The sequence below is a fragment of the Polyodon spathula genome, chromosome 26, assembly GCF_017654505.1.
Source record: "Polyodon spathula isolate WHYD16114869_AA chromosome 26, ASM1765450v1, whole genome shotgun sequence".
NCBI lineage: Eukaryota > Metazoa > Chordata > Actinopteri > Acipenseriformes > Polyodontidae > Polyodon > Polyodon spathula.
Genome location: NC_054559.1, coordinates 4,581,891 through 4,653,421, shown reverse-complemented (window position 1 = coordinate 4,653,421; position 71,531 = coordinate 4,581,891). Strand labels below are relative to the sequence as shown.

General features: G+C 38.8%; 2 protein-coding genes across 3 annotated transcripts; one reads left to right on the top strand and one right to left on the bottom strand.

Moving 5' to 3' along the window:
- The first annotated feature begins 14,258 nt into the window (after positions 1-14,258).
- On the top strand, positions 14,259-23,206 carry LOC121300819 (transmembrane protein 11, mitochondrial-like). Its single transcript, XM_041229708.1, has 2 exons — positions 14,259-14,358; positions 22,280-23,206. Exons 1-2 carry the CDS (start codon positions 14,312-14,314, stop codon positions 22,791-22,793), a joined length of 561 nt encoding a protein of 186 aa, XP_041085642.1. The 5' UTR covers positions 14,259-14,311; the 3' UTR covers positions 22,794-23,206.
- Positions 23,207-25,991: 2,785 nt separating this feature from the next.
- Positions 25,992-61,634, bottom strand: dhrs7b (dehydrogenase/reductase (SDR family) member 7B). 2 transcript variants are annotated; one of them, XM_041229706.1, is made up of 7 exons: positions 61,561-61,634; positions 58,287-58,462; positions 57,375-57,490; positions 31,456-31,666; positions 28,752-28,844; positions 28,378-28,530; positions 25,992-26,473 (listed from the first exon to the last, which is right to left on the bottom strand). In XM_041229706.1, exons 1-7 carry the CDS (start codon positions 61,578-61,580, stop codon positions 26,268-26,270), a joined length of 975 nt encoding a protein of 324 aa, XP_041085640.1. In that variant the 5' UTR covers positions 61,581-61,634; the 3' UTR covers positions 25,992-26,267. The 2 variants fall into 2 exon arrangements, with proteins under 2 accessions (XP_041085640.1, XP_041085641.1); XM_041229707.1 differs by lacking the exon at positions 61,561-61,634 and adding an exon at positions 60,615-60,734.
- Between the last annotated feature and the right edge of the window lie 9,897 nt (positions 61,635-71,531).

Below are 71,531 nucleotides of genomic sequence, written 5' to 3'. Positions count from 1 at the left end.
CCTGCTGCGTTTACAAGAAACACTACGTTCCCTTCACTGTGGCTTGCATTGTACGTATCACAGGGATATTTTTTCAAACGTATTGCTGACTCTGGAAATGTGTGTTCGCACATCATGGGTCATAAATCAACTGGGCAATACATTTCTCAGCATTTATTTGTGATTGTTCACCAGGAGAAATAATTTCTCTGACAAAGATCACAGTGTATCCAGATCACGCTCCCTCCTGCAACAATGCTGGTTTTCTGTTCACACAATATGCCACTTGCTTAATTCTCTTTGATACAGTCATCCTGGGGTCATCTGGCTACAGCTCCTGCTGTTTCCCAGTCTATGGACAACCTATATTGTGTGCATAATGCAGAGAAGCTGTGCCTGGCCCAGTTTCCACAGTGGAGGCTTCTATTGCTGCGTTGGTACAGGCGCCTAATTTAGCGCTCCTGTCTAAGGACGCTATCTGCCCCAGCAAACAGTGTTGGGTCTCAGATGACTGAGCATCTTTTAACAGCATTCTGGTAGCCTATCAGTTACGTTTGTTGCAGTCCCTCTCTGATAGCCACAGGCCATCACCACAACAACTGGATGAGGTGCGCCTGATCAATAAGAACCTGCTCCTTCTGTCTAAACTGAATGGGCAGGCAGTGGGTAGAAACCTGGCTGCACTGGTAGCCACATGCAGGCAGCTTTGCTTTCCCAGGCAAGCGTGCCTGATGGGGACAAAGCACCACTGTTGGATGCCCCTATTACACCGGGGCATACCTTTGGTCCCACGATGCGTAAGCTGCAAACTGGCACCCCTGGCCGCAGTAGCCTCGAACCAGCACAGTCAGCTGCGTCTGCTGCCAGAGGTATTCAGAACCGGCATGCAGCTGTTCACCGCAGAGGCAAAAACCTCATGCCAAGCCACAAGACAAGCAGCGGCCCTACGGGTTTGCTACCACAGGCCAGGGTCCCTTCTCGGGGAGCCATCTGGAGTAATGCCCTCTGTGCACCATGGACATCTGGGTGCTTACTACCATTTAAACCGGCTACTCTGCAGTTCTTCAGGCACGGCCCTCCTCCCTTTCGGGGCGTGAGTCCAGCATCAATCACGGACCCGCAACATGCCGCAGTGGTGTCTCAGGAGGTAGCAGCTCTGCTGCAAAAGAGAATCTATTCTGGTAACTCCCTCCGTTTAGATGAAAGGTTCTACTCCAGGTATTTCCTGGTGCCCATGCTGGATGGTGGTCTCAGACAGGTCAACCCTTGTCTGAGCCGAAGGAAATTCAAAACGTTGACGATGCAACAGGTGTTGCCGTCAATCAGGCCAGGCGACTCTTTAACACGGTGGACCTCAAAAATGCCTATTTCTACAACCCCATAAACCCAGCACACAGGAAGTACCTGTGATTCTCCTTTCAGGGAACAGTGTAGGGGTTCCAGGCCTTGCCGTTTGGTCTCTCTCTAGCTCCCTGTGCCTTTTTAAAGTGCATGGAAGCTGTCCTGGCTCCGTTGAGACTCAAAGGCATCGGAGTTCTCAATTAGTTGGACGACTGGCTTGTTTCTGCACCGTCTCCAGCTCAGGCAGACGCTCAAACTGAACTTGTCACCAGCTACCATCAACAGTTGGGTCTTACAGTGAATCATGCGAAGAGCCAGTTTATGCCTTCTCAGACAGCCTCCTATCTGGGAGTGTGCTTGGGGTCCAGGTACATGCTGTCCACTCTGTCGGACGGCAGAGTGCTGAGAATAGCCACCTGTTTAGAGCTCTTTCATCTCAACAGAGTGACAGTAGTAACGTTCCAGAAACTTCTGGGCTTTTTTGGCAGCAGCTTCTCAAACCATACCTTTGGGTCTCCTGCGCATGCGCCCTCTGCAATCCTAGTTCAACAGCAGGTGGTGGAAACAGCTTGCTAATCTGTGCCTCAGTGTAGCGTTGGGCAGTGTCACAAGGGCAGGGGTGCTGTGAGGAATGGCAGGAGGGCATAGGAAGTGTTGAACCTGCAGGTAGTTTACCTGGCCTTGCAGAATTTTTTGCAGCAAGCTTGGTGGTCTATATAAACCACCAGGGTGGCCTCAGGTCTCCGTCTCCATCACATGGCCCACAAGTTTTTGCTCTGGGTACATGTGAACCTCCTCTCAGTGTGGACAGTACATCTGCCCGGGGTGACAAACTGGGTGGCGGACCTCCTCTCGTGGGGAATTCCCAGAGCCTCAGAGTGGAAGCTTCACCCCCGAGATGGTGAGCCTTATTTCGGTGAGATTTGGGAGAGCAGAAAGAGATCCACCGTCCCCTTTGGTTCTCCATAACAGAGGCGGGGACCCGTTAGCGATAGATGTCTTGGCACACCAGTGGCTGAGGCAATTGTTATATGCCTTTGCATTGCTCGCTGTGCACCTGCTGTGTCTGGAGAAAATCAGGCAGGACTAGGCCAAGGTGCTGTTAGTAGCCCTTTATTTATGCCCTGGTTTACAGCCCTGATGCAGTCAGGCATGGGGGATCTTATGGCATCCCAACCCATCGAGCCTGCAGCTCTGGGTCTGGCCCCTGAACGGCTGCATTGAGCCGTCTGGAGCTGACCAATATGGTTATTAACACCCTGCAAAATGCCACAGCAGTGTCCACACATTCCCAGTACGGGTACTTTCAGACTTCATGCCTACCATGGGGTCCTACCCCATGACCTGTCCCATGGCAGTTATACTGCAATTTTTGTAGGAACCGTTTGATGAGGGGAAATCCCCCTCTACATTAAAGGTCTATCTGGAAGCTATTTCAACTCAAATCGCCTCAATTAGTGCGCAGCACTCCTTTTCATGGACGTTGATTCCAGCCACACTTGTCACCAATTGGCCCATCTGTATCCACTCGCATTCAATTTACATTACTAGCTAAAAGCAGGTCAGTCAAGAGAGGAAGCAGCTGGCTGGATAGTGACAGGAAAGCAGCCAGTTAAGGGGTCGGGTCACTTTCACCCTCCAGTTGACCAAGCAAGTCCAACACTAACTGAAAGTATAGCTTGCAAACAGTGATTACTTTAACCAAGTGCAGTACCAGAGATCATGTTTTAAAATAAAATAATAACATGTTTTTTTGAGACTTACATAATAAATGGGAGAGCACAACCTGCAAGAGTTTTGGATTTATTGTACTAGCTACAATCACGTCAATGCAAAACTATACCACTAAGTTTCATTTGGATTCTGTTTGTGAAATATTTAACATCATAATTATCCCAAAATTGCCCTATTTATTCATAAAAAAAATGTTTCCCAAAAACAGTCATATGATCACGCAAGTGGAAAATATGCCTGTAGTATCTCAAGCTGTACTTTGAATACTAACTTTACAATTCATGGGATCTATTCTTTATCTATATTTCAGGGATTAACGCTACAGTCCATGTTGAGGGACCTATTATCTAGATTTCAGGGGCACAATCTTGTCCTTATTAAGAGCAGATGTAATGGTTCACCAAAAAAAAAAAACAGTAAAACATTTTTAGTCTGTAGTTTAATTTCTACAATGCAGATGCAACAATAACCAAGGGCAATAAACCAATTGAATAGGAACTGAATATTTTAATGATAATATTAATTTTTAAACAGTAAAAAAAAAATACTTGATAGGTGAATAAAGTGACTGTAGCTTTTAGGGTATGATACCCCTAAAAAGTATTGGGGCAAACTTGGGTGGAGCATTGTTGCCCAATTTACCCGACTCATATCCCTTGGTTACTAAATATGTTAATATCCCTTAGTCTGTTCTATCTTCAAATATAAAATATTTTCATGAGCGATATTACAGGTGCAAGGCTCCCCTGAATATCCATTTACTACCAATACAGAAAGCTCGGGTGGAATGAGTCTAATAATATAATTGCAAGTGATGTTTCCCAAAAAGAATAACAAACATTTATTTCTACTAAAGATAATTATTTTGCATAGAAAATCCTAGTTAGATCGACATTTAAAAATTCCAACAGATTTAGCAGAGGTGGCTTGGGAGAGGGTAAATGGGTATAATGCTTACTGGAGTAAATCTGACAACCTGGTCGTTCCAAGGGTTGGCACATGTTTGGATAAAATGTCCTTTGCCTATTGGCTTCCAAAAACTTTAAACTCTTTTAACCACGATATAAGTACATTTGATCGTCTCTCTCTTTTAAATGTTTTTAAAATTGTTTAGGGCTTCATGTAAATGTTTTGATCCTGATTAAGGATCTGCACTCCTAAAATGATTAGGACAGTACCACACATGATATTTTGTTGTTTAATTGTATCTTTGTTGACAGGACCCCCTTGTAAATGAGCTCTAGGTCTCAATGGGTTAAATTCCTATTTAATAAAAAGTGTACAGCTCTTTGACAGGAGGAATCTGTTGGTAAAAGCAAGATGTACCACCACGTGTCACTGTAAAACAGGTCGATGCTTTTCACAGTACTGGAAACAAAAAAGCTTTATGCACTTAAATGCAAAATGTAAAAAGTATTTGAAAATATGTGCAACTTTCATCCATCATCTGTAACTACTTAATCCTATAGAGGGTTGCTGTGAGCCAGAGCATAACCCAGCAGACATCGGGCACAAGGCAGGACTACATCCTGGATGGAACACCAGTCCATCGCAGGGCAACTAAGAGAGGCCAATCCACCTAGCCAGCATGTCTTTAGGAAACCCATGCGAACACAGACAGAACATGCAAGCTCCACACAGAGAGACCCCTGAAGCTGCAATTGAACATAGGACCCTGGAGCTGTGAGGCAGCAGCGCTAACCACCGCGCCACCCATGCAACTTTTTTGCTCTACTTAAATAATGCACACTACTCAATAATGCACTATAGCTTGATATGTTTTTAAAATATAATAATTAATGAAGTAAATAACAGTGTAAGACAACTGAGTGAGCCTTATTGAAGTATAGTGTAGTTGCTATAAAGACCTTGCACACTGAATTGAAAGACTGATAGTTTGACACCCCCTTATTTAAAATGATGTAAGAACAAATACTTTAATAAATAGTGAGTTCTCCTTTAATGGCACATTCTCATAGGCATAACATAAAAAGTAGCTTTACAAATGAAGTTCCTACTGAGCAGATGCTGAACTACCATCTCCTTAGTTATTTTAGACATTGACTGCTGACCTAGTAAATCTACACATATACCAGTTATTTTATAGATTTACCAATTTTATACATGAACTGTGACACACACACACACACACACACACGAACACGCATACGCAAGTAAGCTTGCAAATCCCTTGTTCCACGCATGGACAACTTTGATCATGTAATTCATGGGTTGGGTTCCAAAATATTGGCTCGTTCAACCAATATACTCCATCTGGAAGAAGTACTAACATCACAAGTTAGCAAAGACAATTAATGTACCACATTTCATCACTGCAGTTATTGCATGTATATGTCTTTCTACACTGATGTCACTTTGTTTTCTATATTTTCTTTTGAGTGTTCCACCTGAAGGCTTCACTGTTATAATTGTATTTGTTTATTGTACACAACAGTTTATTTCCTTTTGTACCTAATCATTACATTTACATTTGGTTTTCTACTGCATTCATGATGACTTCTTTACCCAGGTCGCAACAAGCAACATTTGAGTGGCTGTGCCTTTTCTTGTTACCAATTCATAAAAATAATAATAAAGACTGTAACCCAAGGTTTTGAGGTTGTCTAGTGACTCATTTTGAAAGCTTTGAAATAAAGCAATGCTGAAAGGGCACATAAGGACCTTTTTATTTTATTTTATTGTGTTACATGTTCCCATATGTTGCTACAGCTGTTTACTTAAGGTGTGTGTATTGTTTTAATATATATATTTTTTTACATTTTGACCACTTTTTTAAACTTTTAAATTGCATTCCGTGCCTCAAGATGGCTTCCCATGTACCTGCATGGACCTTTCAGAACTACTGAGATGGATTTACCAGAGAGCAGGAGGATGACAGGAAATGTAGTTGTAATTGTATTGCCATCAATACTCTGTTCCAAAATTACTTACAAAACTCTATCACTAACCTGCAATGCTGCAGGACATGGCTGTTAAGGATAAGATCATCAACCCTTTTATTATAATACTCATGTAGAAAGTTGTACTTCAAGCCAAAGAAAAATCTGAGAAAAACCAAAGTAACATAACTTGTAGTTTCTCCTAAATAGTAGTTTCAAATAAATGTGCACAACGGAGCTTTTTGCTGTGCAAGTTGGGATAGAACTTGCAATTATGAATACAAGGATCAGAATTCATGATCACATGGTAATTCCACTAGCAAGCATGCATATGTATAGCTTTTTGTTCCACTGGATAATAGAAACCATCACCTCTACAATACATGCATGTAAACAAATCTTTACTTTTGAATATCACACCTATTTGTTTTATCATTTTAAATAACAATGGTAATGTAGCAAAATATATGCACCAACATGATGACAAACTTTTTTATTTTTTTGGAATCAGCAATTATTTTTCTGACTTTCTCCCCAAATTTTTTATTTCAATCCAACCCACTGCTGTGCAGACTCAGGAGAGACAGACACACCTTTCCTCCATCAGCTTCTTTTTACTACTGCAGGCCTGCCATACAGCCACCTCAGAGGTGCAGTGTCAGAGGACCATGCAGCTCTGGCCTGTCCACAGGGGTTGCTGGTGCATGCTGAGCTGAGGACACCCTGGCTGACCTAAGCCCTCCCCCAACTGGATGGCATTTGGCCAATTCTGTGCTGTCACCTGGGAGCTCCTGTCCACGTTTGCCAGCGGAATAACCTGGACTTGAACTGGCGACCTCCAGGCTATAAGGCACATCCTGTACTCCATGTGGAGTGCCTTTACCAGATTTGCACTTGGGAGCCCCTATCATCATGGGCTTTTGACCTAAATAAGTTCCAATGTAAAATAATATAGCTCATTGCTTTGGCTGACTTACCTACAAAGTGGCAGTCAGAGTAGGCATCCATGTGTCTAGTGTGCTTACAGACATTAAATAGTCCCCACGGAAATCCGCAGGAAAGGTTCCTAAAATTTGTAATGAGAAAAGAGTGTTTTCTGTAGAATTCTGTGGTGGTGACTTTTTAATGAAAAACAGTGTTAATGAGTATAAATAAATAAGAAAAAGTAAGTCACAGTTAGTTAAATTCATTTTTTATTAAACCACATTATTAAAATCTGAAAAAAACAGAACAAACATGTTTGCCATATTTTCTGGAAATCAAATAAGAAAGAAAACAGATACAATAAAGCAGTGAGTTCACTTTTTTTAACTCTTACAGCACTGACTATTGGATGCCATTTTTTTAAATATACATAAAACATAACAATTCTTAATAAATAAATTAAATACAGTTATGGCCAATAAATATGACTGTATTTAATCACATTAATAATAATAACATTTGCCTAGCAGAATAAGATTGTAGTGGTGCACTGGGATTCAAATGAGCACTGGTACATTTCACAAATGCACTGTTTTACAAATGTGTACTAGGCTTAGAGATTTTTTTCTACACAAGTAACAGGGTATTTTTAGATACATTTGCTGTTCACCAAAATGTTGTACTTTTAAAACATATCCACATCAAGACAGCACATAGAAGTAGTTTGGAAACTGTGACAAGCGACACTGATTGGCTGATAAACTAGCATTTTTGTTTCTTTGACCAGGGCCACAATCATGGGTTTCCATGCTGGTCAATTTACACGTGAAATGGCGATGCGCGTGCACGTTTGGAAGAATTACTTGAGTAAATCAGACCAAAGAGGGATAGGGTAAATCTCATTTGCTTGTGTAAATGATGAAACACACAGGAAAATCCACACCCAGTTTTGCATGGAAACCCGCATTTCACGTGTAAATGTTAATGAGCGTGTTTATCCTTAACTATAAATACTGTAAGGGAGCGGGTCAATTGTTTCTGCAGAAAGTAATGGCTGATGGGCAATTTTATGTTTAGCAGTGGTGTAGTTCACCTTAATGATAATGCGGGCGGCTTTTTAATTTTTTTTTTTTTTTTTTTTTTTTTTTTTTCTGTGTCTGTTCTATCATGTTGTATATCTCTTGTGGGTTTACAGTTCTGTATGAAACCACTTACCATGAATTGCGCTATGCCCTTGTTATAGTATTAAAGAGCAAGTGAGCCAGCACAGACCCACTGGCAATAGCTGCCTCCCTGGAGGTAGCACAGACTGACTGTAATACTAATTATGTACCTTTTAAAATTAAGCTTTTACAATGTCATAACTACACTACAACTAATACAAATAAAGCCCAATATGACCAGTTCTTCACAACCAATAATTATTTACATTTCTTACAATGGTAAAAAACGTTGAACCTCAAAACTGCATTTTCTCCATTGTATATATAATTCCTGTTAATAAAAATGAAGGCAAATACTCTTAAATAACCTCAAAAAAACATTGAGTCAACTGGCAGTCGGCATTAAGAGCTATGAGACAGATCCAGAAGGCTGACTCAGGGCCTGTGCTGCCCCGAGGCTGCAGTTCAGGGCAAAAATTATACAGTGCCTATAGTATCTACCCCCCTTGGACGTTTTCACAGTTTGTGTTACAACCTGAAATCTCGATGCATTTAAATGGGATTTTTTTTCCTTTGATTTATACAAGCTACTCAAAACTTTGAAGAGGCAAGATTTTCTATTGTGAAACAACAGTTAATGAAAATAAAAAAAACTGAAATGTCTTGGTTAGATAAGTATTCACCCCCCGAGTCAATACTTGGTAGAACAACCTTTGGCAGCAATTACAGCTGTGAGTCTTTTGGGATAAGTCTCTACCAGGTTTGCACATCTGGATTGTGCAATATTCACCCATTCTTCTTGGCAAAATTGTTCAAGTTCTGTCAAGTTGGATGGGGATCGTTGGTGGACAGCAATCTTCAAGTCTTGCCACAGATTCTCAATCGGATTCAAGTCCAGGCTTTGACTGGGCCACTCTAGGACATTCACTTTATTGTTTTTAAGCCACTCCAGTATCGATTTGGCTGTGTGCTTTTTGGGGTCATTGTCCTGCTGAAAGGTAAACCTCTGTCCCAGTCTTAGGTCTTTTGCAGACTGAAGCAGGTTTTCCTCAAGGATTTGCCTGTATTTAGCTCCATCCATTTTGCCCTCTGCCCTGACAAGCTTCCCAGTCCCTGCTGATGAAAAGCATCCCCATTGCAGGATGCTGCCACCACCATGCCTCACAGTAGGCACCTGGGTGGTGTGCTGTGTTGGGTTTGCGCCAGAAGCAACACTTTGCATTTAGGTCAAATAGTTCAATTTTTGTTTCAGCGGAACACAGAATCTTTTGTCACATCTTTTCAGAGTATCCCACATGCCTTTTTACAAATTCCAAGCAGGATTTTACATGGGCTTTTTTTTTCAGAAATTGTTTCCTTCTTGCCACTATTCCATACAGGCCAGATTTGTGGAGTACCTCAGCTATTGTTGAAACGTGGACAGTTTCCCCCATCTCAGCCATGGAACGCTGTAGGTCTTTCAAAGTTGTCATTGGCCCCTTGGTGTCTTCTCTGACCAATGCCCTTCTTACCCGGCTGCTCAGTTTGGGAGGACGGCCTCCTCTAAGCAGATTCTGGGTGGTGCCGTATACCTTTCATTTCTTAATGATCGACTTGACTATGCTCCAAGGGATAGTCAATGCCTTTGAAATCTTTTTATACCCCTCCCGTGATCTGTGCCTTTCTACAACTTTATCCCTGACTTGTTTTGAAGCTCCATGGCCTTCATAGTAGTATCTTTGCTTTGAATGTACTACCCAACTGTGGGATCTTACAAAGACAGGTGTATTTAATCTGAAATCATGTGAACCAGTTTTATTGCACACAGATGGACTCCATTTAACTTATTGTGTGAATTCTGAAGTTAATTGGTTGCACCTGAGCTTATTTAGGAGTGTCATAGCAAAGGGAGTCAATAGTTACCTAATGAAGACTTTTCAGGTTTTTATTTTTAATTGATCTGTTTTTTTTCACACACACACACACACACACACACACACACCATTTTTTCACGTATTGAAAGTGTTGAGTAGGTTGTGTAAATCAAAGGAAAAAAAATCCCATTTAAATGCATCAAGATTTCAGGTTGTAACACAACAAACTGTGAAAATGTCCAAGGGGGTGAATCCTTCTATAGGCACTGTAGAGGAGTTGTGATGGAAGATAAGAGACGTTTGTTTCTAAACTTAAACAACATTGCAATAATTTGATCATGAGGGGATGTAGGCAACTGACAGTGACAAAGTAACTTTTTTTACTATTTAGATTTTGCAACTGTCGGCTGGAATGGGGGTGAAAGATACCATTGTTATGCATTAGCTGTTTATTCCTTTTGGGGAAAATATGGCTTATTTGCTTATATTTTGTATTTGTATGCCGATTCTTTGTTTTATTTCAAGTGGTGCAAACCTTGCACTGGAGCAAATGCTGTTTTGGTTTTGAATGAATTTGAATGAATGAATCAGCTTTGCTGAGTGTTTAAATGGTGAGAAACCCCAAGCGTGTTGTATACTGGAGCCCTGCTTCAGTGCAATGGGATTGAAATACAATTCCTATCGTCATTTTTTTCTTAATGGGTAGAATGCTGTACGTGCAACTATTATGACAGCCCCACAATAGTAGGGCAGTGTATGTCTATATATATATATATACAGACACACACACAGTGCCGAGAAAACGTTTGTGAACCCCTGGTTTTATCAGCTCAATTAAGGGACTAATTAGAATCTAGTGTTTAAATAATTAGGTAGATCTTCAGGGTTGAGTTTGGGAGGCCCCATCCTATATAAAGATCAGAAACTTTGTGAGTTTGGTCTTCACCATACAGGTGTGTGGAAACACATCATGCCACGATCAAAAGAAACAACTGAGGACCTCAGAAAAACTGTTATTGATGCTCATTAGTCTAGAAAGGGTTACGAAACCATTTGTGAGGATTTGGAGCTCCACCAACCCACTGTCAGACAAATGGAGAAAGTTCAGGACCACGGTCACTCTACCCAGAAGCAGTCGTTCTACCAAAATCTATCCAAGAACAAACAGGAAAATCATCAAGGAAGTCACAAAAAACCCCAGAACAATATCCAAGGATCTGCAGGCCACTCTCGCCTTGGCTAATGTGAGTGTTCATGACTCAACTATCAGAATAAGACTAAACAAGAATCATGTTCATGGCAGGATAGCCAGGAGGAAACCACTGCTCTCTAAAAAGAACATTGCTGCCCAACTGAAGTTAACCAAAGAGAACATAGATGATCCACAAGACTTCTGGAACAATGTTCTCTGGACAGACAAGTCAAAGGTAGAACTTTTTGGCCTCAATGAGAAACATTATGTTTGGCGAAAACCAAACACTGCATTAGAACAGCAGAACATCATCCCAACTGTTAAGCATGGTGGTTGGAGTGTGATGGCTTGGGGCTGCTTTGCTGCCTCAGGACCTGGACAGCTTGACATCATTGACACAACCATGAATTCTGCATTGTATCAAAAGATTCTAGAGGAGAATGTCAGGCCACCCGTCCGTGAGCTGAAGCTGAACTGAAAGTGGTCACGCAGCAAGACAATGATCCTAAACATACAAGCAGAGCTACAAAAGAATGGCTGAAGAAGAAATTCCATGTTTTGGAATGGCCTAGTCAAAGTCCAGACCTAAACCCTACTGAAATGTTGTGGCAGGACCTGAAGCGAGCTGTCCATGCAAGGAAGCCCTCAAATGTTACCGAGTTGAAGCAGTTCTGTAAGAAGGAATGGGCCAAAATTCCTCAAAACCGATGTGAGAGACTGACCAACAGTGTTTATCTGTTTCTGTGTTTTGTGTTAGTTTGGTTAATAAAGTGTGTAACAGCACTTTAAAATTGCAGTTTTCGGTCTCTGGGTCTAATTCCTGTCCGTAGCCAGCCTGCACGGTGATGCTACTACTCTGTCACAATGTTGCATAATGTTTAAATTCTTAAACATTAGATTTTACTGTATAGCCAAGGAATAAATGCAAAAATTATGTATTTTGTATTGCTACAATAGGACTATGAAGGCTTACCAGAAGTCCCGGAAAAACTGGGATTGTCCCAGTTAAACCTTATTTTTTTGTCCCAGTAACTGTACAGTGTGCTTAGCAAGTTAATAGCAGAGATTTTTATTACATGAGAGTAGCTGTCATTTGTGATTTTCCCAGGTTTCACCAAGATCAAATTACATAGTAGTCGTGGGGACCAACCAAGATGTAGCTTCACTGTAGTATATGATCCTCCTGTGCCTTTCCACTGGCTGAAGTGTAATGCTGGCTCCAGGGATCAGCCTATTTGCTGCCTCCCTAGAGCCCCAGCATGGCAACCGTCTGGAATGGGTTGGATGGGGCACCTCCCGTCTTAGGCTTTTCTACTTCTCTCTGCCTCTTCGGATAGAGCCTTCAATGCTGCAATTCATGTTCACTGAATCCAGTATCTCTGAGAAGCCTGTTGGTTGCTCTCCTGGATGGAGGAATGCTGCAGTTCTCTGTGTGCAAGGTATTGCTGATATTGGCAGTGAGCTGTTTATCTTATTACGCTGTTCTTCCAGTGCTAATGCCAAGCACAGTAGTTGTTCATAACACCAAGTGAAGAAACACTGGTGAAGAGCCTCTTTCCATCCTGTAAGGATGTTCTTCAGCTTATGTCTTTTCAAGCTATTTCTCCAACTCCGGCTTAGTTGTTGTAAGTATAACTTTCTTTTTACTGATGAGGAAGTTCTTCACAAATGCATCTTTATAAAAGCTGGTTCTTGCATGCTCCTTTTACATTGCTTTCGTAGGGATTGTGCTTTGCACAACTTTGCAAGCTTCGCAGAAGAATGTGGACCTTCTGACTTCAGCAAGTTAACTGCAGAGTAACAGATTAGGTTGTGTTATCACCATTAAAAAATAAAATAAACAATGCATTATGCGTTTAATAACTTCTTGGACCCTGTCTAGTTTTTCAAAACTGTATCTTGGTGTGTGTGTGTATATATATATATATATATATATATATATATATATATATATATATATATATATATATATATATATATGTATGTATGTTTTGGTCAGGTGACAATCGAAGGATACCATCTGCAATAGATACACCCAACATTTAACACTTGAATTATGCTTGTTATTATAAACAATTATTTCAACTGCTTCAGAGTTGCTATGATATCAGTGAATTGAACAAAAATCTGTATCTGTGGACTGCTGTTGTTACTAGTCAGGTTTTATTGCTCAGCATTTACTTTTTCACCCCCACATCAGTGAAGCCATCAGGTGACTTCTGACATGTGTTCAGCTGCTGCCAGCCACTGCACACTGACTGGATTGCTCTGGTATTTTTGGCTGCAAAAGAAAATGTATCCTCCATAAAAGCAACTACTGAGTAAGTTTTATAACATGTTAATGCTCCCAGTTCTTTATCCAGACATGGCATTCAAGTGAAATTAAGGCCCAATTGCATGTGTCTTCCTGAAGCACCACGTCAATTAAAGAAAGAGACTACTCTCAGTACCTCTTGCTTCACTGTAAGGGGCGGAATACAAAAACAATACGCCACGACCTCCTTGCTTCACTGTAAGGGGTGGAATAATAACACGTGTGCTCCTAGAAGTTGTGAACACGGCAAGTCCCTTGCATGGTTGATAATGGGTTGATTAATTAAGTGACTAGACACAGTAGACTTTACATATAATTTCAATATGCTGAACGCAAATACTTGAAACTGAAGGTTACATACGATATGTATCATTATTTGCTACCTAATACCTGCGTTGAGGTCACACGTCAGAGTATCTGTGCTGAGTAACACCAACTTTCCCACACCGACAAACTGCGTTGACGAGAATACTTTTTTATAACTAGAATTTTTTGGAAAAATATACATTTAGTCCTCCTGTATTGCAACTTTTAAACAGTGATGACCACCACATTTTCGTCTCACGTTTACAATAAACAACAAGCATAATTTGTCCTACACAGGGTACCGTAACTCTGTCCTTGCATTCGATTTGACAAACGGCCGCTCTTTACCGGGTTGTGGGAAATGTAGTCATTTTTTCCCCGCACCGTTATTTATTACTTACGCGTGTTCTGCAACTATGCGTGTGTTGCTCACAGTATTTCCTTAAGAACGTAATCGTATTGAAACGAGCCTTTTGTATGGCGGGATCCGTAGTCTGCAGAGATTAGCCACAGTATGCACGAATAAGCATCTTTGGCAAACTAACTACGTTTCCCGTGATGCGTTGCGTTGCATTCTGACGACAGCAGTGTGTCGAGTCTCCAAGATGGCGGCGTGGGGAAGGAGGCGCGGTGTCACAGGCAGCAGGGAGAGGTCAGTGCTACTTTATTTACACCCCCAAGCAAACTTTTACATGTACGAATTCATTTACATTACATTTGTTTCTGATATTTTTTTAGGGCCACAGTTTATCCATGTTTACTGACAGTTCCTTGATCCTTTTCATCTCTGGCGCTGATAAGTCTCTGCTTGTTTGGCAATTTTGGTTACCCCTGCAGAACTAGTATTACAGATTTGCTCAAAAGCACGATAGACATTATTTACTTATTGCAATATTGGGAACTGTAATACGTGTTTCGTGATGGAGACGTTTTGTTTCCAATTTTCAGACTTGCCTTTTGCAAGAGTGAGGACTATAAAGATAAAGTAGAAAGTACATTAACAAATTAACATAAAGTGGAACCTTTTATTAATATATTTTATACATATGTGGTCCCTTATGAGCTGTAAACAAGGGTTCTAATGATATGTTATTTTTCTTTACTGTCAAGATATTCCATGCACACTGTTGTAATTTACCAGCCAACCCAGTTTTGTTCTTCCTTTAGGGATTATAGACTGTGCAAATTAACTGTTGGTAGCATGCCACAATGAAGTTTAAAAATAACAAATCAATAAAAACAGCCCGAGTGTGTGTAGCTTCTCCAGGATAGTGCTGGTTGAGAAACGTCATTAGCGCAGGCCGCCGAAGGTGAAGCCATTTCTTAGGCTGTATGTTTAAAAGTACTGCTAACAAATTTTATGAAAGTTTTTTCTTCCGTTTATAGCAAATCGCTCTCGAGTATTACACATTATACATTTGTTAAAACAATTTTTTTAAATATATATATAGATATATATCATATATAGATATAATATATATATATATATTGTTATATATTATATATATTATATAATATATATATATATATATATATATATATATATATATATATATCAGATATTTAGTATTTTTATGAGGTCTAGAAGAGACCAATACATATGTGCTACTTTAAAATCTCTTGAAATTAAAACATGAACGTGTTTTAATCATTTGTGTACTGTTTTGAACAATTCTAAATGTTTCTTCATAACCTGTTTCATTTTGTTTTCTACAGTGGAATAGGATTTGTCCTCACTTGGTACCTGGTGTAAATAAATATCTAAACAATCCAAACAGCCGACTTGACCCTGCAGCGTAATAGTGAACCTGTGTTGTCATTGTAGTAAAGTAAACCATTTATTTTATTTATTGTTCTTTAAGTTGCTTGTAAAATCCGATTTTAGTCACATCATACTAGTAGCAGATGTATATACTGTACATGTTTAAAATAAATTACTATTATTAATAATGATTTGAATATGTATAATAGAATTTTAGCCCATTATTTATATTACAATTACCATAGGGTGCTGTAGCCAACCGTTTTCAGAATAGTGTTACAAATGATTAGCAGTTGGCTAGTGATTTTTGCTCTTGCTGTTTTTGGCATACCTGTATTACACAAGTATTCCAGAGACCACAATCTCATTTTTAAACTGTTGAGTTGATACTCAAGCCACAAATAACTGCTATGTATTGGGACCTATACATTTTACGTTTAGTGCTGTATCTTTACAATCACTTAAACTGCTGTCCTGTTCCAGTAGTCCAGAAACATGAATACTCTCAATATAACCAGTGTCTACTTGCAAGTCATGTTATTAGTTTTTTTTTTTCTTGCTATAAAAAGTAATATTACATTTTATGTAATTTTGTCTTGTCAATGCAATTCACAAGCAAGGTCTGGAAATTTAACATTTTACATAAATAGATCAAACATTAGGCAAGACTTGCATACAACTGTAGAAATTATGCAAATCTGGGACAAAAAAAAACTCACCTAAATATGAAACCAGAGAAACAGGGATCAGCACTACAGTAAAAAGATGGGAAATCTACAAATAGGGCCAATTTACAAAAAGGCTCAGTCTCAGCTAGGAACTCCCATGTTCCTTTTCTCTTTGTAATTTGTCAGCTTGGCTTGAGTATGAAAGGCGACGCACATCCTAGCCTTTGTTGCTGTTGCCCACACTGTACCTGTTTGGTTGATGAATAGAGGACTTCATTACCAAGGTTTATTAATCGAGCACTTTCTTGGGCACTAAACTTGGAATGAAGATACGGCTTGGAGCATAAAAATCACAATTTTACAGTCCAGTAATGTCTCTAATGGGGAGGTAGGAGATCTCAACAGCTAAAATACATTGACATGCACAGTACTGCAAAGTCTGAAGACTGCAAGGTCTGAGTCCCCTGACTCCAAGCTAGGGAAGCAGATAGTCCAATTCCAAATGTGGTTAATAAACTAATGACTGTAGTGAAATTAAGATCTGCCAAAGGTTATGGGCTGTTAGAAAACAGCAAGTGGAGTTCTGCTCCTGGTATCAGAGTCCAGGGCTTGAAATTAGCACCAGCCCTGCATCAGTTGTCATAATGCCCCTCAAAATGTATGTCTGCTCACGGCCGTTATGGCCGCAGTTCCCTTACAGCAACTAGAGAGACGCCTGAATTAGGAAGTTTTTGGGTCCAAACAGTAACATGATTGCTTGATTTCCGTGGTTAAGTAACACCAGTTCCATACACAACACTTGTCAATATTTGTGAATGCGCTATGATGTTGGTCTGTAAAGGAGTGGGGGGACCATATAGCATGTCTGAGCTTGAGACAGACAATAGAAATCTGATCAAACACAAATGTCTGGAAGTCCAGAGGTGCTGTATTAACACCAGCAGAACACAGGATCCCCAGGTTCATACAGCAGTGACCAAATGTGTCGGAGTACTATTGTGTAAAAATTTTGCTTAAAATTAAACGGGGCATTTAAGAAATTTAGAACAATGAAAAACTAAAATAAAAATACACTGTTTGTGTGTTGCACATGTGCTATTAACAAAAATGACCAGAACTTAAAATAATTATATTGAAGGGCTGAAATGCAGCAAAAGGTGAATAATTTAAAAAAAAAAAAAAAAAAAAAGGGGAAGTGAAAAGGTTTTCTTTAACTCCAATAAACCATTGTTGTCTTTTGCCTATCAAATCCTAGGGTGCCTAAATAAAGTTTTGAGTTAACACAAACAGATTAAGACAATCATCCTTCTGGAGTCTGTGGATGATTTATTGTGCAGCGACTTGCCTAGTTACACGATTAGCTCATAGTATATCTTGACTTCAGCCAAAGAAGCAAACTGACCATTTTAAGTAAGAATGGTTACAGCAGAACACATATAAATACTTGGGACTGTAATTAGGAAGTTTGGTAATTTAAAAAGAATGACTTGGAATTATCTAAAATATATGATATTGTGTTTACTGTGGTGTATTTTTAATATAATGTAAATAACAATAAAATCACTGAAACGTGATTTACTGAAACAATAAATGGTTACATGTACGTAAAAATCATAAGAGCTGGCAGTGTTACATGCTCTCAGACCAGGACACCACTAACTAGCACTGAGCATGCAAGCTGCAGCATGCTGTTTCCCATATTACAACTGTAGTGCTACCGAGTTTCCATTCTTGGCCAATTCCGTTCTTTTCCCCACTTTTTTTTTTTTTTTTTTTTTAACACAATTAAACATGTCAGTTGAACATAAATATAATGTTAATCGTTAAAATAAGTAAATTAAAAAAGATTACCACAATTCTTTTTTTTATTTTTATCAAAGACAAAAATAATTAATCCTCCCAATTGTTTCTTTGCTAATTCTGCCATGTTTGCTAAGTTTAACAAGAGGTGCGTCTAGACAGAATGTATTTATGAAACATGGTGTGTAATTTAGTGACTACATCTTTTACACAGTAAAGCGATCTATTTCCTTTAGGTACTGTATAGCTAGGAAAATAGCTTTGAGCTTGTTTCTTCATCATCAGAGTATATCATTTAATTAAAAATTTAATTTTGCTGTACAAGCATTGCATAATTAATTAGGGTCCTTTACGTTTAATATGCAAAGCGCATTCACATATTAACGTTGGATGTAGCTAAGCCAGGTCAATTGTTTGGTGCAACAGGCATAACATCGTCTGTTTTAACATGGACTTTTAACACTTGTCAGTTGTCAGCATTTAAAGACACGTTTGCTTCTACTTGTAGCTAATATGTAAGGCTTTGTGCAGAGATTATGATTTTCTTGGCCGATACTGATAGCCAATGATTATCTACCCATGTCGGCCGATACTGATAATAATAGATAGTGCAGGTTAGGGGTGCGCTGATTCACGGGGTGAACTGTGATATTTTTCTGGACGATACTATTATCGATACATGGGTCAGTGTACCGATAATTGTATCCTCAAACATATACATCAATCTATTGTTTTAATAAACTGAAGTGCGAGAAGGACGGTAACAGATACGCTAAATAACAATTTCATCGAATACGAGTGCTTGTAAGCGCAGATAGGTGCTGTATTAATACCAGCAGAATATGGTAACGCCAGTTTCATGCAACAGTTGACGATGACCAAACAAGTATGAGTTTTGTGTAAACATTTAGTATTTAATATCGTCAATAGCAGAACTAACAGGGTGCAATTTAAACTTGTTTTTACTGAAAAATGAACGATAACATGAAGTCATAAGAGCTGTCTGTGTTACATGCTGTCAGATCAGGACTACGCTGACACTGATCATGGGAGCTGCAGCTTGCTATTTCCTGTGTCACACTGCACACAATTAGAGGTGCTGTCACCAATTCCAGACAACACTTGCACAATATTTAAAATATAAACATGCTGAGTTCATTGCACTTGTCAGCTGCATAGTTTAACCACTCAGCAGAATGCAGCAACAAACAAGTGAGCATAGACATTAAGTTATTGTTTTAGTATCACTTTAGTGCAGGTTGTTGTATTTGAAGCAGTTGAATATGGTAGCAACCAGCTTGCTACTGAAGTGGCACCCAGCAATTTGATTTGGCAACCAATTGTTTTTTGGCCTGGAGCCATTGGCTCCTAAGACAAAAACATTGTCTGGAGCCCTCATTTGTAATTTTGTTTTAAATGTATTTTAAATAATAAAAAGGAAACAAAAGCAAAGCAGGCCGTGAAGCTTATTTGACCAAAAGTACTTTACCAGTGTTATTGCAAACACTTGCACAAGCAAATGAGACAATTGTCATTTTTTATTTTTCATGCTTCATTTACTGTATCGTGATATGTATCGTATCACGACCCTCGTATCGCGATAGGTGTCGTATCATTAAGATACTGCTGTTACCCAGCCCTAGTGCAGGTAAGCTATTGTAAACTACTAGAATAAGACATAGGATCTATATTTAAACTGTTTTGTAATTATACATGTTAAATGAACAGGATATAGTTTACTTGTTGTATTTATGACCGAAATGAACAGGTATTGTTTACTTGTTGCATTTACTGCAGAAAATGAATACAAAGAATAGCATAGCATTATATCGTGTGCCTGACAGCAATTTATACATTTGTTTTACAAGTCACACATACAATTTTGCATTTGTACTGTATGTTCAAAACACTTCTGTAGAAAAATATATGTAATGTAAAATTCACTTTTATAGCCACTTGCTGTCAAATGTTGTGTATTATAATTTCTACCTAAACTGTGCAGTAGAAAAAAAATGCAGCCTACACAATGTCAGCAACGACTTTCACAAGTTTTAAGCATACACTGCTGAAATGCAGCATAACTTAAATTGTTCACTTAACCAAAAAAAAAAAAAAAAAAAAAAAAAAAAAAGATGCCATCAAAATATTACATTTCTGGTTACAAAATTCAGTCAAACTTGAATTTGTTACGTAACTAAAGATGGCACAGTAATAGATTTCTGCTTCAAAATGCTGCTGAATACACGCAAGCAAGAGCAACAACAATTACAAAAAGTCATTGTGAAGTACATTGTGTAAATAATCACTTAAACTAGCAATGTTATTTAGGGTTCAACCTAAAATAGAAACCATCAGAATAATATTCTACTCACAGTTAGTTCCTCGTTGGATTTAATGTCGCATCAAGTCTGTTCTGCTGCACAAAACTCAGCTATCCTATTGTCTTCAAATATTAAATTCCAAACACCGCTCTTTTGAGACATATTTACTGCAGGTTGATCGCATGATATGTGATTTACCACAGTGTTTTGTTGAAATCCCTAGTTAATGGAGTTGCAAGTATCCAGATTCTGTTGTTCATGATTATTAAGCTAGTATCTTGTTTATATTAAATGATGAGGTTGAATTGATTGTATGGAAATGTGCCATTCTCCTAATGACACCATTTGAATCCATGTACATTTTTAAACAATGTATAAATACATTTTTGAATATATTCATGTTGTTATTAATAATCAGTCACATAGCCAGCTTAATATAAACATAACCAACATATTTATGTTTTTAAAAATGGTTAAATCTAATAGCTTAATAATAATAGCTTGTTCTGTGTATGAGACGTCTGTGGATATGTGCATAAGGTATCTAAAATTTGGACCTACTTGGGAATGTTTATTATAATAGACTTTCTTACACAAAGAGTTGCACCACAAATAAAAATAAATAAATAGCAAACCAAAAACTTCCTTTTAAGATATACAGAGAGGACCACAATCTAAATGGAGGGATCTACATTCCATTGCATATAAATATCATGTTTTAAAATCAGCCTTCCGGTGAAAAAAAAAAAGATGTTAAACACAAAACTGTGTTTTATCTGGCAGTAATAGCTGACAATTCTGAAAAAATTTTCAGGCAAGGCTGCCACTGCTCCCTTACCTGACCCATGTTCTGGCAAGGCTTTCCAGCACACTGTTTAACTGATACAGTAGGTGGGTTCACTTCAGACTACATGGGTTGGGTTGCTGAGGATTCAAAAGTTCTCTGAAGCAGCCTTATGCATATCCTTTTGAAGTTTGTAAGGGTCACTGTCATAAATGGGTAAGAAAAATCTATAAAATTAATGGATTGGTTGGTTGGAAAATGCTTGTGCAATATACTATAAAGGGACATTGTGCAAATGAAAAAGAGAGGCTACTATCTTGTAAGCATAAGATATTAAAGCAAGTCATGCGCACAAGATATTATGTTGTGCTCACGAGATAGTAGCCTCCAGCTGTTTTTTTCTTTTTCACTGTGTACCTTCAGGGGTTTCGTACATTACTATGCCACACATACATCAGATTAATTTTTCAGCATATCAAACACGTTTGTGTCCTTCAAAACCAAAATCAGAAAAAAAGCTGAAATGGTTACGACGTTGTAAATAAATAACTAGTCTTACTTGTGTTAATATTCCAACTATTCTAATTAGCTTTTCCAATTCACATATAATTGTATGGCAGCATGAAAACAACCATGGTTGTTCTGGTTTTAGACCTGCCCTGCCCTGCCCTGCCCAGTGGTGACTACACGTTGTCTGAAGTGAACGAACCTACTGTACCAGTTAAGCAGCGTGTGCTGGAACGCCTTGTCAGAACATGGGTCAGGTAAGGGCGGCCTTACCTGGTAATTTCACATCTTTTTCGGAATTGTCAGATCTTACCGTCAAGTAAAACCTATTTTTGTGTGGTTTAATTATACCATATAGTTGATGGATTACAGTTCAATTACGTATTTATTTGTCATCAGTCTTGTATTTAACCACTATTGGTGACAGTTTAAAAAAAAAAAAAAAAGTTTACAGTATTTCTGTATTTGTACCTGTGATTATTGCTTGGTTATTTAGGATACATAGAGTAAACATGTTAAGGTGTTCATGTTACTGTTCAGTGTAACTATAATTGTAATTACTGCAGCATAATTGTAGCTATAAATAAAGTAGTATTGTAATTGCAATTTCAGGAAACAGTTCTGAAGTAGTTGTCACTGTAATTCAAATTGACCTCAGGTCTGCCCTGGATTAAACTGCACACTAGCTTCATTGCTGTTTGTGTATTGCCTCCTTTGTGTTCCGGCTGCAGGATCGTGTCGTCCACAGACTGCTACATCGTGCATGAGATCTACAATGGGGAGAACGCTCAGGAGCAGTTTGAGTACGAGCTGGAGCAAGCTCTGGAGGCACAGTACAAGTACATCGTGATCGAGCCCACCCGCATTGGGGACGAGACGGCACGCTGGGTCGCGGTGGGGAACTGCCTGCACAAAACAGCTGTGCTGTCGGGCACTGCCTGCCTGCTCACCCCGCTGTCCCTGCCCCAGGAGTACTCTCGCTACATCGCTCTACCTGCCGGAGCCCTCAGCGTGGCCTGCGCAGCCCTCTACGGCATCTCCTGGCAGTTCGACCCCTGCTGCAAGTACCAAGTTGAGTACGACACCTATAAACTGTCCAGGTTGCCACTGCACACACTCACTTCTTCCACACCTGTGGTGCTGGTGAGAAAGGATGACATTCACAGAAAGAGACTCCACAACACGATAGTGCTAGCTGCCCTGGCTTATTGTGTAAAGAAGATTTATGAACTTTACGTTGTATGATTTAAGAAAACAAACAGAAACAAAATTGAGACAGAATGATAAGCTTCTTGTATTGTTTTGGCACTTTTTGTTGTTGAAGCCCAGAAGAATTTTGTTTAAAACTATAGTTTTTTTAGTTTTCTTTCTTTAATTCTTTGAAGTAACATCACCAGTGCACTGATTATATATCACTCTGTTTCTTTTTACAGTTCTCTGTAGACTAAACTGTGGGTTTGGATTAAATTCAATATTTGAGAATTAAAAGACCTTATTAAATGGACAAACTGTTTAAGTACATGAAAGTGTTTTAAGTATTAACAAAGGCCTAATGCATCTATTTTCCTAGTAGTAGTATTGTACCCTTCTTTGCTGGTCAGAAAGACATCACTTCATTAAACGTTAGGACATTAGAAGATGTACTCTTTCTTTTTTCACATTCTGTCTCTTCCCTTTTTATGCTTGTTGTTTTGGCTCCAGGTTGAAAGTGAATATGGAAATAAAGAAGCTGGAAGTGCAGAGAATGTGGGGTACACAGGTGCAATGCATCTACATAAACAGATCATGGGAGCTCACAGAAAAATAGAAATATTTTATCAAAACCAAATTCATACAAATTAATTCACTAAAAACCTGAAATGTTTTCATTCCTGTTGCTTACAGTTTGATGTTGCGCAGACATGCCTAATGTTAGCACATGTAGTGAATAGTGCTGGGCACTACAACACTGGATGGAGTATTCATACAGACAGAGGGTATCCTTTAATGCATATATTCTGGGAATGAAATGAAGTGATCTATAAAGTCCACATTTAGTGGCTGTTCTTCTGTAGTCCTGGGAAAGAATTTTAGGGCAACAGTAAACCGAGTGAATATTACAGGCTAATATTCAAGAAAATTCAAGTTCATTCACTTAACAGAATGCATGTGGGATCCATTTTGTTTTATATTCATCACTAATGTTTACTGCATTGATAACTGGTCTTAAATGATAAACAAAAATGTTTAAAACTTTTTTTTTTCCTGGTTGGGTGGAGATTTTTCACTTATCATTCCATTACATTAACAAGCAACCCCTGTCCTCTTTCTAAAGAATCTGACCAAATTCAATGACTAGGATTTCTGCAATTTTTTTAATGGTTTGTGCTTTGGAACCATGTTTCATCTGGACACCCACATTTTTGAATGCTGGTAATTTTACTTGGTGTACTTTCAGAATTTAGGACTTGATGCTGAGCCATTTGAACGCCTCAAACCTTTTCGCTGTATAGTGGTTGTGCCTTTATAAAATGTGTTAGTTTGAGTTTCACAGAAATACAGTCAAAGACAAAAGTATTGGCACTCAACACTTAATATAAGATAACTGAAGAACCAAATGTTAATTCAAGTGTTTAGTGAACATCCACTAGTATGACAGACCAAAATACTGGTTTCTGGTAGTTTAACAAACAATCTGTATAAACAAAAGAACTTAAGCAATTTCAAATATTTGTTCATGACAAAAGTACTGGCCCCTTTATATCAAAAGTCTAAAAATGAAATAGAACTAATTAAAAAAATATTTATTAATTGAAAACCATTACACAGTAAATAAGCTGCATTGTAAAGTCAATGGCTAGAAAAGAGGTAATTATTTCCAACATCTGCTGAAGAACATTTTGGCAACACAGTAGATGATGGTCAAGACAAAGGCGTTGGATTGTTTGTTGTAGTTTGCTACCAGTGTTTTTCTCAAAGGAAATGGCTACAGAACAGTATCAAAGAAATATAGAATATGAAATCCAAAATTGGAGCAATAATCAAGAAGTACCACAGCACAAATTCAACTGAAACGCTTTAAAGAAGTGGACGTCCAAAGAAAATGATGGGTACAGAAGGTAGGAGAACTAAAGCAACTGAGCAACTAAAATCATAAAAAAAAAAAAAAACTCAAGGACATAAAGAAAGATTTAAGAGTATCAGACATAAGTGCTTTTTGTTTTATTAAAAAGTGTCCTTAATGTGCTGCCTTGAATTGTGGTATAAGTGTAGGGTGTGACTATCTGTAGCGTAATCAGCCTTGAGCATTAAAACACTTGACTCCTTAAGGTATGTGTTGATAAAAACGGCCCATGGTGTCACATTTATAAAGAGTAATACCTCATTTTGACTATTTCTCTTTTGCTTATAAAGTATCTTCAGATTCTGTTGAATGGTAAAAATGCACTGGAAATGTCCTTTTATGTGTGTACTCGGGTGTCATGCCGGGGGGGAGCGATGCCCCCACTTCTTTTGGGCAGGGAGAGTGCCGCTTCCTTACTTCACATGTAGTACTTCACTGTTTTAAACGAAAATGTCGGAATATAGCGTGCTTGTGGTCTGGAACAACAGGTGTGAATAATGAGTAATAGAGGTGAAGGGAACCTGTATCAACACTGTGCTGAGGTGTCAGCACTTTACAATTAGTGTTTTATTATTTTTAGACCCATTTATCAAAAATCAAGTATGGGGTTTTAGGTAATAACGACCCCTCACTTCTAAATATAGCACTACACCACTGTGTGTACTTGTGTCTGAAAATGTATTCTGTCAGCAAAAGCAAAAAGAATAGAAGAAAAACACAATGCTAAACTGTGACAATTCATGACAATGGTAAGCTGTCCATCCAAACCAACTGTGATGTTTGCTTCTCCTTTAAATTCGTCATCACCTGCTTACTGCAGGCAAGATACCCTGTGCAGTGGCCTTCAAGTCATGTGGCTTGTTTTCAGTGTGTCGTGTCTCTGAACTTTGCCACACATTAAACAAAACAAAAGCATTGTTTTAAACCCCAAGGAGATTTTTTGGTCAACCATGACTTCTGCTGATTTCTACTAAAGCATGAGATTTTTGTCCGATAAATTACTGATCTCATCACGTGAACTACAAAGCAATGTTTGAGGTGCTACAAATAGACAATATGTCACATAGATCCCACCTTGGATCAAAATGAAACTGTCCACATACATGCATGACTATTAAAACGCATTAAGAAGTTTCATATTGGGACACCATAGTTGGAAGCTGTAGTTACGAAACAATGTGAATGAAAGTGCCAGTGGAATGCCATGATGGTGCAAATGGGAGCCACAACTTGCCACCTTATAACTGGTTCTGGGGTAAAACAGGCTACCCCCTAAAGGTGAATCCCTATATAATTCTGTGTATTAAGACCATTTAATTTCTTACAAAATAAACAAAAAATCAATAAATACATGTGACTTTATTCCATTAAATCAGTAGTTTTTAATTTACGAGTTGTCTAGTAGTATTTAACAGCCATGCATTATCCATGTAGTTATTTGTTTTCTTTTTCTCCACATTTGAATATTCTGAGTGCAACAATAGTCACAAATCGTAGCTTTAATTTTAGGTAAAATGATCTGGGCTTGGCTGATCCCAACAGAACATTATTCAACCATGTACATTAGAAAGTGTGTGGTGATATTATCTGCGACAGGGAGCTCATACTGTACAGGTCTAGCTGTCTTTGAGTTTCCGCTCTTTCCTGGCTCTGGAAGCCATGATGATGAAGAAGAGGCTGGGACACAGAGTCCTGAAGTAGACAGCCAGTGTGGGCAAGACTCCAGCTAGCAGGACATCTTTCTTCTTCCTGCTCATACAGTTTAGCATCACCATGGCAATGTCATGGGGATCCCTGCCTTCTGCTGTGTTCTTATCAAGAACTGGAAAAAACAAAAGTGCAGGGTCAAGTTCAACCGTGCCCACATTTTCCTTTGGGCTTATTTTAATACAGTCAAACCAGCTTAATATTGCTTCAAAAAGGACTGAGCGTGCATTGTGAAATAACCTAACAAACCACAACCAAATACACATTTAAACCAACTGATATCTCTTCTAAGTCCTCGTACTTTCCTCTAAGCATTATTTTTGTAGTAAAGCCCAGTTGTGATAGGCTCTCAAAATTACATTTCTGTTTTCAAGAATCTTTTAGATCGTTAATGGATGTGAAGAAAATTTGTAAGCAAGTTTTTTTTTCCCTCCTTTCTCAGACAGAGTAATTAGTTCAGCCTTCATGACTATGTTTTAATCTTTTAGTTTCCAGGAATTCACCTTTAATTTGCATTGGTCAAAAAAATCATGAACACAGACTCCTAATCTCTACGAGTCAAGCGGGGTTATCATGTGACCACAAGGCTGTCGAGTACAGATTATACAGAAGGTGTCAAAATACAGTAGAGTGGATGCAGGCATTCTGAAGTGATATTAAGTGGGGTTGGAAATCAATTGCATGGGTGAAAGTTTTCTGTCTGAATTCAGTCAAAATGGCTTCTCCCAGGTCCATTCCTGTGATTCATGTAGAAAAAAAAATAATAATAATAATCTGGAGAGGGGGTATATATTTTTTTATCGTGTTTTTGCATGTACTCGACTGTTGTGACCTGTTCAAATGTAAACTTGATTAAGAGACCACAGGCACCTAACCCATAGGGCACAGGGGAAACTATATTTTGCTGTTCAGGATTATGTATTTGAATATTTGTTAATTGCAAAACGTTATCGCAGTCATTATATGTAACACTATTAAAGTTAAAAAAATATTTATCCCAGAAGTAAGAAAGTCCTGACTTTCCCCTTGTGAAATAATTACAAAACAAAAGGATGCCATACAGCAGTTCCGGGTAAAAAAAAAAAAAAAAAAAAAAAAAAATTCTTGTGTGCATTTCAAGTAAAAACACTAGATATTGCATATGGTTTAATAATCTCTGCCATTGCAACTTTACATATTAGTAGAGATCACTATTTGGCAGCTAGTGTCCCATCCCAAAGTTATATATATATATATATATATATATATATATATATATATATATATATATATAAGCAAGAAATGACTTGGTTGCTGTATCAGCAGTTACATTACTGTTTTAAGTCATTTTATTATGGGCAAACTTTGCCCTCTAACTCAATGGACCATATTTGGACGCAAGCACAAAGGCAAAGACACCATTTGAAGGAATAATACCATTTTAATGGTATAAAACAATGAACAACTCTGGTCCTTCTTGCAGCTAAGTTTATACTGTTAAATCTACAATGCTGAAATAGTTGGTTTGACTGTATCTGTAGAACTACATTCAAGAGGTAGAATGACAAGTCGATTAGTTTGACTAGTTGCTACTTTGCAAAAATCATTAATAAATATTGTCTGCAACTCTATTTGGGAACAAACTAAAAATCTTAGACTAAAGAAGAATTAAAGAGGGGGGCTTGATCGTCTTTAAAATCTTAAATGGAGCTGACAAACCAGAACCAACACTAAGTGCAGCACTGAAACCAGGACCAGAGACCACAGCTGGAAATTAAGTGGAGACAGACTCAGGACTGAGGGAAGGAGACACTTCCTCATATAATGGTGAGGGTATGGAATGGGTTACATAGCCATGTTGCTGAGGCTGAAAAACTTGGATCCTCTGAGGCCCAACTTTTGAAATGTTTTGAAATTAATCACCTATTCGGAACCAGACGCACTTAAGATGGGCCGAATCATTTTCTCCTGTTTTTCTAATGAAGGATTGTCCTGGCTGTACACAAAGCAGAGTTTTATGTTATTTCACGTGAGCCTCACCATTGTAGTTGGATCCGTTTCCAGTAACTGCATTAACAGAGAGGTTGGTTCGAATGTATCCAGGGCTGAACACAGACACCTCAATCCCAAACTGTTCTACCTCAGCTCTCAGGCAGTCAAAAAAGGCCTGGGTCGCATGTTTAGATGCTGCATCTGGAGGGAGACAAGAGCAAATTGCAGAACATTCCAGAGCCAGTTAGCTCTTTGTAACCCCCCACTATGGATGAAGAGGATCTAGTGGAGGCGTACGCACCCACGTCACACTTCATACATCTGGACACGCACGTCATGATGGGTAGTAATCATGCTCATGCATTTTCCCCCTGATAAACGTGAACACCTGTTATGCCTCATATTTTGTTCACTGTACTTACACGCTGATCTGAAGGGGATGGCTATCTTCCCCTGGACACTGCTGACCACTGCAATGTGACCTGACCTCCTCTGCACCATCGATGGCAAAAGTGCTGAAACAAAAGTTTGATATTGTTCATTGCTGTGGCTTCAGAAAACTTTTTTTCCCTTTTTAAATTAATTAAAAACATTTATGTGGCATCACCCGTTGATCTTTTAAATGATTAATTTTACAAATCTTCTAACTAAAAGTCACTGTGGGGCAGATATATTGCTGATCAAGGAATCTAGTTGGTGCCACAAATCCCCATATTTTGCAACAATCACTTCAACAATTCGTTAATTACACTATTACACATTTCAAACAAAACGCTTAGAAAAAGGCTTGCGATTTCAGTTTAGAATTTTTCATTTCATATAGCTTTCGCATTTCTTTCAAAACCATTGTTCAAATTTCATTTTGCTTGAGTACTTCTCGAAAACCGATGGCAGTGATATTTCTTCATCTGTTGTAGGTTCAGCAAAACAATCAGTAACTTTACTCTCCATTCCTAGTTCACAATCCTTAGTTTTTTGCATTTTTATTTCTCAAGACACTTATGTTCTACATCTAAAACACAGTCCTTGCTACTATCTTCACTTAAACAGACACTTTTGTCTCTAAGTGGGATTTCAAACTCAGAGGAACTCATGACAACATTCCCACAATACGAGTGACAAACATTTTAAATGTCTGAACGAAGCATAACAAAAAAAGCAAAAATAAATCCAATTACCAAATTAACAATTCGACTGAATCTCATTATTTAACAAGTATCAATCTGGAAGATGTTTTAAGTGGCAAAACAACTGCAAGTGCTGAATTGGTAAGAAAATAATTCAGTTTATCGTGCCTGACGGCACTCGAAACAGTGAATTATTTTTTCCAATTCTACACTTGTTTATCCCTTACTTAATTTAGCTTACAGTAGTAATTTATTCTGTTAAAAACTGGTCGAATTTTCAAATAAATATTTGTCCCACGTTATGTTTATTACAGCAAATGCTGCAGTCCTGAACTCATCATAGCCACTGAACGCTTAGAAACAACATCATTAAATCTAAATAAAAACCAACGAAAAGCTGATATTAACGTATTTAATTTGGTTTTATTAAACCTGTTGTGTTTTAAATGTTTCAAATGCTTTGTCACTGACACTGAGTGTGAGATCTGCACTCTCAGCGGGATCTCAATTGGGATGCGACTTAAAATATCAAATACGGTAGTAAGGGCATCATATTTGGGTTACCACAACACTTGTGGCAGAGACATATACAAAATAATACATTTATTCGTTTCACTTAGTATTTGTACCACATTTGTAAAGTTAACCACTATGATTAAATGATAACCAGTAATAAAAAAAAAAAAAAAAAAAAAACAGTCTAAATGTCATACTAAACAGTGTTATTATTAAAATAAATTTTATGTCAAATATACAGTGGCTTGCGAAAGTATTGACCCCCCTTGGCATTTTTCCTATTTTGTTGCCTTACAACCTGGAATTAAAATGGACTTTTATTTGGATTTCATGTAATGGACATACACAAAATAGTCCAAATTGGTGAAGTGAAATGAAAAAAATAACTTGTTTAAAAAAATTCTAAAAAATAAATAACGGAAAAGTGGTGCGTGCATATGTATTCACCTCCTTTGCTATTAAGCCTCTAAATAAGCTCTGGTGCAACCAATTACCTTCAGAAGTCACATAATTAGTTAAATAAAGTCCACCTGTGTGCAATCTAAGTGTCACATGATCTGTCACATGAGCTCAGTATATATAGACCTGTTCTGAAAGGCCGCAGAGTCTGCAACACCACTAAGCAAGGGGCACCACCAAGCAAGCGGCACCATGAAGACCAATGAGCTCTCCAAACAGGTCAGGGACAAAGTTGTGGAGAAGTACAGATCAGGGTTGGTTTGTTATAAAAAAATATCCGAAACTTTGAACATCCCACGGAGCACCATTAAAGCCATTATTCAAAAATGGAAAGAATATGGCACCACAACAAACCTGGCAAGAGTGGGCCGCCCACCAAAACTCATGGACCAGGCAAGGAGGGCATTAATCAGAGAGGCAACAAAGAGACCAAAGATAACCCTGAAGGAGCTGCAAAACTTGCTGCACACAGATAACAGCAGCCAAAGTGAAACTAAGCTTTATCCTTGAACACATGCCAGGACAATCGGGAACGCACAACATGCAGTATAAAACGGCAGCCAGTGTTACTGTTACAAGTTACTTGAACAAAACTACTTACACTAACTCATTCCTTTGAAAATTTTAACTAGTTACAGTTACTTCTCAGGCAGGTCATGTTTCAGATATTTTTTGGGGTTTGGTTTTCTTTGAAGATCCAGCTATCAGCCCCACTTGTTCCCTCATCTGACACCCTTGTCTAGCAACATGTGAGAAGCTCGATGCGACAGGTTTCACGTTACTGATGAAGATCTTTCTGATTTCCATGCTGTGCATCAGCCGTTGTCCTTTTTTAATGCAAGGAAAAGCAACTACGTTATTATTTCACATCAAATGTAATGTGCTTCCACATTTCGTTACCTGTCGAAAAGGCAACCATTACAGTTACAAATTACTGAAAATGTAATCTGTAAGCAGAGTGCAACTATATCAACAAAAATGTGTTTTCTCATTAGCTGATCCCTCTGTCCTGTAAACCACATACCTTTTGTTAAAGCAACTGCCCCAAAGTAGTTGATGTCCATGACTTGTTTATGGACCTGGATGTCAGTCTCCAGTATGGTGCCCCTATAGCTGATTCCCGCATTGTTAATCAGGATGTCCACGTGGCCAAAGCACTGCAGGACCTCCTCAGCAGCACTGGCCATGGCCTCTGTGTCTGACAGGTCAAAGGTTACCACACTAGGAGGATAGGTCTGTAGAGGAAAGTGTACCATAGAAATTGAGCTTACATTAGAAAACCTCATTGCTTCTATAGTTTTGATTTGTTCTGCATACGAAACCAAACCACTGTAACTGAAAATCTTGGAACATTGTCAAAATAGCTAAATTAGTGATTGCCTAATTTAACTGATGACTTTAGTAGAACACACATGCAATTAATTTAAAATAGTAAGAGAAAGAGAACACACAGGCACAAATGGTAAAATGCAGGACTTTTTAGAAGTTGTTTAACATGCCTAATTACATCACAAAGTGGTCCATCACTGTCACACGAGTGCCTATTGTTTCCATAGCGCGGATTACTGACCGAAAATTAAAATTCTCACACTCAGAGGTTTTCATGCGAGTAGGTATATAAAGGATATAAATGAGAAATCTTCAGGTGTTCTAATAAATGCTGTATATGTTAAAGTAATTTCATGAATCTTACCTGTTTTGGACTTCTATTGGCTAAATAAGTCTCAAATGTGCAGTTTTGATAGCGCACGTGTAGTTTCATTCTAATGCATGGTATCTGGTAATACTGTAGGTTAAAGGGATCTCTCCTTTTCTATGCCTTATTCACAGGTAATCTGTTTGCATTAACACTTCCTGTTTAACTATTATTATACAAATTTCTCAACAAAATTATTTGACAAAAAGTACAAAACAATAATAACCAATTCATATTTTACATCTATTTTAGTTTAAGGGCTGCTAAAAGTGGACCCTTATTTTTCAAATCCAGCTCAGTCTACCTGATCCCTCTGCAACAACATTTCCAAGGGTAAAGCAAAGTCATTCTCAAAAGGCAGTAACCAGGGATTACTGTGTAATGTGTGTTGCATATTTGTGCATTATTTCTGTACAAGCCCATAAGCATGGATGAGAGTCTCGTTCTGAATCTTGCATTTCTGACATATCAGGTCCTGTCCGGAAACACTTGTACGCTTAGATCTAGTAAAATATAGATTGGTGACCTTGTATTGATTGTCGGAAGTTTTCACTCCCAGTATTTTGGGCAAATGTAACCGGGATTGTTCCCATGAAGGATAAAAAATATTCATCCCCAGGTCTTCCTGCCATGCTGTTTTGGGATTTAAATTGATTGGAATGACAAAGAATAATGTGGGGATATACAGTGGCTTGCGAAAGTATTGACCCCCCTTGGCATTTTTCCTATTTTGTTGCCTTACAACCTGGAATTAAAATTGATTTTTATTTGGATTTCATGTAATGGACATACACAAAATAGTCCAAATTGGTGAAGTGAAATGAAAAAAATTACTTGTTTAAAAAAATTCTAAAAAACAAATAATGGAAAAGTGGTGCGTGCATATGTATTCACCCCCTTTGCTATTAAGCCTCTAAATAAGATCTGGTAAAACCAATTACCTTCAGAAGTCACATAATTAGTTAAATAATAAAGTCCACCTGTGTGCAATCTAAGTGTCAAATGATCTCAGTATATATAAACCTGTTCTGAAAGGCCCCAGAGTCCGCAACACCACTAAGCAAGGGGCACCACTAAGCAAGCGGCACCATGAAGTCCAAACAGGTCAGGGACAAAGTTGTGGAGAAATACAGTATATAGTTAGGAATAGTTAGGCACGCTCAAGTTTTCTGTTTTTTTGTCTTATTTGTTGTTTGTTTCACAATAAAAAATATTTTGCATCTTCAAAGTGGTAGGCATGATGTATAATTCAAATGATACAAACCGCCAAAAAATCAATTTTAATTCCAGGTTGTAAGGCACCAAAATAGGAAAAATGCCAAGGGGGGGGTCAATACTTTCGCAAGCCACTGTAATATTGAAAAACTGGCCTTTTCTGTGGATAAAGATTATATTTTAAGTTTAACAGATGTAATTGCATGTTCAGTAAAATTAGATAGTTGTTGAGAACAATGTCATCAAGCTTCCTGAATGCATATCTTAATGTTTATCTAGTACAATGTTCAGAGAAATCACAAAGCTGTCTGTCTGTCTGTCACAGTATGTCGCCTCCTGCAGTCATGGCTTTCTTTACCCAAGTTATCATGTGTCAGTAAAGAGGTTTTTAATAGAGGTGTGGAGAGGCGAGGATGAGGCTCTTCTCTTAGTAATGATTTAACCATACAGTGGGATCTATAGCAGAAGTTTGGTAACCTTTCGCTTATCTTCCATAAGCAGAGTGGTTAGTGGACACCTGCAGGTCATAACAGATCAGTATCATCTACTGTGGAGAGAAGGTGGTCTCTTTGAACCAGCAGTAAGTATGAGTAACTCGAGCTGCTTGTGCATACAAATAGAAACCAGGCAGTCCAAGCCGCCCTTCTTTCTGCTAATATTAAAGTCTCCAGATAAAGGAATTTACTATTTTGGTGGGAATTTTCTTATAAAATAAACAAAAATGTAGGTAAGTGAAACATTTTAATCAAATGAATGTGTGCCAAGATAACAGTCTTTGTCTTTGGAAGAAAAAAACAAAAAAAAAAAAGATTTTAAACCCTAGCTTTAACTCCATTTTATTTTCAGTGTGCGGTCGTGCCTGCAAATATATATATATTTATTAATATATATATATATATATATTCAAATTACAAAATGTATGGCCAATCAGAAACTAAAGTATTGCCAATGCGCTCTAATTTTACAAGCAGCTACTTCTGGTGTGAGAGTAAGAGTTTTTAGTTTTCAATCCAGTGAAAAAATATGGTTTGTTGGCTCAATACTAATACATTACTAGCAAAGGGCGATCAAGACGTAATACCATCAGATTAAAAACGCCAAAAATGTCTTACGACTGAAGCTCTCTTAAATTTCCCTGTCATCATCAGTGATTTGTGTGGTAACAAGCAGAAATGTCCATCACACTGATATTAGGTAAGTGTTTTATTATAATTTTTTAATTTGCATCAGTACTGTACGTTTTAGTCACCAAAAATTTAAAAATGCAAATAACATGTTTATAATAAGGTCAGCTGCAGAGATGTGTAAACAGTGAACTTTTCTTTGCCTGCTTTTCTGTAATTGTATTATCAATAAAAAATACATGATTGCCATTTGCTATCAAGGAACAGTCCTGTCATTTCTGAGTGACTGAGGCTAGCACTGAGGCTTCGTTGATTTTAATTAATTAGTAATTACAATAAAATGACGTTGATGTTTCCAACAACAAGAAACCTGTTTGAGGGACTATTTTTTATCCAAAAGTAAATATATATTTTTTCCTTTCTAATACAGTAACTTTTATAATTGTATCCATCACACACCCCAAGGCTTGTGCGTTGTTGTATCATGTTATTGTACAGACCTTTTTTTCTGTTTTCATTTTATTATGACGATCTCAGATGGGGATACGCAGTGGACTACATTTTTTGGAAAGGGGTACGCAACTTAAAAAGATTGAAAACCCCTGTTCTAAAGTGTCTTGGTACAATGAATATCCTTTACTCAGTGATACGAGCATCACTGACACATTTCCCAATATTTTCCCCAAAGTGACAGTGAGTATTGTAGATACACCTTGGTTGTACCTACAGCTTTACAGTTTTATTTTTTGTCCTTCAGAAACAAATGTCAGTAAACTCTGTTGGCATATTTAAAACAAACAAAAATAAGAAATGGTGGTTGGTTCTGAATCAGACATTTGACCCCCTCACTGAAGAAGATGTCCTCCTAAAAAATTTGGGAGGGGCCACACTGACCCTTAGTCTGTAAGTCCTGGAGTAAACACTGCACATATATATATATATATATATATATATATATATATATATATATATATATATATATATATAGTAGACAACACACAAATATATTTTTTAAATATTTGTTATTTGTTTTCGTTTCCTGTTGATCGTGTTCCAGTACTGTAGTTAGGGGGTGAGTCATCATGAGTTTGATACTTGTGAACGGGGCGGCTAAGTGAGCTCTCAGTATGATTTTGTCACCATGAGCAGGAATGTGAGGGTGGCTATGCTGCTTCCTTAAGGTTTGCTGCCACTCTGGTGAAGGGCGCACCCATGAGCAGCTATAGAGGAGTTTCCATTAACCACAGTGTCACTGTGGAAACCATTCCAGGGAAGTTACCTGACTTTTTTTCCAAACAAATTAACTGGGTACATTTAGAAGCGAGTCCTATGTGAAAACCACAAATACAGTGGCTCTCAAAAGTATTCACCCCCCCTTCCTTGGAATTTTCCACATTTTATTGTGTTACAACATGGAATTAAAATGGATTTAATTAGGAGTTTTTGCCATTGATCAACACAAAAAAAGTCCATAATGTCAAAGTGAAAAATAAAATCTACAAATTGTTCTAAATTAATTACAAATACAAAACAGAAAATAATTGATTGCATAAGTATCCACCCCCTTGAGTCAATATATGGTAGAGGCACCTTTGGCAGCAATTACAGCCATGAGTCTATTTGGATAAGTCTGTACCTGCTTTGCACATCTGGACACTGCAATTTTTGCCAATTCTTCTTTGCAAAATTGCTCAAGCTCCATCAAGTTGGATGGGGACCTTTGGTGAACTGCAATTTTCAACTCTTTCCGCATATTCTCAATTGGACTGAGGTCTGGGCTTTGACTGGGCCACTCCAGGACATTGACCTTTTTGTTTTTAAGCCACTCCAGTGTGGCTTTGGCTGTATGTTTGGAGTCATTGTCTTGTTGGAAGATGAATCTTCTCCCAAGTCCCAGGTCTCTTGTAGACTTCAGCAGGTTTTCCACCAGGATTTCTCTGTACTTTGCTGCATCTATTTTGCCTTCTATCTTCATGAGCTTTCCAGGCCCTGACACAGAGAAGCATCCCCATAGCATGATGCTGCCACCACCATGCTTCACGGTAGGGATGGTGTTCTCAGGATGATGTGCGGTGTTAGGCTTGCGCCAAACATAGCGCTTAGCATTGAGGCCAAAAAGCTCTATTTTGGTCTTAACAGACCATTGAATCTTCTTCCACTTGGTCTCAAGTCCCCCACATGCCTAGCTGAGATTTGATGTTAGTTTTTTCATCAATGGCTTTCTTTTTGCCACTCTCCCATAAAGGCCAGTTTTGTGAAGCACCCGGGCTAATGTTGCCTTATGCACAGAGTCTCCCAACTCAGCCGTGGAAGACTGTAACTCTTTTAGAGTTGCCATAGGCCTCTTGGTGGCCTCCCTGACTAGTGCCCTTCTCGCCCGGATACTCAGTTTTTGAGAACGGCCTGTTCTAGACAGATTCACAGTTGTGCCATATTTTCTCTGTATCTCAATAATGGTCTTTACTGTGGTCCGGGGGATATTCAATGCCTTGGAAATGTTCTTATATCCTACTCCTGATTGGTGCTTTTGAAGAACCTTATTCTGGATTTGCTTTAAATGTTCCTTCGTCTTCATGATGTAGATTTTGTTAGGAAATGTACTAACCAATTGTGAGACCTCCCAGAGACAGGTGTATTTAACCTGAAATCACGTGAAACACCTTAATTGCACACAGGTGGACTCCATTCAACTAATTATGTGACTTCTAAAGACAACTGGTTGCACCAGAGATTATATAAGTGTGTCATAGCAAAGGATTTTTTTTTTTATTTTTCACTTTGACATTATGGACTTTTTTTGCGTTGATCAGTGGCAAAAACTCCTAATTAAATCAATTTTGCTTCCATGTTATAACACAATAAAATGTGGAAAAGTCCAAGGGGGGGTGAATACTTTTGAGAGCCACTGTAAGTGCTGCCGCCGCACTTACCATCACTAGACAAGACTGAATCCTCAATCGTAAATGTTTGCTGTAATCTAGAGACAAAGCTGTGGGTAATAAGTCATGCCTTGTCTTCACTGCACTGTGTGTCTGAATTAAATGGCAGAGGATGAGTAACCATAACAGGAGTCAAGCCGTGTCCACACTAGACACGAGCAAATAATAAAGAAGCCACTGCAGTCAAATGAGAGTATCCAGACCAGCAGCGAGCAAAGTCGCTTTGAGAGTGTCACGTAGAACCTGTTTCTATTTTTTTTCGTCGCGCGACTGGAATAAAACTGACCAATCAGAAACAAGATTAACAGCCATGGCACACATCAAACACATGCCTCAAAACAAGTTATTCATGTACAACAAAAAGTTAATTTGTGAGGTGCAGCAGTATCCATTACTATATGATTGCAAACTGATCGACTACAAAGACATCCAGAAGAAAGACAGTGTCTGGGTGGCTTGCAGGCGGTGCATTTAATTCAGCAGCACTAAGACATTTTCTTTCCGATTAAGATTTATTAATAAGCAAAAATAAACCGGATCATACATGCAGTCTATATATCCAGCATTTAAATGAAAAATGTGCACTTTTGCTGGCTTTTAAAAATGACACAAAAAGGTCCCGTACTCACACAACTTGAACATGTGACCTAATTTTAAGCTATGGGTTTGTTTGTTTTTTTGCTTTTATGATAAATAACGTTTTGTTCAGTAAATTGTTCTGTGGCACAAATACGTGACAACAAGAAGGCCTGTACATACGCATAAAGCAAAGTTTTGTGGAGATTCATCAAACAAACAAAAATATTAATCGAGGTCCTACTATTCTTGCAAAACAAAACAAGCAATACGTTTGAGAGGTACCGCTAAAATAAAATCCAGAGCAATTTTTTCTGGCTGCAGCGCAGTACCGTCGGTGAAATAACTAATCACAGCCAAGTGGTGACAGCACAGGCTTCACAAAAAAATATCATGAATGAAACTGCTGTCTACAGAGGTGTCCAGACACCCTGAAGTGTTTGATCCCTCCATTAGTTCATACAAGGACAGGCAAGTCAGTATTTTATACATCGCCCCTGATAAGCATCCTTCCTGCCTTTTTTATTACTTCTGTAGTTCACTATTTCTACTAAATAACTGCTGTAAAAGGATATGTTTTCTAACATTAGTAGTAGGCTACTTGCTGTCAGCAATGTATTCTTTGTTTCTTTGCTAAGCTGATCGCTCATTTCATACAGCTGCATACATGTGACAGAAACCAACTCTGAAAAACAAACCAGTGTAAATTATATGGGGGGACATTTCAGCTACGGCCAAAGGTTTTGCACCACGCCCTATAGAATTAATAATGTTACGCTGACATATTGAAATTACATATCGCTTTGTAGTTTTCCAAAAATTAAAACATTTTGAAATCTAACATGAAATACTGTACTACTATTGTAGTTTCTGGTAGACTTAGGTCCCGTTATGATTTATGTAGAGGAGCCTATTCTGTGTTGGTGTACGCAGCTACAAGTGTGCAATCGGCTCCCATTTTTGGCATGAAATCAAACTCCACTAACAATACATACTTTGTATATTGCAACAGGTAGCCAACATTTCTGAAGCAAATTATATTTTATGGGTGTGATTCGCCAAATATTTATGGCTTTACAGTAACCCACTGTACGTCAGCCTGAAGCAGTTGGCAGATCTCAGTAATTGTTTGTCTGTTGCTGCATACATTGTGTGTCAGACAGGCTCAGAAAAGATATGACTTCTAAATATTTGGGGATGCCCCCCTCCTCCTCAATCTCTCTGTCTGGCCACGTTGAAATCCAGTGCGCACTCCATATTTCTTTTATTTCTCTTTTCTCTGCCTGCTTCCATGGTAATATCAGCGGTAGTTTATAGTCGACCGTATAATTTGTTTGTGTGGTTTTTTTTACCCCACTGGAGGACTTGCTGTAAATTGGCTCCACACACGACCAATACCAGAGCACGTCTACATGTTAATTGTTAATCATCAGCAGAGTTGATGTAGCTATGTTTTGTTTTGTTTTGGTATGTTTGTTTTACTTTCAAAAATGACTTTTTTTAATTTTTGGAAAGCAGAACATTTAAAAAAATAAATCTAAATAAAGATCCTATGTACAAAGTTGTTGTAGTTTGCTGTTCCTGCGGGTTTGGCAGTGGATGCTCATCCAATCATCAGCAGAGTTGATTTTTGTTGCTGCTTGTTTAACCTCAAAGGGACTTTGAAACATGACTTTTTTTCTAATTGGATTGTTTCTTTAGATTTTGGAAGTCAGAACTTGTAAAATAAATAAATAAGGATCTTGTATACAAAGTTGCTGTAGTTTGTTATTCTGCGGGTTTGGCGGTGAATGTTCATCTTTGGGGAGTACACTGGTTTAAATTCTTTATAAAGCTGAAAGGAATGTATCAATATTTTCGATGTAATGAAGTTGCAATATACTTAAAAAGTGGGTTTAGTTAGGCCTGTCTGTTTTTGTTGATGGTAAAGATAACGGAATACATGACACACACACACACACCCTATAGAAAGTCTACACCCCCGTGAACTTTTTTCACATTTTGTTGTGTCAGTGCCTCAGAGTTTCATACATTTAAATGAGGAGTTTTTTTTCCCCACTTATCTACACACCATACTCCACACTGTTAAAAGGGGGAAAAAAAAATTGAGAAAAAAATAATATATTAAAAATACAAAACTGAAAGATCATAATTGGATAAATCTCCACCCCCCTGAGTTAATATAATAATAATATATATATATATATATATATATATATATATATATAATATATATATATATATATATTTATATATTAAAAACTTTCATAGTGGACCACCATCACAAAGCGCTTTACAAGATACAAGACTATTAATACTTGGTGGAAGCACCTTTGGCAGCAATTACAGCTGTGAGTCTGTTGGGATTGGTCTCTACCAACTTTGCACACCTAGATTTGGCAATATTTGACCATTCTTCTTTACAAAACTGTTCAAGCTCTGTTATTTCCTTGGGGTGTGTTGATTGACAGCAATCTTCAAGTCATGCCACCTACAGGAACTGCTGAATTTATCCTGAAATCATGTGAACCACTACAACTTACCACAGGTGGAGGCCACTTGGTGTGTGATTTTGAAGGCGATTGGTTACACCTGAGCTAATTTAGGATTGCTATTACAAGGGGGTGGACACTTTAAGCGATTTTCAACCGCTGCAATATTTTATTACATGATTTATGACATTTTAGAAGTATCGCGGTTGCTTATTTTCTGTAATACAGTAGCCAACCTGTATGTAGCAGTGTGTGTGGCTAATCTATTTTGACTACAGTACATTTATCGGTGACAGTTACCAACAGCCTATTAGATGGGAGTTGGAAGGTCAGGGGAGTACTGTACCAATGAATCAGGAGTGTGTATTGGTTGTCAAGGGCGGGACAATGCTGCTGTGGCAGTTAAATCCAAAAGTGTGACGTAGATGTTTTTCTGCACCAAAAATTACTTCAGAATATCAGTTTGATTTCTATAAAAACTACAATATATCCTAATCAGTTTTTTCTGTTTTTTTTCTCACTTTAGCTTGCTTGTTTGTAAATTTCTCTGCAAGAGAAACCGAAACTAAATCTTCTCATAGAAAGTGAGCACATTGTTTTTATTGTACGGGAATTACAACTGAACTAAAAACAAAACAACAAAACCACCTAGAACTTCAGAAGGACAGCTGTTCTGTATGTAGTTTATTTTACATTTTCTTTCAGAACTGTACTACCATAAAATAGCTTACTGTGTGTGTGTGTGTACATTAGGCTATAATTTCCATGCTAGATTGAGGCTCCCTCGGGGGCGTTACATGTACAGTTAGTGTTTATTTGGTTACTGAGTGTGTTTTTTTTAGTAGGGGGAAACACAAATATCTTAATGTTCCTTTATTGATAGCAGTGTTTATTCGAGGGCTGCCTCTATTATAAAGCTAATATATGACTGTGGTGTCAATACGAGGACGTCTAATTCGAGGGCGGCACCAAATTGAAGTAATACGGTATATACAGTACTGAGAAAAAGTCTGTGAACCCCTTAGGATTTTCACATATTTCAAACCTACAATGTTATTAGAACTTAATCTAAGTCCTAATAATAGATAAAGATAACCTGGTTAAACAAACGACACAAAAACAGGATACTTTTTCAACATTTATTCATCCACAATGATTCAACATTCAATATCCCTGTGTGAAAAAGTATGTGAACCTTTAGATTAACTGGTGGCACCCCCTTGAGCAGTAATGACTTCAACTAAATGTTTCCTGTAACTGTTGGTCACTCTCACATTGATTTTGAGGAATTTTGGCCCATTCCTTCTTATAGAACTGCTTCAACTCGGTGACATTTGAGGGCTTCCTTGCATGGACAGCTCGCTTCAGGTCCTGCATCAACATTTCGATGCGGTTTAGGTCAAGACTTTGACTAGGCCATTCTAAAACACGGAATTTCTTCTTCTGCAGCCATTCTTTTGAAGATCTGCTTATATGTTTAGGATCATTGTCTTGCTGCATGACCCACTTCTGTTCAGCTTTAGCTCACAGACTGATGGCCTGACATTCTCCTCTAGAATCTTCTGATACAATGCAGAATTCATGGTTGTGTCAATGATGGCAAGCCGTCCAGGTCCTGAGGCAGCAAAGCAGCCCCAAACCATCACAGTTGGGATGAGGTTCTTCTGTTCTAATGCAGTGTTTGGTTTTCGCCAAACATAACGTTTCTCATCGAGGCCACAAAGTACTACCTTTGACTCGTCTGTCCAGAGAACATTGTTCCAGAAGTCTTGTGGATCATCTATCTGCTCTTTGGCGAACTTCTGACGTGCAGCAATGTTCTTGTTAGAGAGCAGTGGTGTCCTCCTGGCTATCCTTCCATGAACACCATTCTTGTTTAGTCTTTTTCTGATAGTTGAGTCATGAACACTCACGTTAGCCAAGGCGAGAGCGGCCTGCAGATCCTTGGATATTGCTCTGGGATTCTTTGTGACTTCCTTGATGATTTTCCGGTTTGTTCTTGGAGAGATTTTGGTAGGACGACCGCTCCTGGTTAGAGTCACCGTGGTCTTGAACTTTCTCCATTAGTAGACTATCTGTCTGACAGTGGATTGGTGCAGACCCAGCTCCTTAGAAATGGTTTTGTAACCCTTTCTAGACTGATGAGCATCAATAACTGTTTATCTGAGGTCCTCAGAGATTTCTTTTGATCGTGGCATGACGTGTGTTTCCACACACCTGTATGGTGAAGACTAAACTCACAAAGTTTCTGATCTTTATATAGGGTGAAGCCTCCCAAACTCACCCCTGAAGATCTACTTAATTATTTAAACACCTGATTAAGGGGTCCGCTTACTTTTTCACATACCCTGAACCTTAACTACTCATTGTTTGTCTAATTCATACACCATTGTGTTTCAAAAGACAAGGAATTGGTTAATATAAACCCTATTGGATATTTAACAAGAGGCTGGTTTTGATTCAAGAAGGCTATCATGGTAAAACTATGGAATTTCCATAATTATCATTTGGGTTCACAAACTCTTAAATTTATAGATTGTGAATGTATTATTAAAGGTTAAACGGTTAACCGATATATTTGGAAGAGTTTAAACAGGTATTTTTTAAATTAGATTTACATCCCTAGTTTAGACCTGGTTTTCACAGGTCAATTGAAACCCAAAAGCTAACACTGTTGATGGTAAGCTAAATCGCCACATTTGTATGTAAATAAGGACACCTCCTTAAAGTTCAGCCCTTGCCGGTTGGGCACTAAAAAACGATTGTTAAATCACATAGGCGGGCAAATTCTGTTTGCCCACATGTGCTTGATTTTGGTGAGCCAACTGTCCGCAAAAGTGTTTTGCGATTGCCTTAGGGGTTTCCGAACTCTGCTAGATAAGACCCGTAGTGTCTAAATTGGAGAGTACATGACTCAATGACCCAAACCCTTATCTCGAGCACTGCTCTCATGCTGAGGCTGCCCTTGAAACTCTTTCAGTATAAATACATTGGGCTGTGACTTGATCCCGCATTAACAATTGAATAGATAATTGGGCTTCTTATATGGACAAAGGAAAAGCTTCTATCTGGAAGAGACTGCTAATGCCCACACAGTCTACATGACTATAGGATACATTTTTTGTGTTTTGTATTAAAGCTCACATTTGCAAAGCTAGCACTAGTTATGCAACCTTGCTGCTTCATGCTGATTTGCTACACTGTGCAGCGGCTGTGGAGAGCAATCAGGAAAGCCAGCTCGGTACAGCCACAAACTCTTCGGAGCGGTATGGACACTCGCATTGAAATACATGGGAGACACGATCGGTTGTCCTGAAATATATTTTGATTGTCTTTGATTATATGACTAATTACGGAATCTAATCTCAAAACCAGAATCTTACTAAAGATTGTATAATCTATATTAACAATGTTTATTGGATTATACCTCAAATTAACTGTAATGGGCCTGTCTAATCCTTTGGCCTGTTCGTAGGTAAATTTTGGTAATTGTAATTTACTTTGAAAATCCTGAACAGGGGCTCCTGAGTGGCGCATCCAATAAAGGTGTGCAGCACTGAGTGCAGGATGCGCCCTATAGCTTGGAGACTGCCAGTTCCAATCCAAGCTATGCCGCGGCTGACTGTGGACGGGAGTTTCCAGGGGGCAGCACACATCTGACCAAGCGCTGACCGGGCAGGGTAGAGGTTAGGTCGGCTGGGGAGTCCTTGGCTCACTGCACACCTGCAACCCCTGTGGCTGGCCAGCTTGTACTCAATTCAGAACTGCGTGGTCCTCTGATGCTGCAAGTTCTGGATATGGCTACATGGCAGGCTTGCAAAGTGAAAAAAAAAAAAAAAAGCGTATGGCTGACAGCACTCGTTTCAGAGGATGCAAATGCTTGTCTTCGTCTCTCCCAAGTTAGTTTGGGAGTTGCAGTGATGACCCAGGTTGAATAATAATGTGGCATTCCAAAAAATTGGGAGAAAATTGGAAAATGGATAAAAATTGTTCCAAAAAAAATAAAAAATCCTGAACAGAAATAAGGAGATCTGATTTACAGAAGAATAAAACTAAAAACCAAAGTTAATACATTAAGTTACCATCTGAATTTAAGATTATTTGTACATGTGTTCTGTTTCTAAAATTGAGCATTAGCAAGTGCTTTGCACATTTAATTGCAAAGAATGCATTTGTTTCTATGGTTCAAATAGAAAGTTGTTCTTTTGTTTTAATTGTAATAACTCAGGCAGATTGTCTTCTTCATAAACTATACAATTATTTATTTTTTAGTAGTACAGTGCACTCCGTTTATAAGAATCACATCCGCCCCGATGATTCTTATAAGAGATTGATTCTTAAAAGCAGACCGATATGATTACTGTGGTGAAGTGCTGAAGAATCAGTATGTTAAATTGAGAATAACAGCTTTGTTCCCTGCAGTGTAAAAGGGTGACCATTAGATGTCATGAGTTCCCGCATGTATGCACGCCTCCAGAAAATCCAATTGTTTCTTTAACGAATTAAGGATAATGGTCAATTGGTTAACTGCTTGTTAAAGTTAATGACACTTTGATAAAATGGGCATAGCCGATAGCTTTGTGATGGGGTATAGAGGAGCAAGGAAGTGGAAGTGTGCGTGCATTGAGGAAGCAGAAGTAAACGAAAGAAACCAAAACCAAAGAGCGAGTAAGAGATATGTTTGTTCCAGTTCTATACTGTGCAGATAAGTAAAGTAGTCGCAGTATATGTGTAGTTCTGGGGGGAAACGTATGAAGTGTTTTGATTTGTATTTGTTTAGTTGGGTAAATGGCTTATCCATCTGGACCTCAGACAGGGGACCCTGCAAAGTACTGTTTAGATAGTGCTCCAACTGAGAGCTGGGTTTGTTTGTTTTATTAGTGGTTGTTTTTCCACCACACTGCAAAAAAAAAATAAAACCAACACCGGTTTTAAACTGTAAATCAAGACTCCAGCCTGATCATTTACACTGCCCTCGGCCACGTCACAATTAGAAAAAGCGTCTCCACACATGTCAGCAGTTTAAATACAGTATACACATGTCAGTGGTGCTCAATCACTGGGGACAATACATCAAAACAAGTCCTTGTGGGTAAGCAACTTGTTAGTTGATCACGATTATGTTTCCTCAAGGCTACAGAATCCTATTTTACTACAGTATACTTGAGAAGAGATTGTCTCGTGAGGGTGCTTAGTTTAACTGTCATGCATTGTTACATGTAATGGCCTTTGAATTGAAATGACATTACAGTACAATATTTTACTGTCAGGACTACCACTGCATTTAAGCATCTGTGGCTTACTTATTTTCAGATGCGATGCCAATCTCAGTTTTTCACTAAGCAGAGATGCAATGCTCCACAATCCCTCCCCAGCCCCGCCATACCGAGCCACGCTGCAATCAGTGCGTCTTCAATCTATAACAAAAACACTGTCAGTGCAAAAAAAACAAGTTAGAAAAATGCAACAGACGTTTAAAGTGGTGACATCAAACACAAAAGCCCAAGTTAGGAGAAGCAATTGTGGCAACCTTGTCAAGCATCAGGCAAATAGGCACAATTAGAAAGGTGCTGGGGCCCAAGTTTCACACAATTGTTGCTTCTAACTTGTCTTCTTTTTTAGATCGCTCCACTTTACATTGAAACGCTCATTCCCTTATCATCTGGGTTGTAACCAGAGTAAAGATGCTAAGACACATGTTCCAAGGAAAGTGCTCAACACAGACTGAAGTGTTCTTGGTTATCCTTACAAGCACTACTACAGAGAGAAAGACAGACAGGGAATGGGAGAGGCATCATCACAGGCGCAGACAAGTATGCTTTGGGAAGACACACGGACAACATGCAGGTAAGGCACAGGTAGATCAGGGCACACATGGACAGACACTTAGCCCGTACATACAAGACTATGTGAAAGAGCATGAATATATATATATATATATATATATATATATATATATATATATATATATATATATATATATATATATATATCTCCATCCAACAATGCAGATGATGAACAAGACCAATAATGCTTGATATCACCACTTTAAACAGCTGTTGCGTTTCTCTAAACTTGTTTTTTCACCGAGAATGTTTTTGTTATAGATATCTCTTCTTTTTTTACTTCATCAAATAATGAATAAAGCGAGGGAAAGATATTAGAGAATGCGTATAGTAAATAGACAGACAGACAAGACATGAGAGTAATAAGTAGATAATATAAGAAATGAGAAAAGATTTGAAAGTAAAATAATGGTAGAAGGGACTTTTAGACAGTATTGAAAGTGTAAACATTGTATTGTTTTAGTTGCAAATGTACATCCTTGAGTGGTGAAAACAATGTGTCTGTTTTGGTAGGTATTGCTATATTTATATTTACGTAGGTACAAAACTACAATGTTTGAATGGTTAAAAAGGTACATATGCATGTCAGTGGTAAAGGGTACTATACTACCAAATTTTAATGTTAAAAAAAAAATTCTTCTCGTTATAGAGGTGTTATGAACTTAGGTCAATGTAAGGAATTTTTTACTTCAGTGAGTGCATCATTTGCATGCACCCATTTTCCAGTAGCACCCACAGCAAGAAGAGACACATAGTGTCCTGAAGTAAATCCCTGTCCTTGGTGTATGATAATAGAAGATAATTTGATTGGTTTCCCAAAGCATAAGCTGGAATGCAATCATTCTTCCTGCTGAAAGAATAAGTTAACGTTTCATGATTGGAGAAATTGCATTGCCTACATTTATTACCAAGAATCGTTGCCCATTTCTCATTTCTATAAATTAGTTCTTCCAAAGACATGGAATCTGTACCAGCCAGTACATGTAGAGTTTAAACACGCAACAACAAGTCAGTTTGATGAGCAGCAGTTACATCTAGTACACATAATGCCATGACTTACTGTGAAACCATGAGAGATACTTCAGGACAAATTTCAGACAATTTGGTGAGAAACTCTGCAACATCTTGCAGCTCACCTATATTGAAGGGTTCTCCTGAGAAGTGACAAATATCCACAGGAGGTAGAGAATCAGTGGATGGCAAGTGATCACAGTTGTGAACAAAGCTCCTGATAGCCTATTGTTGACTGTTTTCATGAATCCTTTCTTTTATATTCAATGTGATTGATATGGCACTTTATTTTATATATATATATATATATATATATATATATATATATATATATATATATATATATATTATTTTGTTCAGGACGACAGGGAGGGGAAATATCCCCTGCACCTTGAGGCAACTGTAAATTAGAACAGGGTGCAGGGTATTTAAGGTGAGCAGACAGTCTGCTTGGGGCTGCTGAGTAGAAGGTAGCAGAAGGTGCGCTGTTTCCGATCAAGTCCTGTCAGGAAGCTAGTCAGGAACCTTCAACGAATGTTTAGTCAGTGCCCCGAAGGAGCTAGGTGTTTGTTTTGTTTTGTTTATTTTTGTAATTAAAAGTGAGCGTCAGCACTAAATCCAGTGTGTGGGTTGTGATTTGGAAGGGAAAAGAACCTGAGCGAGCCTGTGTGGCGAGTCTCCAGTATATATATATATATATATATATATATATATAATATGATATATATATAATATAATATTAATATATATATATCTACCTTTTTGGTATATATATATTAGATGGAAACTATATAGTTAAAAAGGATAAAAACCTTTTTGACCAAAAAATAACGCTATTTTTGGAAAATCACCATTTTTTGCGCTTTTCTGAATAAAGTGACTCCACATTAGGTGTTTTTCAAATGGAAAAACCTTTTTTTTTTTTTTTTTTTGCAAAATCTGTAATCTAAATTTATTGTAGCTCTAAAAATTCTTCATTTTATTTTTTGTTTTGCAGCAAAAAGGCTATATATCCATAGGCTGTTTTCTTACAAAACAAGAAATATCCACATTCCACTCAATTAAGCAAATTAATTAACCCTTTGCGGTCCCCTTGTGATTTTCCCTTTCCAGTCCAATGTCGGGCCCTGTCCGATAGCATCAAAAAGACGTAAAGCAGAGGTCTCTAGTCGTTTTCTCTCCGGAAAAAGCTGAGAAAACCCTTCAATGGCTGAGTGAGACCAATAGGAGCCGAATAAAGCCGAAAAAAGTAAAAGAGTGTATCTCATAGTCCCATGCACTACAGAGATAACCCAAACATAAACAAAGGAGATAGCTGCTTCTGCATCCAGCGCTCAAAGAATATCACGGACATTTGCAGAGCTTTTTGAGATGTTATACTAACAAAATAATGACTTGGACCACATTATTGAGGCGTCTGGTAATAAAATGAGTGATGAGGAAAGGATTTATCAGTATGCATGTCTATAAAGAGGCATGTGAAAAAATGCACCGAACAAGGGGTGGGGCTTCACTGGAGATGCAGTACTAATGTCGTTTTGCCATGCAATCCGTTTTAAACAACAACAGTTGGGGTCCCTAATAATAGGCTTAGATTTTATTTTGCTAAAAAAAAAAAAAATTAGATTTATATATTTTTTTAACAAAGCACATTCGTAAATGCTCATACAGATCGGCCAATCACCTGTCTCTGCCTGGTTACTGAGCAACTACTGTACTGTGTGCTGAGAAACTGACACTGACAGCGGAAACAAATTCTCACAGCTGTGTCACCTTGCCAACCATGAAGCTCCGCCTGAAAATGACACAGATGACTGAAATAGAATGTTTATTTTATTGTGCATTACATGTGTTGCTGTTTACAATAATGCTGGCTGGCTGGCTATGAATTACTATCTACAATAATGAATGTACTCATGTACACACACAGTCTTCACTAAAGTCCCAATTTAAAGACCGTACTTTTCACTGCAGCCCTCGGGATGAAATTGTTAGCTAGGTGGATATTTTTTTTTAAATTAGCAGTGGGAGAAAATCATTTCAGCAAGTACAGTAGAATCTGCCAGCACTGACGGACGCTGTATCTACTATAGATACTAATGAGAGCAAGAAATACTAAAGAAAAACAAAGGAAACCCAGATCTTCAAGAAAGCTGGGAGACTTTTTATAAATGGAGTTCACATTTTTAAACGCTGCAAAACCAGCATCCACACTGTAATTTGACAGAACAGGTGATTTATTTGCACTATGCAGGACCTTATTTTCCCCCTTAGTGCTTGAGCCCCAGAGCACTCACGGAATCACTGCCTGTGCACCTATTATCAGTGATTAAAGTCTGGTTTTCAAACTAACTGATTATCGTTCAATACTGTATTGCTTTCAATCCCATAAAATATGCCGACGATAATGTAAACACCACCAAGCTGCAGACAGCGAGTCCAAAGCTTTAAACGTGTTACTGTTTATAGATAAGAACTCAACTTATTATGAATGTTGTGTTATTATGTTTTAAGCAACATACTATGATAGTTCATTATGGCAATTGTTTGTTTATTAGTTTTAAAATGTTTAGTAAAACATGACTTATTGTTTGACTTGTTAGCACAATCGGCCACCCTTTGCTAATGACATCTTCAGTCAGGGTCGTAACCAAGTATAAATCTCCACATTTTTGTAAAATGACTTTCCACTTACTTCTAAAGATGCAACGCATTTCAGTAAATTCAAACGATATACTTTGCGTCCCGCGCAGAGGGAGAACACAAACATAAAACACCGTTAAGTGGGGTTGGCATTGCAAGGGAGATGAAGGGAGGTTTCACAGTTCAGATCGAGTGACTGTTCTCTAAGCATTATTTGTGAATGCATACTCACCACTGCTACTCCCTGTTAGAAAATGTACTTCCCTGCATTTTTTAAAATTATTCATCATTTAATCATAAAATCACAATTTACAAGATTAAATATGGGCATATGGGCACTGCCATAACAGGGTCACACAACTGTGATATTGCACGGCCTCAGAGAAAATGTCGGATTTTGCTAAATTAGAAGTCTGGCGTATAGCGCATTATGAAAAGAAACAATCACTTGAGTTGTATTTAACGTGGTGTATATCATGTTTTCAGGACAAAGGACATTTGAAAGCACACTATATAATATATATATATATATATATATATATATATATATATATATATATAGCTCTGGAAAAAATTGAGACCACTGCAAAATTATCAGTTTCTCTGGTTTTACTATTTATAGGTATGTGTTTGGGTAAAACGAACATTTTTGTTTTATTCTATAAACTACTGACAATCAATATTTGGTGGCATAACCCTGATTTTCAAGCACAGCTTTCATGTGTCTTGGCATGCTCTCCACCAGTCTTTCACATTGATGTTGGGTGACTTTATGCCACTCCTGGCGCAAAAATTCAAGCAGCTCGGCTTTGTTTGATGGCTTGTGACCATCCAGTTTCCTCTTGATCACATTCCAGAGGTTTTCAATGGGGTTCAGGTCTGGAGATTGGGCTGGCCATGACAGGGTCTTGATCTGGTGGTCCTCCATCCACACCTTGATTGACCTGGCTGTGTGGCATGGAGCATTGTCCTGCTGGAAAAACCAATCCTCAGAGTTGGGGAACATTGTCAGAGCAGAAGGAAGCAAGTTTTCTTCCAGGACAACCTTGTCATGCGTCCTTCACAAAGACAAATCTGCCCGATTCCAGCCTTGCTGAAGCACCCCCAGATCATCACCGATCCTCCACCACATTTCACAGTGGGTGCGAGACACTGTGGCTTGTAGGCCTCTCCAGGTCTCCGTCTAACCATTAGACGACCAGGTGTTGGGCAAAGCTGAAAATTGGACTCATCAGAGAAGATGACCTTACTCCAGTCCTCTACAGTCCAATCCTTATGGTCTTTTGCAAACCTCAGCCTGGCTCTTCTTTGCTTCTCATTGATGAAGGGCTTTTTTCTAGGTTTGCACAACTTCAGCCCTGCCCCTAGGAGCCTGTTTCGAACCGTCCTCGCTGTGCACTTCACCCCAGCTACCGTTTGCCATTCTTTTTGTAGGTCACTTGATGTCATCCTACGGTTGCTGAGTGACATTCGAATGAGTTGGCGGTCATCCCGGTCAGTGGAGAGTCATTTTCGCCCTCTGCCGGTCTGTAGCTTTGTTGTCCCCAATGTGTGCTGCTTGACCTTGTTCTTATGAACCGCCGTCTTTGAAATCTTAAGGATGGAAGCAACCCGACGCTCACTGTATCCCTCTGCCAGTAAAGCCAGAATTTAACCCTTCTTTTCCTCACTCAAAACTTTCCTTTTCAACTCTTTGGGCATGGTCAATAGTTATTTTTTGATTCCAATTACTTTTGAGGTACTACTAGCACTGTTTTGCCATCCAGCTGGTCCTATTGCAAGAGGATAGTGATGACCACAGGAGTGGTTTTTATACTTTTCCTCGTTAAATAAGATTTGGTTCAGGTGATCCCCTAATCAGTACCTCATTCAGCAGAATGAGGTGTGCCTGTGTTGGAATTCAACAGACACTGTAATGGAATGGCTGCCATACATGTAGAGATGCTGATTTAAGAAAAATTTGCAGTGGTCTCTTAATTTTTTCCAGAGCTGTATGTGTATAACAGTAGACAGTATACCCTGTCAGATGAATGATCCTGCTTTTAGCTCAGTTTTGGTGCAAATGGCGGATATCGCGCTTTGCATCTAAACTCTATATATATATTATATATATATATATATATATATATATATATATATATATATATATATAAAATACACTCACACACACACACACACACACACACACATACAGTGGCTTGCAAAAGTATTCAGACCCCTGAACAATTCTCTCATATTGCTGAATTACATAAGGTACATTGAAATTTCATTCTGTTTGATATTTTATTTTTAAACACTGAAACTCACAATCAATTATTGTAAGGTGACGTTGGTTTTATGTTGGGAAAATTTTTAAGAAAATAAAAAACTGAAATAGCAAGTTTGCTAGAAAGCATGAGAGTGACCCAGCTACGATGTGGGAAAAGGTTTTGTGGTCAGATGAGACCAAGATAGAGCTTTTTGGCCAAAACTCAAAGCGCTGTGTGTGGCGCAAACCTTTCAGCAGGACAATGATCCCAAGCACAAGGCCAAAGCAACATTGGAGTGGCTCAAGAACAAAAAGGTGAATGTCCTACAGTGGCCCAGTCAAAGTCCTGAGCTCAATCCCATTGAGAATCTGTGGCACGATTTGAAAATTGCGGTCCACAAGCGTCGTCCAACCAACCTAAACAACCTGGAGTAAATCTGCCAAGAAGAATGGGCCAAAATCACTCTGTGTGCAAAGCTGGAGGCAAGGTTTTTCTATTTTTCTTAAAAATATTTCCCAACATTAAACCAATGTCACCTTACAATAATTGATTCTGAGTTTCAGTGTTTAAAAATAAAATATCAAACAGAACGACATTTCAATGTACCATTTGTAATTCAGTAATATGAGAGAATTGGTCAGAGGTATGAATACTTTTGCAAGCCACTGTATACACACACACACACATAGTACCAGTCAAAAGTTTGAGTTTTTTCATGATTATCTGTATAAACTTGTCTATAAACACTTAATATTTCATTATATGATGTGTACTTATATAAGCTAATAATCATAGGTGAATTGCATTCAAAAATTTAATTTTTAAATGAAAATGTAAATCTTGTCAATTTCAATGAAATGTTCACACAAAGCAAGGGGATTTCAGACTGAAGCCCAAGTCAGTTAAAAGTTAAAATGTGTAAAACATGGTGTTATAACACTGGCCTAAGTATAAAAGTGTCTTTGTTAGATGTTCACTAGCATGTTACCTAAGTAACCTTTTGTCACCAATTATTGTTAACACATGAGGGACCATGATTACTATAAATATAGGTAGCATAGGCACAAGTCTGTCATTTCTGAATGTAACGGAGCAGAAAATGGCAAAATACACTCAGTTAAGCAAAGAAAAAAGACTAATTACTTTAAGAAATGAAGGTCAATCTTTAAGACAAATCGCAAGAATTTTGCAAGTGTCTGTAACTGCTGTGGCCAAGACCATCAAACGATTTGAAGAAACTGGCACTCATGAGGACCGAACAAGGTCAGGCAGGCCAAGGGTGACCTCAGAATCAGAGAACAAGTTCAGAGAATCAGAGTCACATGTCTACAAAACCGGCGATTAACTGCCCCTGAAATACAAGGCTGTTTAGAGGAGATTGCATGAAGCTGGCTTAACTGGAAGAATTGCTGTAAAGAAGCCATTGTTAAGAGTGCAGAATAAGAGGAAGAGACTTGCCTGGGTCAAAAAACACAGAAACTGGATGTTTGAGGAGTGGAAGTCGGTCTTATGGACCGATGACTCAAAATTTTAAATATTTCGGTCCAACCGCCGAGTATTTGTAAGGTGCAGAGAGGGTGAGCGCATGAGTTTTGCATGTGTGGTTCCCACTCTCAAGCATGGAGGAGGCAGTGTCATAGTCTGGGGTTGCTCTGCTGGTGACAGAGTTGGTGATCTTTACCAAGTCCATGGCAAGCTTAACCAGCATGGTTATCATAGAATACATCAGAGGCATGCCATTCCATCAGGATTGCGGCTAGTTGGGCAGTCCTTCATTCTTCAGCAAGATAATGACCCAGAACACACCTCAAAGTTGTGCAAGAACTATCTGGCGAAGAAGGAAAGTGAAGGTCAACTCAATCTAATGACCTGGCCTGCCCAGTCTCCAGACCTCAATCCCATAGAACTTGTATGACGAACTGGACAGAAGAGTCAAAGCAAAGCTACCCACAAGTGCCCTACATCTCTGGGAATTGCTGCAGAAGAGCTGGGAAGACATGTTGGGTGATTTCCTGCTGAAACTTGTTAACCGAATGCCTCATGTTTGTGAAGCTGTTATTAAAGCAAAGGGTGGCTATTTTGAGGAATCCAGGATTTAGAGAAAATCTTCAATTTTCTTGAACATTGCTTTGATACTCCTTATGTTTTGTTTTGTATATTGTAACGTGTTTTCATTTTCAAGTATTTACAGAAACGTATACAATGTAAAACATTGTCAATTTTAAAAAAAACCTAGTTTCCAGCAAGTGTACTCAAACTTTTGACTGGTACTGTACACACACACACACACACACATTTTTTTTCCCCAATTGTGGAGCTGCATTTGTGCCATATAAAAATGTGAGAAATGTTGTGTGTGTCCATCTGTCTGTGGTTACTGTTCTTATACAGTTCTACGGTTATGCACCATACAGCGCTGTGAACATGGTTTATATTTTCTGCACTCTTAAGGATAGTTCATACACTAGTACAGGGTGGTGTGTCAGCCCCGTCGACTCACTCATATGTGTTCATGGGTTGCTTCGAACTCCCTATGAGACATTCGGATACAAATATGCCCTGTATAAAGCTAATGTGATATGAATCATATGCAAACTGTGAAATGTACGCATTTTTTCAGTACCATAATAATGAGAAGGCGTTTTCAAATTAAATTAGATAACTTCTCTGAGCACTTTGTCAACTTTTTCTTTGCTGGTCATAGCTAGGGATTTTTTTTTTATTTGGGGGTGGGTCAAGGTAAGCGATTATAATAAGGACAATTAAATGGTATTCCTTTCTGAATGTACATCTTTTCATCTGCAATCGGCAACACAATGGGGGGAAAACAGCTAGTTTATTTATTTACTTATTATTATATTTCTTTTTTAATACCATGTGAGTGGAGCGTGCCTATTTTGTCTGGAGCAGGGGAGTGGAGCAAAATGAAAGAAAGAGCGAAGCAGAGCGGAGGTTATTATTATGAGTGGTGAACGGAACTGTTACCGCTTCGCTCCGCTCACATTCTCTGAACACAACACAGACCCTCGCCGTTCAAATATATTGTCTTTAAGACGGGATTTGCAAGTCACAGGAGAGTAGAAGTGAGTAAACTCTATATCCCTTATATGAGAAGTGGATAAACAATATATTGCCCAAATTCAAAGTGGGTCAACACTGTTTACTTGTGTATACCCTCGACTGCACCACAGAGTAAAACTCCAAAGAAAAGTTTAAAGAACGTGGAATTGCCAGGCAGTGTCCCATCTAAGGCCAACCAGGCCTGAAAATAATTATTTTATTTCTTAGCAGTCACCCCTATCCAGGCCAACTTACAATTGTGATGTTACTTTTTAAAATATAATTACTCATTTATACAGTTGGGCTTTTTACTGGACAAACTTAGGTAAACAGCGTGTGTCCCCCACCTGGGATTGAACTCACGTCCAATAAGGAGTTTTTAACCATTACTCTACATATGCTTCAAGTGAAGAAGCACAAATATCAGGTTGTAAAACTATTTTTTTTTTTTTTTTTTTTTTTTTTTTTTTTACATGAAACATACTTTTTGTATAGGTAACAAATGTCCATTGCTCTGGATAAAAGCACCAGCCAAATCTATTAATATGACATTTTTCTGGCTTGCTATTTATTAATTTATTTCTACATTTATAATAAACAATTTTTACTTTTATCATTTTTTTTCTAAATATATTTATTCCTCTATGCATTTTTTAAATCGTACTTATTTCTACCTAATAAATTATTCCTTTGTTTATTTTTAATTAAACGAGGAACCACAATTTATCAGAGATTTAGACACGGTAGGTACATGCCACTCTTGTGTACAATTCCATTCTATGGTATCTACCAAACAGGAAACTGGATATTTTCAAACAGGAAATAGAGCATTTCTAGAATCCAGCAGAACCTTCAGGTTTTCAACAAAATCTGGTCAGGCATGGATGTAAGCTGAGAAAATCAGCGCATTTCAACAACAGCGCAGAGGCGCAGCGGGCTAAGGCCGTGTGCTCTTCAAGGACTTCATGTTGCAAGTTTAAACAACGGTACTGATTTTTTTTGTGCGTTATGTGCTGTTTTAAAACATAAATTGTTTAATATAAACGGTGTGGATTTCAAACTGCTTACGTTCCCTGGTTTATTTTGACATTGACCAACATGTGGAATCACGTGTGGAATTTAGCTTTTCAGTCTGAAAAGTCGCTACACACTTAAAAAAAAAAAAAAAAAAAAAAAAAAAAAAAAAAGAGTAAGAAACGGAAGAGGAAGAACAATTGTACCTTAGTTTGACGACTTACATTTCAATTTGTATAAGAGGTATTCATGTTTTTTTAGTTTTTTTCACATTTGATGTAAGACAGTTTCAGACTTTTGGTACTGGTACAGATGGTAATTCTAAGCGATTTAGTTTTGCCGCTGCAATATGGTGAAAACAGCAAAACTCTTGGAGTTGTACAAAGAGTCTCGGTAGTTTCCAACAAGTTTTTCTAAATTGTTGGAGGAACTTTATTGAAACAAATTTTAACTTATAGAGGACACAAAAAACATACCTGCACACTGCAGTGGCGCGCATTCATGTTTGATTACAAACAATACCGTATTTCCTACATCATCAAATGGCCCATGCTGCGTACGTGCCTAATCACGCGAGATGTGATCAAATTCTGGCTATACACGTCATTGCATTTGTTACAGTACCATATTACATGTAGTCAGTTTGCCTCGAAATGATTCTTATAAGCGGAATGTTTGATTCTTACAAGCAGAGTATTTTAGCATGGTTAGTATAGGAATGGTTTTGTCCCAGTGGTATTTATCACTATACGCGGCTGATTCTTACATCAGCGATTCTTATAAACTGAGTGTACTGTACATCCAAATTCTCTTCGTAGCTTCTAGTTTTAAAATACTTTTTGTGAAAGGACAGTAGTTATAAGTTATTGATAGGAAAGAAGCAATGGAAGGGTTGGGGACAATTTGACCAAGTAAGTGCAACACTAACCGGAACTATGGTTTGCAAACAGATATTTTGCCAACCAAGTTTAGTACCATATATATATATATATATTTAATTAAATAAAAATACAAGTGTAATCTAATGTGTGTTTCTTTCAATCTAAAATCTGAAATCTAAACTTGCTATGTTTTGTACCTTCCTCTGGGTGTCAATCACTCCGGTTAGCTCTTTCACCAAGTCTTGAAGCCTCGCCTTGTCTCTGCCACACAAGACGAGCCTGGCTCCAGCTGCATGGAAAACTTTAGCACATTCTACAATAAAAACAAAAGTTACAACAAACACCTGCTAATGTATTTGCATTATATTCCTTTCAGGTCTTAACCAAGTTCCATTAAGTTCTGTATACAGACTTTACAGCCATAGTCTGTTGCAGAATTCTAAATAACTAATAGCAATATCTATATTTAATAAATTAAACATTTAAACCTCCTGGGTAAATCTCTTTATCATAGTATGCATCTCCATTGGCCTCTTAGCCGTCTGAGAGCTGTTCATTGGACTTGGATTTTTAAAGCAACTGTAGCTAACTAAATAATTTCATAAAACTGCTGAACTTCCATTGGCTTACCATCTCTCAAATGTCCAGTTTTTAAAGAAACACGTTACAGCAAACAGGCTTTTCACTGTAAAACAATCTGGTACGACACAGCTCTCTGTTTGCTTGCCCCGTCATACAGTAAGTCTGTCACTACCTTCTCATTGGTCATTTCACTCCAGCAGTGTCTTTGGTACTGTCTGAAAGCATCTCAGTCAATACAGTACGCAGGTTATTGACAGAAGAGGTGGGGACAATGTCATCCTCCACCCAGGAGGTCTAAAAGCAGGGCTTGCAAACAGAGATTTCATTAGCCTAGAGTAGTACCAGGTATCAAGTTTTAAAATGAAAACAGGATGTTGTTTCTTTCAGAACTGCACATTTGAGCCTTAGAGAATTATATTTGCTAGAATTACTTTTAAGTGTGCAGTTACGCTGGTATTCCATTATTATTTAACCCTTTATAGATGTTCTCATTTTCTGAAGAGCTCATTTATAGTGTTGTACCTCACCTCGCCCTAGACCGGAACTGGCTCCAGTAACCACCACAACAGCATCTTGGATGCAGACCTTTTGCCGAACTCTCAGCAGAAGCTTGTACAGGGTGACGACCCCGATACTGCCCAACACCAGAGGAATGAAATGACTACAGGTGAACTCCATCAGCTTCCCTTTAGACACACTTCTCCTTTGACAACAAAGGGTACAGTAAGCATTAACTGTCCTTCAAGACATTTTCTCCACCATGCACATCCATGCTTTCAGTTAGTGCTGCACTTCCATGGTCACCTGTTCCCACCCCTTCACTGGCTTCTTTCCTGTTAAATAACCAATCAGCTGCTTCCCCTATTGACTGACATGCTTCAAGCCAGTAAGATGACCCCAAAGTCTCTGCTGTGGGGACCCAGGAAGTGCAAGTGCAAACTGATAAAGCATAGAACCTGAGAACTTATTTTGCCCTAATTAAAGTAGAATCAGATATCACATTTTAAAATAAAAACACAGGTTTTCTACAAACAGCATGCTTGGGACCTGTATGTAACTAATGAAAGTGCAAAACCGGTCATGCTTTTGGAATTATTTTGTTAGCTACAATTATATTAATTGGTCCATACTGTGCCCTCTAGTCACTGTCACTGGCTGCAGACTATTCTGGGAGTGCTGCAAACAACAGGGAGCTCATAGGACTGGCCAGTGCTGGCCTTTTATTTCCAAGAATGTTCCAGATTTCGGTAAAACAAAGGACTGAGTTACACTGAAGGTGCTTCCAGTGGTATGGTTTCTGGGTGAAAGGCAGCTACATTCTTCCTTCGTTTAGCATTCTGTGCACTCTCAGAATCAAGAACGACTGTATTGGCTTCCCAGTTTACAGGCAGGTAATGGCTAACAACGAGACACATGCTTAATAAATCTGTTTAGTTTCATGCCTATTCATTTATTGATTGATACTGAACACCAAAAAAGGGATGAAAATATGAATCTTGTCTCTGATCTACCCTAGCTGAGTACATTTCAGCAACATGCACACCCCTTCTTATTTGGTAAAACTGGGATGATTAAAAACAGGTTATTTTACAGGTTTTAATTGCTAAACAAAATATATTCAGTCTATTTTATTATAAGACTAGATATGCCACACAACACCTGCAACTAGTGCAAATGCATTACAACACCTCAAGATGTGTCATTAATATCCTGTATATACCTCCCTGCACAAAACCCTCTGTATTCAGCGATATAGAAACAATAGGCACTAATGTGAAAACGTCAGACCACTTTATGCTTTAAATTAAGCATCTTAAAGATTAAGTAGCGAGGTTCTGAAAAATGTAGCGTTACATGTCCTCACGTGTTGATACAACTATTTAAATAAGGTACCTATAATTTATTTTCATTGTTAACGTTTTACACTTATAACTTTAAAGTATGTTTCAAAGCTCTTTTTAAAATGGACGCTTTTTTTAAACCTGATTTTTAGTAGTAATGCTTGTACAAGACACTATGTACAAGGTTGCTGTGTATTAGTCGTTTTACAACGTTTGCGCAATAGATATTTTATTTGCAGCTTACTTGTAGTATGTTGTTTTGTTTTACTAAAAAGCAAATAGTTAATCTTATAAAAGTGTTGATCAAAAATTTACACGGTAATTTGCAGTTTATCATCCTTCTCCCATGATTATACTACGCATTTACTGTGCTTTACTTAATTGTTTATTTAGCAGACACCTTTATCCAATGTGACTTAGAGAGACTAGGGTGTGTGAACTATGCATTAACTGCAGTCACAACGTATCACCTGAAAGACGGCATGCAAGGAGGTTAAGCGGCTTGCTCAGGGTCACATAGTAAGTCAGTGAGTGAGTCGGGATTTGAACCGGGGACCCACCTGGTTAGAAGCCCTTCTGTACCTTTTCACATACAGTAAACTCTGTTTAATATGACCCCAGCTAACCCCTTCAGGTACACGAGGAATTGATCAGCTGTTCTTAAAATACACTTCAGAGTGATTCAAGTATCACAAGGAGGAAATTGATAACTTGGATGAACTGATCCAACAGTCAGTTTCATGCACCTCATTGCAAAACTAAAAAAGTTATCATAATTTGTATGTGTGTGACTTACACATGTCCCTCGTACTTTACAGGGTTAATGTCACCCTCCTCTTATTATCACCACAGTGAAATGGCCAGAATAAAACAGAAGTCAATGGGGACACTTAGATTATTATCACACTCCAGTTAATATCACACAAATGTAGTGTAGAAAACATTACTTTTTCCCCCCATATTGGTGAACTGATAAAGTCGACTTTATTAGAAACGTAATCACTGGTTTCTTACCTGATAAGTAACTAGTAGTTAAACACTTTGTTAATTTTTGTCACTGAACTGTGTTTATTTAGCAGTCGTTCCTCTTTGTAATCTTTGCGTGGGTCTTGTGATACTGTATATTACCTATTTTGCCAAGAACTTCAAAGACAAACAAAAGTTAGCACAGTGCTAGTAAAAGAGAAACGCTGGTATTAAGTCTCGTTTGGCTGGAGAAAGAGAACGAGAAACACTGCTGATTGAACCATGCAGTATTGCTGCTCTGCCCGACTGTGCTGTGGCTGGCGTGAATGAGCAAATACTCATTTGAACCTGCAAATAAAGCCACCAATGACCTTACATAAAGGGACCCCGCTAGGGCGAACATCCAGTAAACTGAACAATTAAACTGCACTGAACTAATAGGAAGTCAGATCAGTTTAATATTTCAACACAAAAACACATTATTTGTTGTGCTGTCATTTTCGTTTTTACTTTTCAATAACCTTCTTAGATAATGTAAACAAGTCTAATTCGGCACAGTTATTACTATTCATCAAACACTGAACTGATTTTGAGTTACCCCTTTGGCAGATTTTAAATCCTAACCAAGTATATCTTATTTTATCAAATATATTCTATTTATATCAGTTAATGTCAAGCGTTGCACAACATAAAACTGAGAACAAAATAATTGTGTGTGTTTATTTCCCTCCTGCCTGTCGCGTATTTGTGCAAAATGTACGTAGGTTTGTGTTTATAATGCTATTCTCAGACAACATCTGCATTTGTGTTGTGTACATTAATTTGAGAATTCGCATTTTCATTCGTGTTGAATCCTTACAATTCTGTGATTTTATTATTCGTCCATTTTGTAACTGCCCTCATTTGTACTAAATTTTAGGGTACTGCATTACTATTGCATCAGCTACCCGCGATTTTTATGTTTAAAAAAAAAAAAAAAAAACCTTTAACCCACCTGCTTGACTGGAAGAACATACTTCAGAGAACCCGGAAATGAAACCAACGAGTAGCAACAATAAACAACGTCCGGTAGGACCATAGCGTATTTACTTCAAAATAGTAGTTCCTTGTGGAAGGCAATTGTACATGCGTGAAGCAGTAAAATGCATGCCCATCGCTTAGGTATATGAATATAATACGGACATCTAAAAAATATGTATATATACTTTCTCAAATGCTCAAAAAAAAATTAAAAATAATTTAATTTTCTTAAATATATCACAAATAACTCCCTGAATAAAATGTGTTTAAAATGCAAAAGAATAATGGAGCATACATACTGCCCATTTCTGAAAAATCTAAGGATTATAACTCAATAAAAGAGGGTGAAATGTGAACTAGAGCTATAGGAGGAATAAATGATGCCTTTTGTATCAGATTTATGTCACTGTAGAAAATACAGTACTTTGAAAACAGGCGATGCACAAAATATATGGGGTTGCACTGAAATTACTGGCAGGCGTCACACGCCACCCTGTCTGCTGCAATCAATGATAATCAATCAATATTTATTTTATATAGTGCCTTTCATAGTGGACCACCATCACAAAGCGCTTTACAAGATACTGAGGAACAATGCATAATACATTAAATACAAATATTAAAAAAAAACAATGCAAATACATTAAATACAGGCATTTTACATTAAATACAAGGCTAGGATGTGAATTCTAAACATTGTGTCAAACAGAATCATACAAATAAGATGGGGTGAAAAACCGGAAATAGCAGCTAATAACAGATAGCAGGCCTAAAGAGCACTGAAAGCAAGAGAGAACAAGTGGGTCTTGAGAGTTGATTTGAAGCGAGTGACTGTGGGAGCTACATGCACTAAAGCTGGGAGAGAGTTCCAGAGAGTCGGGGCCATGAAGCTACAAGAGCGCTCTCCCAGTGTGGTGCATTTTTGCTTGGGTATAACAAGCATGCCAGAGTCAGAGGACCTCAGCTCGCGAGCAGGGCCATAGCAGGTCTGCAGGTTGGAGAGATACTCTGGACCTGTGTAATGAAGGGCCTTGTAGGCAAGCAGGAGAATTTTGAAAGTAATCCTGAACTTTATAGGTAGCCAGTGCAGCTGGACAAGACAGGGGGTAATGTGATCATGTTATTTACATCTGGTAAGAATCCTAGCAGCAGCATTTTGAACCAGCTGCAATCGGTTTATGGTGCGTGACGGAACACCACCATGGAGAGAGCTGCAGTGGCCGAGTCGAGAGGAGATGAATGCATGACAGAGTATTTCTGCATCTAGGAGGGAAAGGTAGGGACGGACCATTGAGATGTTTTGGAGGTGGTAGAAGGAGGATTTATCTACAGAGGAGATGTGGGCATCAAAGGAGAGGTTACTATATGGAAGTAGGCTAAGGGTTCATACAGTGGGGGAAGGCAGCAGCAGGCAGTTTCCAAGGTTCAGGGAAGCAATATTGAGATTCTTGAACGCCTCAATGAAAGGGGGGGGGGGGGGGGATGAAATCATTTGAATGATTACCAAATAAAAACAAAACCATATTAATCCCACAATTTACAATGTCTTCGGGGTCTTAAAATAGATGTTAGGTAGATGTTGCTAAGAAAGAAGTGGCAAGTGCGTGTCCAAGAAGAGGTGCGTTGAGAGAAGGAGAGGGAAGGTCAAGAATAACATCTAGATTTATAGCAGAAGGGGATGGAGAGAGAGCAATAGAATCAAGGAATAATGAGATGGAGAGGTCAGAGGAGGGAGAGGAAGCAGAAGAAGGAAAGTATAGGTCAGATTTAGAGAGGTTGAGTTTGAGGTGGTAAAAATGCATTCACATTGAGATAGCCAAGAGATATTCTGAGATGCAAGAGGAGATGTGGGAGTCAAAGGAGGGAAAGGAGAGGAAGATCTGGGAATCATCAGCATAAAGGTAGTAGGAGAAGCCAAAAGAGGAGATGAGAGTACATAGCGAGCGTGTGTAGAGTGATGAGGGGGTCCCAGGACATCCTTGAGGTACACTATAGAGAGGGGGTGAGGAGAAGAAATAGAGCCACAGCAGGAAACCTGGAAGGAACAGTTAGAGAGATAGAAGGAGAACTAGGCAAGAACAGTGCCTGAGATCCCCAGATCAGAGAAAGGAGAGGAGAATAGCATGATCAACAGTGTCAAAGGCAGAGGAGAGGTCAACGAGAATGGATGAGAGGGAGGCAGCCTAAGCAGAGAGGACAGAGTCAGATACAGAGAGGAGGGCAGTTTCCGAGGAGTGTGCAGGACACAACCCAGATTGAAGAGGGTCAAGCAGTGCACTCTGAGGAAGGATGTCAGCTGGCAGTGGACAGCTCGCGCAAGAGTTTTAGAGAAAAACAGGGCAATAGTTCTGGGCAGAGGAAGGGTCAAGATAAGGTTTCTTAAGAATGGGGATTACGCAATCAGTTTTGAAGGTTAAGGGAAAGGAGCCAAAGAGCAGAGAGGTGTTAATGAGGGAGGAGATGAAAGGAAGAAGAAAAGAGGCAATGGATTGGAAGAAGACAGTAGGAAGGGGATCCAGGGCGCAAATAGTTGGCCTGGAATCCAGGAGTAAGGAGCAAAGGTCTGAGTCGGGTTGTTGCGGATAATTAGCATCTCCAAAGAATATAGTCTAAGTCTTATCAGTCAATGTAAATAACTTCAATTAAAATACCAAGATTAAAATATATTCAGTATATCCCTTTTATCTTCGTAGTATATAGCTAATTTAATATTTTAAACAATATTCCCCATTAACTTAATAGGTATCATAGCTTAACAGTGCTTTTAACATCCAAAAATAAAATAAAATTACTTTTGTTTATTTCAGTGTTACAAAAGTTCTATGCACCAAGAAATTCAATAAATTGTCATATACTTACCAAAAATTTAGAAATAGGTTTCAAAGAGTCTCGTAACAAAGTTGTTCACTCCTCGTGGTTGCAAAGACTTTGCAAAGTCCAAAGAATGAGGTTCTGTTCCCAATGGTTTAAAAGATAGGTTCCTTTTTCCTTTGTGATGTCCTCAAATAAAATAATTCCTGGTGGTGGCCTGTCAAAAAACAGGCAGTTCTTACAAATTCTCCAATCACATACAGTAGCTACATTCAAGAACCAGTATCTTCACAACATCCAATTTGTTGGTTACTTTGAAAATAAACAGAATTGATCATTGTCAGTTAACTTCTAGAATACCAGAATATATTTTACTGTCAACAGATATCTTCAAACCACAAGTAGGTCAGTCTCTTTAAAACCATTTTTGTTTATTTAAAACAATAAAACTAGCTTGGGCTCCCAGCAGGGAGTATTTGAAGCTAAGACCACAGTGGGGGTCATTTTGCTTTGACAGAAACAGCAATCTGTCTTGAAAACAGGCAGGCAAAATCTCCCCCCAGCCAGAAGCTAATATACCTAAAAGATCACATTTAGGTTTGGTAAAATCCTTATAACCTATACAATTTACATTTAAACCTTAATAAGCGGTGTCATTTGTACGTCACAGGGTCAAAGTGTGAAAATTGAGGGTGGGGCAGGAGGGTGGGATGTGTTCAGGTGGGGAGGGGGAAAGAGAAGATGGTCTGAAGAGCTTCGGAATGTACTTTGGAGCAGAAGAAGGAGGCAAAAATCATCAGGTGTAAAGTATAAGGATTGGGGAGAGGTGGGGGGTTGAGGAGGGAGAAAATGGTAGAGAAAATTCGGTAGGGATTGTTAGTGGAGGACAGGAAAAATAAGGGGAATTGGTTCGGCAAACATTAACCAAAAAGGAATCCTTTGATTGCCCCATTACAATCAATACTTGCACTGTGAACATTCCAACTGTAACAATTTCATTAAAAAGTGCAACATTTTACATCTGCCAACAGCAATCTTAATAACAAACGAGCACCCCTCTGTGTATTGCAAAATACATTTTTATTTAGGAATACAAACCAGCAATGGTACTGCAACGATGCCCAAAATATTGTTTACACTTTTGAAATGATTCAGAAAATGTTTTCAAAAAGTTGATATATAACAGCATATAACTTGATTTAAATTAATAAAATTCAAGAATATTGCATAACTCAGCAAAACCACTCTTGCAACACTGATTGTGAGCATGTTGTTGTCTTTGAAGATACCGGTACATTGTGCCTTCTGGCATAAAAAGTCTGTCTTTTAATTTGACTTCTGCTGACAGATCAGACTAATTACTGGTTCTGGTAACTGGTTAAATGACAAAATAATGTATGCTTATTTAACACTTTAAAATTGTTAAATCACTCAGAAAAAGTTATTAATTCGCTTTCAATAGTTAAAGCCTAAATACCTAAATAATCTTTATTGTGAGGAATCTGAACTGTTACCTATACTTTCAAAAGCTGAAAGACATTGGTGGTGTTTTAATAAAATTCTTCTTCCTATGCATATACATTCATCACACTGGATGTTGATTTTAATCAATATGGTTAGAGAAGACAAAGAGGTACAAGGGAAGCCTTTAAATAATGCTTTCCTCTCTACAGAGGTATCTTATTTTGCAACATTTATCTCTAAAAAGGGCAAATGGTTAACATAGAATTCAGTGTAGTTTGCGCACCAATGTATTACATTTCCAATGCAAACTGAGGGTGATGTAAGGATACATGATTTGTGGTTGCAAAACCCCCATATAGCAGCCATAAAGCCTGATTTTTAAATACGCCGTATGTAAAGAATTATTATTATTTAGCAGATGCCTTTATCGAAGGTGACTTACAGAGACTAGGGCGTGTGAACTATGCATCAGCTGTAAGGTCACCTACAAAAACATCTCACCCAAAAGACAGAGCACAAGTGACCTGCTCAGGTCACATAATGAGTCAATGGCAGAGCCAGGATTTGAACCAGGAACCTCCTGATTACAAACCCTTTTCTTAAACCACTAGACCACCACAACATACAGTGTTCACCTGCCCTTCTGCACCCACTATCAAATTTGCCATCAATTATATTGAAATACATTCAAATTGGGCGGTATCTGGATACTAAGCTGGCGCAAACATTATAATGTGATGTAAGGATTTTGCCTTGCACTTAGGCAATTGCTGACCCTCCAAAAGCTTTACACCTCTTCTTACAAGGTGCAAACCATTGTAGACACGAGTAACTGTATAAAAGCACACACCTGCAGAGACCTGTCGTTGGCTTCAGGATGGCTGCTGTGGTACACTTCCTGATGTGACAACACTTGGCTCTTGTTGAGGAGAGGCAGAAACACGTTTGGAGGAAAAGGGCAAGACGAAAAAGACCCCACATATTCAATCCCATGGTCACTTTGTTTGGGATGCCAGAGGATGCAGTGTTAAGTGTTATCGTCTTACTCTACAGGTCATCCTAGACCTAATAGCTGAATTGAGGGTTGAGCTAGACTCCGGCATCCATCTAGGGACTGCTGTCCCTGCACATGTGAAAGTGCTGTGTTCTCTGCACTACTTAGCCTCTGGTTCCTCTCAGACCACAGTTGGTATGTCTGAAGGGATAACCCAATCCAACTTTTCCAGCGTGCTAGGCAATGCTAAAAAGGGCCAATACATATAATTTCCTAAGGATACTAGTATAACTGATGTTGGCTGAGGCTTTTCCAAACAACTGAGTTTCATGCTGAGTAACCTCAGCTGTAATTTTTCTTTTCTTTTCTGTGCGCCTCCTCTGTCCTATTTTTTTGGGTTTGTATTTTTGTGCTCCACCAATGTTATACAGTGACTACTGCTTTCTGTACTCATAACTCTGCAAGTGTGGCCGCTAAATAGACTGAGTCGCTGATTGAGACCTTCATTATCATAATTGTGGATCATTATTTGTACATGTTGAGTAATTTGCGCAATGCAATTAGAATTTTGCATCCACAATTATTTGCACTGAGCCTATACTCACCCCCATTATGTCTGTTTTTTTGCAAAAAAAGGTATTGCTTAGAGGTTTTTTTTTTTAATTTAATTTTGAGTGACCAATTATTATTTTTATTTCTCCCCCCCCCCAATTTGGAATGTCCAATTATGTTTTTTCTCCTCACCGCAGCGAGTCCCCAAACAGCACAGATGTTCTGAGGGTGTGTAAACGTTCTCCAATCTCACAAGCATAAAGCCAGAATCGCTTTTACGCCAAATAATCCAGAGCAGAGGTGGGTGGGCTACCAATCCTGGAGAACGGAGATGAGCTCTGTTTTTATTCACTTTGAACGTATCTGGCCAGTAGGGTTTGCTGTTGCGTGAGGAGGAAAATAAATCCCTGCCGGTTTCCCATCCCGACCCGGGGAGCATCAGAGCCAATGTGACGCCCCCTTCGGAGTCCCCAGCAAAGCTTGGCCTCTTTGCACAGCATAGACGTAAACTGTTGCCGTCCAAGCTGTATGGCTCATCCAGTGCACCCAGCAGCAGCGCTTTAACTGGATGAGCCACTCAGGGACCCCTGGAATAGTTTAGAGTTAACCACCTTTAAAACCCTGTAAAAAATTAAGGAAATTATTTTGTTTGAATATTCAGAATATATCTATTTAGACCTTGTGGATATGGAAAATAAATATTAATTTTACAATGTAAATAGTCACAATTTTATTTACTTTAATGAAAATGGTGTTGTTGCATTTTTATAATTCAGTTTTTTCCATAAATCTAATACTAGTTTTTTCCCCACAGGTGAATTGAGCAAGAATTAATTTGCCAACATTTTCCTGATGTACAATGGATAGCTCTGGAGGAATGGGTAGGTGCTAGCCATGAAATCCTGGAGTATAGGGTTGCTGCTAACCGTGGAATCCTGGAGTACAGGGTAGCTGCTAGCCGTGGAATCCTAGAGGAGAGGGTAGCTGCTAGCAGTGGAATCCTACAGAAGAGGGTAGCTGCTAGCCATGGAATCCTGGAGGAGAGGGTAGCTGCTAGCTGTGGAAACCTAGAGGAGAGGGTAGCTGCTAGTTGTGGAATCCTAGAGGAGAGGGTAGCTGCTAGCTGTGGAATCCTAGAGGAGAGGGTAGCTGCTAGCAGTGGAATCCTAGAGGAGAGGGTAGCTGCTAGCTGTGGAATCCTAGAGGAGAGGGTAGCTGCTAGCCATGGAATCCTAGAGGAGAGGGTAGCTGCTAGCCGTGGAATCCTAGAGGAGAGGGTAGCTGCTAGCAGTGGAATCCTAGAGGAGAGGGTAGCTGCTAGCTGTGGAATCCTAGAGGAGAGGGTAGCTGCTAGCTGTGGAATCCTAGAGGAGAGGGTAGCTGCTAGCTGTGGAATCCTAGAGGAGAGGGTAGCTGCTAGCAGTGGAATCCTAGAGGAGAGGGTAGCTGCTAGCCATGGAATCCTGGAGGAGAGGTTAGCTGCTAGCCATGGAATCCTGGAGGAGAGGTTAGCTGCTAGCCATGGAATCCTGGAGGAGAGGTTAGCTGCTAGCCATGGAATCCTGGAGGAGAGGTTAGCTGCTAGCCATGGAATCCTGGAGGACAGGGTAGCTGCTAGTAGTGGAATCCTAGAGGACAGGGTAGCTGCTAGTAGTGGAATCCTAGAGGACAGGGTAGCTGCTAGCAGTGGAAACCTAGAGGACAGGGTAGCTGCTAGCAGTGGAATCCTAGAGGAGAGGGTAGCTGCTAGCAGTGGAATCCTAGAGAAGAGGGTAGCTGCTAGCCATGGAATCCTGGAGGAGAGGGTAGCTGCTAGCTCTGGAAACCTAGAGGAGAGGGTAGCTGCTAGCTGTGGAATCCTAGAGGAGAGGGTAGCTGCTAGCTGTGGAATCCTGGAGGACAGGGTAGCTGCTAGCTGTGGAATCCTGGAGGAGAGGGTAACTGCTAGCTGTGGAATCCTGGAGGACAGGGTTGCTGCTAGCTGTGAAATCCTGGAGTAGAGGGTAGCTGCTAGCCGTGGAATCCTGAAGGAGAGGGTAGCTACTTGCCGAGGAATCCTGTAGTTTTCAGTTAAACCTGTTTTTTCCTGCCCTTCAGTGCTTTGCAGTTTATATTATTTGATTGGCTATTTATTTGAATAAAAAAATGAATACATTTATAAATTATCCTGCTTTTATTCTGTAGTAGTGTCTGCCTTGCAATTCAGAGCAAGCCCATGTATTTAGTGAATCGACTGTCTTCAAAGTACTGTATTTTCTGAAATTACATAAATCTGGCATAAAACACATTATTTTCTATTCCCCCTATGTCTCTAGTTCACATTTCACTACCACCCCCCACCACCACCACCCTTCAGTTACAATCCTTAGATTTTCAGAAATGGGCAGTACATATACTTCATTAATCTTTTGCATTTTAACACATTTTATTCAGGGAGATATTTGTGAATATTTAAGAAAATGTAATTATTATATTCTTGTATATAAATGTCTATATTATATACATATAGATAAGCTATATGTATGTATTTTACTGTTTAATGTATGTACGATTGCATTCCACAATGGACTTTACTTTGAAGTAAATTTGTGATGTTCCTTCTGGAAATAGCTTATTGTTGCCAGCAATTATTGCTAGCTTCACACAGCCATTTTTTTACTTTCCAAGATCCATGTGGGCAGGGAATATTTAAAGAGTAAATGCATTTTGTCCTGTACATGCTAGATTCACTTTTGGGAAACTGCATTGAAAATAAGGTTTGGGGGGTAATATTGTTAAATAAATAGTTGCATAGAAATGATGTGTACATTCTTTTAACGAGGCATGTTTTGTTGCACTTCAACAAAATATCCACACCATGGCGCTGCAGGATAATCAACGTACAGTGTTTCTGAGAATTCTGAATATGGGGGTGGGGGAAGAAAAATTCAGAAAGTATTAGAACAAGTCTCGTTGAACAGCAAGCCAATGATCATTTAAAGGTATATTAAAACGCAATTTAAGATACCTGAAAGTATTTAAAGATACCTGAAACATCTACATAAGGAGAATACAGTGATGGTTAGAGGAAATATGCTGCTGCGCAAAAGTCTTAGACATGTTGCATTTTTCTACTATGACGCATTATGAGCATCAACAATTTACTCAAAGTCTCCACTAGTGTTTTCTACTACTATAACAACCTTGATGTGGCAGGCTGGCGAGTGGATAGAGGCCCAGAGACAGTCTGCAGTCCAAAAAAATAACTTATTATAAACACAAAAATGAAAGGGCACAAGGGCCAAAACAAAGCAATTTAAACACATAAAGCAAAAACAAACTCACAAAAATAAAGGTTTCCAGGCTGGGCAATGCCTTCACTGGATTCAAAACATTCAAAAAATCAAACACCAAAACACCAACCTGCTTCCTCAGCTCCCTCCTCTCAAATGAGAAGCAGAGGCCTCCTTTTATATGTCAGGTGGCTGGGCGCCGATTGATCGTTAAACTAATCATCTAATCAACTAATCAACCCCAGCCACCTGAACATAATAAACCCAGACAGGTAGGGGAAATTAACCCCATCCCTGCTAATTTATAAAGGGCAGAGCTTTGCTCTGCCACACATCTCACCCCATGTACCACGTACACTGGCTGCAATCGGCCAACTCCCCCCTTCCCCCCACGAGTCCAATTATGTCCCTTGGGTGGGCTGTTATGGTGGGTGGTGGTTGATGTGGTTGATGTCGGAGCCCCCAAGCCTTCTTTGGTGGAGGGGGCCCCGGATCTCCAAGGTAGTACGGCAACAGCGGCCCGGCTCCCTCTGGTGGTGGAGGCAGCGGACCCTCGGGAACCCTAGAAAACGAAAAGGAGACACTAGCAGTCCCAAGCGATGCGGAGCAGCAGGCAACCCCAGGCGATGCGGATGCATCATCCCTGAGCGGTGCAAGGCAGGCATCTTTGAGCCATAGCTCCTCCCCTCTCTGGCTCTGCGAGCGGCGGCTCCTCCTCCCTCTCTGGCTCTGGGGACGATGGCTCCTCCTCCCTCTCTGGCTCTGGGGACGATGGCGGCTCCTCCCTCTCTGGCTCTGGGGACGGCGGCGGCTCCTCCCTCTCTGGCTCTCGGGAAGGCGGCTCACCCCTCT

Excerpts from the sequence above, each read along its gene's own strand:
- dhrs7b (XM_041229706.1), bottom strand. The coding sequence starts at position 61,580 with ATGTTCTTCCAGTCAAGCAG. Across the intron at positions 57,491-58,286 it reads CAGTTCCGGTCTAGGGCGAG|AATGTGCTAAAGTTTTCCAT; the intron begins GTGAGGTACAAC and ends TTTTTATTGTAG. Across the intron at positions 28,845-31,455 it reads GGCAGTTGCTTTAACAAAAG|CACTTTTGCCATCGATGGTG; the intron begins GTATGTGGTTTA and ends CTTTTGTTTCAG.
- LOC121300819 (XM_041229708.1), top strand. The coding sequence starts at position 14,312 with ATGGCGGCGTGGGGAAGGAGGCGCGGTGTCACAGGCAGCAGGGAGAG. Across the intron at positions 14,359-22,279 it reads GTCACAGGCAGCAGGGAGAG|GATCGTGTCGTCCACAGACT; the intron begins GTCAGTGCTACT and ends TTCCGGCTGCAG.